The following is a 72,089-nucleotide window of genomic DNA, read 5'->3' as shown; positions in this document are numbered from 1 at the left end:
TCATGGTGTCAACAATGGTTGGCTAAAGGGTTTGTAGGAGAAAGACAAGGGGCCACCAATCCCGAAATAATTACACTTGTCTGAGAAAGAAGATTAAGGACATGTTTAAAGATCACAGAATTGAAAATCGAAACCAATTTATTTTTGAAGACTCATTCCACAACATTTGTTGAGATTTAGGTATAAGGGTTAGATCTGAGTACTCTGGTGTTGAGAGAGCAACAGGAGTGATGTGGGAAACAGGCAAGGGGTGCAATGCCAAACATTTTGACTTTGAGATGATGGAAACTCTAAACGAGGGTCTTTGTACAGAAGACAGTTTAGGAGACATGAAGTTTATCATAATCTCAATTGTAGGCATGACTGAAATTTCTGATGATACAATGGGGTTAAAGATTAAAAAAATATGGCAGAAAAGAAGGACACTGTTGGCCTCTGGAAAAAAGGAAAATCCACTATCTTAGGTGGGGAAACTTTATTACTATCTTCCTTGCAATGCTTTCCCCAATCTATAAGTGATTTTCAACCTCAGACAGAGAAATCTTTGAGTAGAAATCTTTGAGTAGCTCCCTAATTCATTAGAAATCTTGCCACAATAATATACAAATATTAACATAAGCTTCTGAAACTCTAACTTGTTATAAAACCCATGGAGTTGGCCCTGTGTTGAAGTGAACAAGGACTCGGTGCAACCATGATTCATGGTTTCTCCTTTCAAAATAATCTGCTAAACCCAGATAGGGTTGATAGGGAGACTGAATTGTGTTGTGTGAGAACAATGTGGAGACATGCTAACCACTCAGGAAACCTGTGATAAGATAAAATCTGCCTTTAGTGACTCCTACTTCTTTTCTTTCTTTCTCCACTTGGGTGCCTGGAATCTTTCTCATATAAGCTGCTTCCATAAAGATAAAGTTGTGTCATTCTTAACCATTGTGCAATTTTATTTTTGTTTATTTCTCCCAAAAGTGTTTTTTCTCCCTGCTTGTGGGAAAGGATACACCTTCTTCCAAGGGATATTAAATATTAACATGCCAATATGTGAATTACTTTATTTTTCACCCTAAGTGCCTCTGAACCATGCAATGTAGGTTGATACAGATGAAGAAGCAAAATCAGCTTTATTCCAACACAGACATGTGTGATTCTGAGCTTGTGTTCTTCCCACAGGCCCATCTGACGCCTTGTAATAAAGCGTCCACTGTTATCAGCCTCCTAAGCCGTGGCATGATGGAGGACAAAAAGGAGAGCAGGAGGCATCCAGAATTTATAAAAAAAAAAATTGGTCAAGTGCTTTTCATGTTATCTCAGCCAGTCTATCCAAACTGGGATTTGAACATCATTTGTTTAATTTCAAAATCTGAACTGATGCCGCTATAATGCATTGCCTCAAAACCAATTTATAAACTTGTATTGAGCAACTGTCACAAGCTAGACTCTGTTAGGTACTAATGTCAAAGCTCAAAGAGGAGGTAGACAGTTATGATTCATAATGTATATACACTGCATTTATATACAACCACTGGTAATGTTTCCATAGGTAGTCATTATAATTACCAGGAAAGCCAATTTATTAAACGGTTCTTTATAGTAAGTACTAGGATAAAAATGTGGAATAAATTGCTCTTTCAGCATGACAGAAGAGACCTTTAATTTATATGGGAAACCGAGATACTCATATGAAGAAAAAAAATACTGTTCATCTGTCAATCGCCCAGGACTCTGGAATAAGTTGGAATAATTTTCTCTTTGCAGAGAGAGACCCATGGAAACCGATACGTAAATTAAAAAGTAAATCTCCCCTCCTTTTACCCTTACCCCGTAGCACATGTCCTTAGTGGTATAGCCATAAATAGATAGAACATACTGTCTACAGGCTCACAGGCCTATCCTTAAATGAAGGATGTTTTCCACAGCCCTCCACCTCTGTAATCAAGACACACTTATGGAATTGATTGAAGTAAACAGTCACGCTCTGTAATGTGTCCCCAAATTATCGTAAATGGTAAATGCAACAACAAAGCAGCAAGGAAATTGCCTTGTTCACGAACTATATGGTGTTTACAGATAAATCTCCGAAATGCAAAAGATACAGTGAGTCCCTATGAGCTTCTCTTCTATTCAATATTACATTAAAGGAAAAAGGAAAATGCACAGGTATTTTTTTTTTTTTTAATCTGCTTCAGGGAACTCTCATGGTTTTATTATCTGTATTTTTAGTGGTGCTTCCTGACTGCTCACACTGCTGGAGTGCCTTACATTGGGGACAGAAAAGCAGTGTACTGTGGTCAGAGTAACAATCATAGCAGTGTCACTTTGAGGAGGCTCTTTGCCCAAAGTCCTAATTCAAGTGATGCTGAAGAGCTCTCTCGAGGCTGTAAAGAAAGGCAGTTGCAAATGTGTCGTCCGTGAAATCACTTTTACTTGGTTTGAAGGATACTTATGAAAGGTTTTTCATTCTACTATTCTTACCATTTGGTGTACAGGCTCTACAAGGTGCGCAAGGCAAAGCACTGGCTGCAGTATTTGGCTAGGAGGCTGATTGCAAGAATGACAGACAATTTTATTACTCCCTTGAGACATTTTCTCCAAGTGCAGGAATCCATATGGCACCCATGGCCAAACATCTTGTTCTCCAGCCATACAGAGAATATTAAATTTACATCTGGTGCATGGTAATGGATATCACTGCACTTGTGCTTATGGATGGGAGTAGATATGTAAGTTTTGTTCTTACCTCAAATAGCATCTAATTTAATATTTGCCTCTCTCTGTAGTATTTGCATTTAAAGCTGGGGGGGTTGTAATATAACTATATTGCAAAAATTATATTTAAACAATTTGGATAAGGAAAGCAAAATAATTTCCATATTCCCATTACCGTGGTCTATTTTTATATATAGGACAGTTACCATTTACTTGTATTCCCGTCACCTATCGTCCTACATATTGATATCAATTTAGGCTAACATCATTGATTAAGTAATCCTTTTTCCATTTTCTTAAAATATCATTTTTTTAATATAAGCTTCCATATGTATCCAGATATCCAGATCTATTTATGGACTTGCAATTTGGTTTTACTGACAGTTTGCATTTTTAATTTATTTTCAAATGAAATGTTGTATTTTAATATGTATGACACCATGCTTTTAATATTTTCTTCATGAGTTTTATATTTACTATGAAATATTTCTAATAGACACAAGATATAGTAAAACAAAAACCTGAATCCATAGTTCAAATATATTTTGCAATATATGCTTTAAATTTTCCAAACCTATTCTTTGCAAACTTTTCTCTCATCCTACTGACTAGGTAGTTAATTATATTTTATCTATTGCTTTTTTCTACTCATTTGCAAGTTATTAATGAACTCTTATTTATACTTTTTAGTATGGATATAAAAATTTTCCATTTATACATTTGACTTGAAATCTGAAGTTCATGAATGTATCACCAAACCCTTTTGAACAATTCAAGAACATTAAGCATTACAGTTCTTATTTTATACTCCTCCCCCACATCTTCCAGATGACTAGAAATTTTTGTTCCATCTTTCTTTTAATCTTGTATTTTAAAATAGTCATTCATTAATGACACCTTAAACTAAATGCTTATTTAGAGTTTGCCAATACATTTTTTGAGTTTATCGAAATTGTTTCTAATTGCTTTGCTCATCCATTGTTTTTATTACCCTCTTCCACCCTTTCTGGGTTTAATTTTCTTTTTGTTGAAGTATATCCTTTATTAGTTATGAGAGTGAGGGCTTAGAAATGGAAATTTCTAAGAAATGGAAATGGAAATAAAATATGGAAAATTTTGCCTGAAAACACATTTTAATTGTCATTATTCTCAAATGATAGCTTGACAAAAACAGGCTTCGGAACTTTGAGATTATGTTATATGGTCAAGAATGCTTTTGACACAAGGTCTTTATACATTTTCTTTCCTCTGCCTGGAAACGTTCCTCCCTCTTTGTGCTCATGGTTTGTTCCCTTGCTTTATTCCTTAATTGCTCAGGTCTTCCCTCCTCAGAGAAAATTTCTCCAGGTCTACTTCACTTAACACTCCCTTACTTTTTTAATGATATGCTGTCATTTATTAATACCTGACATTACATGTGTTCTAGTTTGCTAGATGCCAGAATGTGATACACTAGAAATGGAACAGCTTTGATAAAGGGGAATTTAATAAGTTGCAAGTTTACAGTTTTCTTAGACTGCAAAAATGTCCCAATTAAAGCAAGGATATAGAAATGTCCAATCTGAAGCATTCAGAGAAAGGTATCTTGGTTCAAGAAGGCCAGTGAAGCTCAGGATTTCTCTTTCAACTGGAAAGGCACACATGGTGACATCTGCTAGCTTCCTCTTCAGGTCTCTTGCTTCATAAAACTTTCCCAGGGGCGTTTTCCTTCTTCATCTCCAAAGGTCGCTGGCTGGTAGACTCCCTGCTTCTCATGCCTATGTCATTCTCGTCATTCCGGCCGCTCTCTCAGACTCAAACTTTTCCAAAATTCTTCCTCTTTTAAAGGATTCCAGGATCAAGACTCACCTGGAATGTGTGGAGATATGACTCCATCTAACCAAGTTCAATACCCGCAATTGACTGAGTTACATCACTGTGGAGATAACCTAATCAAGTTTCCAACCTAAAGTACTGGACAGGGATTAGAAGAAAAGGCTGCCTTTACAAAATGGGATTAGGATTAAAACATGGCTTTTCTAAAGTACATAAATCCTTTCAAACCAGCACGACATGTATATTGCGTGTCTCTCCCAGTTGAAAGTCAAGGCCTTCAAAGCAAGTACCTTATTTCATTTTGTTCTTTGCCTGCATAAAGAGCAGTGCTTGGTATATGTTAGGTGGTAAAAGCATATTTGTTGAAAGAATTCATGTACATGGCTGCTGATGGGAAGTTGACTGTAACTCTAAATATGGCTACTTTGTAAGAAATGTACATTTTCTCTCTTGCAGATTTTCTGCTTTTCATATGTGCAGGGTTTCAGGGCTGCACTGTGCTCAGATATGGATTTGTGTTTATTTATAGTCTCGGGACTTGGTATATACACAATTACAAAATGTCCAGCCAGGTTTGTGTTTTAGTTTGCTTGTTTGTTTTTGGTACAGATCAAGAAGACAATTGCCCTCATTTCTTCTTTTCACAAAGAAAATTATTTTTAATTTTATCTTTAAAATCCATATCTCAATGACAATGTAGTCCTTGGAGGATCCTGATTAGATATATAAATTAGGTTTCAGTTCTTGCTTTCCATTTGTCTCCCATTCCTGAGTGGGCTATAAAACCCAATCAGGTACTTAACTAATCTTATTTAAAAAATGACTCATTTTTAATTACCATATTTCGAGAGATTCTACACCTCCCCTGTTTCTCCTTTGCCCCATGTTGTTGGACCAAAATGTTCCTCTATAAACTTTAACAACACTTATCTTGTTTGAAAAACTCATTGGTATTTGATTGGAAATATATTAAATATTTTATTGATTTGGGGAATATTTTCATTGGTGTAATGTTAATTTTTGTAATGTACATTTTCTATTAGTTCAGGTCTATTTTATATACTCCCATAAGACTTTTTCATTTCTCTCTTGAGTGGAAGTAAAAATGTCTCTTCCCTAGGCATTAAAAATATTTCACATATTTAGGTATAAAGTTATTGTATCCAAATAGAATTATTCCTACTGTAACTATTATTATAATTTGTGTTTTGATACATTATTGACTTTAACTTACTATGATTTTATTTAGAATTGGTATATCACTATTCATAATTGAGATTAGTCTATTTCTTTCCTTATTTTACGCATATGTTGTGTGGTGATGTGTAGTCATTAAAATTATTGTTTTTTTATTTTAGGTTACTTAAATTTAAGATTAAGATTATTGTACTGCATGAAATGGATATAATATTTTGATCCTTTTATTCTTAAAAGTAGCACAGAAATCAATAGCAAAACTACTTTTGTTGCTATATATAATAATGCATTGATTGTCTTTCCATGTTCTCCCATGCCTTTTTTTATTTCAGTGTTCTCCTTTGCCAATATTGAATACTTTTGACCCTAAAAACTGTCTTATTTGATATTACGGAATTATTTTTTGCTTGTATTTGCCAGATATATATATATCTGCATATATATTTTTTTCCAATTCATTGTTTTCTTAAACATATTTTCTATAAAACAAGAGTTAGATTTTGTTTCATTGTGTGATCAGAGAATATCTATGGGAAGTGAAATTTAGCTCATTCACATTTAATGTTAGGACAGAGGCACTTGATTTGTTTATTCTATCTTAATATATACCTGTTATGTATTTTATTTCTTTTCCTAATATTTTGATTCTGCGTGTTTGTGTGTGTGTGTGAATCTTGGTTTGGTCAATTGTTCTGTGTATTTTTTAAATCTATTCTTAATGTGGCTGCAGTGCTGTGCCTTACATTCTTCTAAAATCATTGTTATTAACCCTAATTGCACATTAGACTTACCAGGGAGTTTTAAAAAATACCTATGCTCAAACCTTACTCTTAGGGAATTCATTTTCAATTGGTCTACTGTTATGGCAAATTCTTATCTAACGGGAGACTTGAAGACCACTACAGATTCTTCATTTCTCTTTCAGTTTGCTTCACCAAAGAGGGTACAATATAACTGATAAGATTTCTACTTACCAAATTCAATATGTATTCCACCACTGCCTTTTCAAATTTAGAGCAGATGATCTTAAATCACTATAGCTTTAGAATAAGATAATAATCATTCCCAATAACATCACACATCAGGTATTTGCCCTCTCTTAACCTTAGACTAACAAACAAAAATTTTTAGAACCCACCTTTTCCTTCTCACTTTTCTTACACAAATAGACACTTGAGACTTACTATCCTATTACTTATGCTTCTTCATTTTTCATACCCTTCCCAATGGGTATGCTGTGCTGTTTAAAAAATGTTAATTCTATAAAAATAGTTGTTCATCCATGCGCATAGAACCACATGATTTTTTGAAAAACAAAGACATCCAGCTCTAGAGACAAATCCTTGTTGGCCTAAGTCAATCATAATCCTCTTTCACTTTGTCATGAATTATCTTTTGGGTGGATATGTTGCCCAGCTTTGAACAATGAGTAATTAGGACATATCTGTTATCATTATGGAAGCAATACTCCTCCCAGATAAAAGATAAAGGTGCATTAAGAAGATGACTTCTTGAATTCTTTCTGCTTACCCTTTGTTCTGTAAAAATCTGACATGGGAATTTGGCAGCCATCTTATGACCTTGACATGATAACATGCAAAAAATGACAAAAGGAAGGATAGGAAAGACCAGCATAAATCAAAACATCAACAGTAAAATTAACAGCAACAACCAGACAAACAAAAACCAAAATAAAAAAATGAAACACTTTTAGAGTTATTTTAAGTAATTACAAATATCCTTATGTTTATTCCATTATTATTAGAATTTTTATTGCCTGCACTTAACACATCCAAATTGGATACATATTACACTTATTCCTATTCAACACATTATTCAATGTTTTAGTTAGAGTCAGGTCTCAACTTGGCCAGGTGAAGGTGCTTAGTTACATTGCTGTGGACATGAGTTGACGGCATGTGAACCTCATCTGTTGCTGATTACGTCTGCAGTCAGCTAGGAGGTGTGCCTGCTGCAATGAATGATGTTTGATTTAATTGCCTGGTGCTTAAATGAGAGAGCTCAGTGTAGCACAGAAAAAAACAGCTCAGCATACCTCATCTCAGTGCTCACAGTTTAGCCCAGGCCTTTGGAGATGCAGAAAGAAATCACCCCTGGGAAAGTTGTTGGAACCCAGAGGCCTGGAGAGAAGACCAGCAGAGACCACCCTATGCCTTCCTGCATAAGAAAGAACCTCAGTTGAAAGTTGGCTACCTTTCCTCTGAAGAACTAATGAAAGAAATAAATCTCCTTTTATTAAAAGCCAATCTGTCTCTGGTTTGTTCCATTCAGGCAGCTAGCAAACTAGAACATTCAAATTCCCAAATAAACCATTGTCAATTTAGATTTAACTATATGTTGTGAGATTCACCACTTGCCAATCCTTATGCAACTTTTCCTCTCCTTTTATCCTGGTGTTAGAAAAGCATTTTTTCTAGCATGTTGAAAGAATGCCCTTGAATTCTTGCTTAGGAGCACATAATTTCCCTTTGCTTTAACAGTATACAATCTTTGAGACCTATCCTTTTTTGCTCAGATATCTATAAACGTAATTGCATTGTATCACGGCTTTCACTATTGCATATATGCTAGTCTGATTCACTTTTTTGCTTTGCTTGTCTGTCAGGAAGTTTATTTGATTTCCTTTATCTTTTAGGAATGTCAAAGCCATACACATAGAGGACCTTGTACTTTTGGCTAATCGTGCTTGGGATTTGATGAGCATTTCAACCAGCAGATCCACATCTATCAACAGATCAGGGAATATTTCTTTTTCTAGAAGCTTAAGGATCAATTTGCCTCTGCTTGCTTCTTTTTTTCCTTCTAGAATTTTGTATATATTTATGTTTGATTTCCTTAACATATCCTCCAAGATTTTCAACTTCTCTCTTATGATTAGAATTTTTGCTCAGCGCCATTGTAATCAGAGTTAAGAATTAAATTATCATGATTACTGAATCATTATATAGATTTTTTTCCTATATTATAGAATAGCTAAAAATTCTTATCTGAATTACTGAAACAAATCTATCCTCACCCTTATTTATACTTACTATTGTAATGCTCATTCTAGCCTAGTACTTACTAGTTTCACCTTGTTCATACATACTTTTGTAACGGTCCTTCTTACCTAGTCTCACCTTTGTTATACTTTAGTCTAAGCCTTGTGTATAGTTACTATTGTAATAATTATTCTAGCCTAGTTTTATCCTTGTATACACTTACTGTTGTTATGATAATGGCTCCACCTCCCCTTGTTTGAATCCATAGAAGCCTTGAACTCCCTAGAATTGGGGAGACAAATTTTTGGGCCAATAGGCCCTCTGAGATCCTACTCTGTACCTCCCAACAAACTTCTTTTCTTTTCAAAACTCTGGTATCTCAGGGTTTTTTTTTTAACACAACAAGCAAAATAATCCACAGCCTTTTTCCAGTAGCAATTTGGCAACTCTGCTGGGAACAAAAGATCCTAAGAAGTGAGAAAGTGATCTGCCAGAGATTCTGGAGTCCTGGTTTAATGTCAAGCTTGGAAATTGAGCCTTTTTGTGGCTTCTAGAAGTTCTTTAATCTAGAGGCTTGGCAACAAGGTTTTTTCTGTTTTGCCAGAACTCCACAACCTTTTGCTGTCTTAAGAAGTTTCAAAGAAAGAAACCATTCCCAGTTTCATGTCCAGACATCTGACTGGGTGAGTGGATCATCAAGGTAGAATTGGATTGAGAAGTCAGTTTGGAGTTCAGCTCCCCTAGACCTGTAGGACTGAAGGCCTGGGTCTCACTTCCAGAACAATCTCCCTTTCTCTGACCTCCACACTTTCTGTTTCATGGGAACCACTCTGAACAGTGTTCAAGGCCATGACCTGTATTTGTCTGTACAGGGTTTAAAACACTGCCCTGAGGTTGTCTGTTGAGTATGCTCCTTGAAAATAAGCAATCCAACAATCAATAAGTGTTTAATATAATTAAGTAGGCATGTTTAGCTGCTAGCCAATGTGTTACCTAGGTCTAGTAAGCATTTAATACTTCCTTAATTGTTATTCGGTGTGTTAAGCATTTAATGCACATTTAATTGTTAGTAGTATGTTCAATCTAGTTGTTAATTGGTTGCTTAAATATACTGTTGTGTCTGTTTAAATTTGTTAGTTGGTGTACTAATGCATTTGTACTGGTCAAGTGTCTATAATTGGTTACTGATTACAGAAATTCCTTAAAAATGGACCTTTGGGTTGTATTGAAAATTGGAAAGATTTTAGTTATGAATCTGTGAGAATCAGGTTTATTTTTGTAACATAATCTGGCTTCAATATGATTTAGAATCAGGAGAGAAATGGTCTGAGAATGGATCTCTGGTAAATATTACCATTACAGTTAAAGTTAAACATTTTACAGTTAAATTTGTTCTGCAAAAGGGCAGAAATGGGATGAGATGATACATATTCTATCCTTTAGTTGTCCCTTTCAAAAGTATATCTGTGTTTCTGTTTCTTATGTAATTAACTTTCTATTTATGTCTGTCTGTGCACTGTATATTCTCATACCTGGTATGAGCAAATGGTAATAGCAAATTAACAAAAAATTCTGAATGAGCTCTATTGGATTTGCTTAAAAGTAAACAAGTGCTTTTATATAGACATATAAATTAGTATTCCTGCAGTCCCAGAAGATAAAAAAAAAAAAAAAAGGAGCAAAACCCTCTGGGCAGCAAAATTCAAAAACCTTAGTTTTGTAATTACTGTAACCAAACTGAGACATTAGGGAAAAAAATGCCCCTGAAATTCCCCTAAGGTATCAGAAGGTTACCAGATGGCTACTTTTAGAAAACAACAAAGGCCTTTTCCAATTTTTCAGGTCCAGCTTTATTAGAAATAAATCTAATAATTGAAAATAATTGGCATAGAAACTTTTATCCCAGGGCCTTCACCTAAAACTTTTGAATTCATGTTCATTAGGTCCAGACTTCATTCCTCCTATTCTACCTATCCCTGCCCCTAGGGCCTAAGCCCCTAAAGCAGCCATGCCAGAAAGGCTGGGTGCAGAAAGATGGGGAGCTATGGTTTAGAATTCTTTCACTGGGCTTGGAGATTAGACATGGAAAGCATAAAAAATACTGCAGAATAGACCATGCTTGTTAAAATTATTTTTTCCAGTAATACCTTTGCAATGGGAACCATGGCAATCAGATTATTATTAAAATAGTAAAAGCCTAAGATAGGAATAACTGAATAAAATCTAATTACCAAATTTCAGTAATTTGAGAGATATGGAAAAGTTTTCTTGGATTTAGGAAACTAAATCCAAATGTATTATTTACAAATTAAACAATTGCAGTATATTTTCCAGAACTTGATAGTCAATGTACTTTTAAAGTTGGATTGATATTAGAAAAACAAAGAGTTTTTTGTTATTTGTTTTGTTTTGTTTTTTAACCTCCAATACAGGAATTTTATGATGAATCATGTTGAATTGAGCAAATGCTATTTTATTCTGCTTGGGTATGTTTTTCCTAAATTTATATGATCTTACAGATAAAACAAACTAGCATTATAACTACAAGCTAAAAATTGCATTTGTGTAGTATAATAGAATGGGAACATGCTGATGCTCCAAGTATATACTATTTAAGAAATTAGTTAAGTAAAAAATATAAATAAGATGTTTTTATACCCTGATTACTTGGATTTCAAAGAATCTGGCTTTCCAGTTACTTTGTCATTTGCTACTACAATATGTGGAAAGATTTGATTTTATAGTAGCTTTGTTAATGTCAGTCTGGTCATTTTTGTTAGTAACTGCTGTCATGATAGGGGTGAGAGACATAATTCTTAACTTTAAAGAGTATTTATTATAGTTAGAATATATTTGTACTATGGCATAATATAAGTCAGTAGTAATAAAGGAATTAAAAACATGGGAAGAATTTAAAAAGTAGATAAAAAGAATGACCTAAGAAGACCTTATAGAAGAAATGACACTTATAATAACTTTGAATAATAAAGCGCTGATTATTTTTTCTTAAGCCAGAGCTCAGTTTTATGAACTAACATATCCCTGGTATTATTTACACTTGGGAATAATGTTGAGAAAGTTTAGAGTATTTTCTGGATATAAATCCCTTAATTATTGAAAAGTTGATTATATTTCAAACTTAGTGCTCTTCTGACCTTTAAATGTAGTGATGGATTGTACTGAGAGATTTTAGACACATTGTAAAATAACCAATTGTGTGTTGTGGGCAAAAATAATACAGATGCCTGGCTGTGTTCCAAGGCCAAACATAAATTTCTTCCTTTTTCCATTATATTATAGTATTTCTGTCTCTTTTCCATTAATACTCTTATTGGAATGAAGCATGCATGTTCAAAAAATCTCTGTGTATTTGTCATAAATTTATTTCTGATTATGTGTAGTCTGCATAAATAAAAACTATAGGAGGGATGGATATGGAAAGGTGTAAAGGTTTGAAGAAATGAGTTGTTTTTTTTCTTTTTGTTATAGTCATTGTTGACGTAAGTCCTGAATGGATGCAAAAGTGGTAGAAAGTTTAAGGAAGTAAATTTTGTTGTTTGTAGTCATTGTTGATTATAAGCCCTTAATGAATATGGAGAATTGTAAAAACAAGTTTATAAAAGTGAATTATTCCTGTGATAGTTAATCCTGAAATAAAAAATGTAATAAGTCTGTTTATCATATATTTCAAAAAAGAAAGCTTTTTTCTCAAACTGGGCATTCATATAAAACTAAAGTTTAGTTTTCGCCTTGTTAAAATCATGTGGATTGTTACTTTGCTCTTTTTATTTTTTCTGCCTTTCAGAAATGAGTTTTTTTATTTACTAAGCTCTTAATGTAAAATGTTTTAAAGTTTATCTTGATCACCCAAGTATTCTGTCTAGAAAACAAAGATTTTATATCTGAATAATATCCGTATTAATGTTTATGTTGGCCTTAACATCTTCTATCTCAGAAAAAAAATCCTCTCACTTTTAAAGACAAACTCTTACAAAGAATTTGTTCTTTCACCTTGTAAAAGTGGCATGCTAACATAGTTTAACATATTGCATAGGAGGTATTTAGGAAGTATTACAGTGGTTAAAAGGTATCTTCTATCCTATTGCTAGTTAAATTTGTATAGTTAAATGTAATTGATATATGTAGAGATTGGATAGAAATTCCTAAGGATTTGACAGTGTTCTTGCTTCCATGTTATATCCTGTTACTAACCTGTATGATGTCATACAATGGTATAATGTTGTTAAATATGGTTATAGTCATTATTATAAATAGGTTACAGTTCTTGAAAACAGATTTACTTGTCAGTCACACTGCTTTGCTCTAATGCATCTCTAAAAGTATATGTGATCAGCTATAGGTTAGAGCTCCATCTGCTACAAAGAGAGACTTTAAAAGATGGGCAGGACAAAAATATAAATTGTATTTTGTCAGTTAATTAACATAACTTTGGTAAATGTGCAAAGGTGAAATAGGACAAAACTTCAGCTATGGTTTGTCAATATTAGATAACTGTCAAATGTTTTTATTTCTGAAAATAGTTTCATTTAAAATATTTATAAGAAATTAGAGCATTTATCATAAGGTCTTACAGAAGTCACATTTACTCTTGAGCTTTTACTATTATTTCTAAATTCTGAAATTCTCTGCTTTTTGTATAACCTGGTAGTTCCCTGGAACTTTAAGTATCTGACTCAGAGTTACTTCTCCAGCTCTGAAAATCAGCATTACTCCATAGAGCAATTGTTAAAAAAAAAACTGAAAAAGAGATCATACTTCAATTGGAGACATGACTGAAACAGATCTGGTTAAAACTAAGGTGTGCTGGTTTGAAAGTATTTTCTACCCTAGAAAAGCCATGTTTTAATCCTGATTCAATACTATAGGTTGCAAATTTTGATTAGATTATCTCCGTGGAGATGTGACACATGTAATTATGGGTGTGAACATTTGATTAGATGGCGATCAGGTGGGTCTTGATTAGTTTACTGGAATCCTTTAAAAGAGGCAACATTTTGGAGAGAGTTAGAGCCTACAGAGAGAGAGCCAACAGCAAGTTCAGAGCAGAGCTGACACAAATGCTGACATTTAGAGAACAGAGACACAGATGTTTGAAGATGCTTGGAGCCCAGCAGATGTAGCCATGAGATGGTAAGCAACCCAGAACCTGGAAAGAACAAAATGAAGCCACATCTTAAGATGAAAGTCAACCCTGGAGAAACAAAGTGGGGAACTGCCACTGGAACAGAGGCTGAAAGCAATGGAGCCCAAGAGCAATGGACAGCAGATGCCAGCCAGGTGACCTCCCAGCTGACCAAGGTGTTCTAGACCCATCAGACTTTCTTGAGTGAATACAACCTCTTGTTGGTGTCTTAATTTTGATAGTCACTTCCTTAGAATTGTAAACTTGTGCATAATAATTTCCCTTTATAAAAACTGTTCCATTTCTGGCATACTGCATAACAGCAGCTTCCAAACTAATACAAAAGGTAAATCAAAATACAGGGTAAAAGATAATATTGTTTGTATTTTGAAACTTTAACTTTTGTGTGCGACCAAAAGATGTCTATTTTGTTCAAAACTTAATTTTTTTTAGCACACTGTCTAATTGAACCTGTCAAATCAGCTTATTTAAACAATTTAATTCAGCTCATTTTTTTAAACTTTTTCATTGTAAGTATAACATATATACAAAGCAAAGAAATTTAAAAAAAATAGTTTTCAAAGCACCCTTCAACAAGTAGTTACAGGATTGATTCCGGAGTTTGTCATAGGCTACCATACTATCTCTCAGATTTTTCCTTCTAGCTGCTCCAGAATATAGGAGGCAAGAAGGCTTACATTTTTTTATCATCACAATCAACTTTTTTTCTTTATTTTGTGAAAAATAACATATATACAAAAAAGCAATAAATTTCAAAGCACAGCACCACAATTAGTTGTAGAACATACTTCAGAGTTTGACATGGATTACAGTTCCACAATTTTAGGTTTTAACTTCTAGCTGCTCTAAAATACTGGGGACTAAAAGAGATATAAATTTAATGATTCAGGAATCATATTCATTTTTTAAATCCTATCTTCTCTGTCCAACTCCACCATCACTTTTGATCTTTCTATCCCTCTCTTTAGGGGTGTTACGACTGTAGCCATTATAACTTTTTCATGTTAGAAGGGTCTGTCACTAATATGGGGTAGGAAGATGGAACTATCTGATGTTCTGGAGAAGATGGGCCCTCTAGGTTTCAGGACTTATCTGGATCCCATCTGGAGGTTGTAGACTTCTACAAAGTTACTCTTCTGCATGGAACTCTTGTGGAATCTTATATATTGCCCTAAGTGTTTTTTCGGATTTGTTGGAATAGTCCTGGTTGGGGTTTGGCAGGTTATGATAGGTAGCAACGTCTAACTGAAGCTTGCATAAGAGCAACCTCCAGGGTGGTTTCTTGACTTTATTTGAATTCTCTCTGCCACTGATACTTTAATAGTCATGCTTCTTTTCCCACTTTTAGTCAGGATGGAATTGTTGAGCCAATGGTGCCAGGGCTAAATGTGGATTCTTAAGATATACAAAGACTAAGATAGTTTAAAACTATCAGATTCTCATTGAGAGAATTATTAAAGGATACGTGCCAGCAGGAAGTAAAATTAATCTAAAGTGGCAAACAAGGTAAAATGCTGAGCACAGAAATCGAATAATATGCCAGTAAATAAAATCAGCTATTGACTTTGCTTTTCAGAGACAAAACCTCTGGACTTTTTCCTTTGCCAGACAAGCCCTGAAACCTAGAAATACCTGTCTCTTTAGTAACAACACCCACTTTCATCGTCTCTTCCATGATATCAACTCCTCTTTACAACATGAAGAAATTAGAAGAGTGGTCACCCAGATATTCCTCAAGATTGGGGAATTATCAAACAATGGGGGGAATTGTAACCAAGTAATTAAGAATTAACAAAGGATTATGATTGCTCAATCATTCTACAGATTTTTTCTTTTTATATTATAGAATAACCAAAAAATTGACATCTGAAATTACTGAAACTCAACTATCCTCACCCTTATTTATACTCACTATTGTAATGGTCATTGTAGGCCAGTACTTACTGGTCTCAGCCTTGTGTAATCTTACTATTATACTGGTCAGTGTAGCCTAGCCTCACCCTTGTTTAGCCTTACTATTGCAATGGTAACAACGTCATCTTCCCGTGTGTGAATCCATAAAATTCTTGAACCCCCAGACTCAGGAAGACAGATTTTTGGGCCATAGGCTGTCTGAACTCCTGCTTTGTGCCTAGCAACAATTTTTTTTCTCTCTTTGAAACCCTGGTGTCTCAGGAATTGGTCATTTGAGTGCAATAGGCAAAAGAATACACCGTCTGTGGCCTGTAGTGCCATGACATATGTATTTGATCTAGGCCAGTGTTTGAGTTGTCAATAGTGATCATCTTATTTTTTGTTAAAAAGGTTTGAAAGTCTTTGATTTTGTGTGTGTGTATTTTTCTTTTTTTTTGATATCCTTGATATTTTCCATTACTGTTTTGGGTAAAGTTTTTAATCTAATACTTAAAAAAATAAGTTTCAATGAGATCATACATTCTGGATTAGACTTGGTTTTCCTTTTCCTGGGCTTCTTTGTATTTGTTTGTTTGTTTATCTCTTTGTTTGTTTGTTTATTTTTCTCTGCCTGCTCATGAAGCCAAGATATTAGTATCATTGAGTATCTAGTAATGGCAGCAAAGAACTGTTAATGTCTCTTGAGCTCATGTTGAGTAATTAGTCAAATAATTTATCTCTGCTGATAAAAGGGAGGTATCTCTGTCCTAAATGTCACCATGTGCAAATAACAGCTCTTCCACAACTTCAGGGCCTAGAAACCACAAACTATTTGTTCTAGTTTGCTAGCTGCCAGAATGCAATATACCAGAAACAGAATGGCTTTAAAAAAGGGGAAAGTGATAAATTGCTAGTTTACAGTTGTAAGGCCGAGAAAATGTCCAATTAAAACAAGTCTATAGAAATGTCCAATCAAAGGCATCCAAGGAAAGATACCTTGGTTCAAGAAGGCCGATGATATTCAGGGTTTCTCTCTCAGCTGAAAGGGCACATGGTGAGCAAGGCATCATCTGCTACTTTCTCTCCTGGATTCCTGTTTCATGAAGCTCCCTGGAAGGCGTTTTCCTTCTTCATCTCCAAAGGTCGCTGGCTCGTGGACTCTCTGCTTTATGGTGCTGCTTTTTCTGAGTCTCTCATTCTCCCAAACGTTTCCTCTTTTATAGGACTCCAATAAACTAATCAAAACCCACCCAAATGGGTGGAACCATGTCGTCATCTAATCCAGTTTAACAACCACTCTTGACTAAATCACATCATCCAGGGAGATGATCTGATTATAGTTAAAAACATACAGTATTGAATAGGGATTATTCTACCTTTATGAACTGGGATTTTGATTAAAACATGGATTTTCTAGGGGTCATACTTCCTTTCAAACCAGCACACTATTCAAGGTTTATCACAGCCTATAAGGAGCTCATTACATAGATGTGTTCAGTTTTTCCAAAGAAAACCTGTAGATCACCATGGGTTGGGTGAGCTGCAGAGTCTTTTTTATTTTAATTTTATTTTTAAATTAAATTAAATTTTAATTATTTTATCTATCTTTCTATCTATCCATGATTTGCTGTTGATAGCCTTTAGTCTGCCCCATCAATCCTGAAACAATACTTATTTTCTACTTCATCAATCCTTTAAGAAAAAATTCCTAAAACACTTTCCTGGATGCATGCCCCTTCATTCTAAAAAGGCATTTAAGAAGACATTTGTAGGAAGAGGACATTAGGAACAGTTTCCCAGAATCTTCAAATTTAATATTCTTTCTTGTAAAGCCCATTTTAAAAGACTTTCAAGCATCATCTGTTTACATAAATCACATGGATTTTGCACCATAATTTGGAGGTGAAAATAAAAAAAAAATTCTTACAGAATAGTTCTGCAATTTAAAATCACAATTTCAGGTCAGAACTATATTGATTATTCATATTATTGGCTACCATGTCAAATATGCTTTGTGATATATGATTACATTGAATGGAAAGAAAGCATAGTTTCCCCCATATTTTACTTAAAATCTATCTAACATTTGCTCATCTACAAAATATAGGAAAAATAAATTATGTCTTTTGTGATTACTAGGTCAATTTTATAAGATGCAAATATTTAAGGCTCTAATATTTGTTTGTGTTTCTATATACAAACCTTTATATATCTAGAAAAATTATCATTATAATGAAACTTATAAAATAGGGTAAAACATATATATATCATGCTGAATTGTTCTAAACTGGTGCTTGTCAAACATTAATGAGTATCAGGATCTTCTAGAATGCATATTAAAGCACAGATTGCTAGTTGTCACCTTGTGTTTCTGATTCAGTAGATTTGGGTATGGCCTGAGAATCTGCATTTTTAATAATTTCCCCATGATAGATATTTTGTTAATCCAGGGACCACCATTTGGTAACCACCGCTCTAGGCACAGGTATGATTAATTCATTTTGAAAATGCATTTAAATCTTTGAGAAAGTAACAGTATATTTAGTTTTTCACTTCTTTTTTTGCTTCCCTCTTAGCTTTTGTTTTTACCTTTTTCAGGAAAAATAAGCAGCATGATTTCTCTTCTCTGCTTCCTTCTCAGGGTTGCAAATAGGAAACACATACTAGTGGATCTGTTGGCTAGTTACAGGATAAATATTCAGCCTTGAAGAGCTAAAGCCATGTGTCTCACTGCCAAAGATGCACCATAAAGCGGTGTCTCACTTACCCCATGACGGGGATGATGAGTGATCTGTGAAATGGATAAAAGCAAAGTGGCTGCTGTGTGGCATTCACTTTTATTACTGTAAATGATATCATGTGTTTGCATTTACTTTAAAGTTGATCAAATGTAACAGAAGACAGTGTTGACAGATACTGAGAAAGTGTTAACCTTTCCTTTTATCTTTCTTGCTTGTGTGTAGCTTGTACCATAAGGCTTCTTCAATAGTTTTATTAGCTGATGGATGAAATGTTGTACAAAATAAGCACACAAAGAACTCCATTGTTCCAAATAATTGTCTATAACTCTTTAAGTAATATAGTCAAACTGAGTGGTTCATGTATGGTAACACCAGACACTTTAAATAAAATGGTTTTGTATAAAGGTGCATTTTTAAAAGAAAATTAATTTGTTTATAATGTATTTTGAATTTATATTAACTAATTGACTCCAGACGTGTAGGCAATTGGTCTATTCTGTATGAGAAAATGCTTTGTTAAAGAAATCTAATTCAGCTGATTTATGTGATTGAGATTGTGATTTTTCTTAAAATTTGTATTAAAGATATTTTTGAGAAGATCAAATTATTGCTTTGTTTCCTATATATTTATTAAACCAAATGGACATTATATAGAGCAAGTATTTGTAGGCCTTCCTTCAATTAGATGAAAGGATTCTGTTTTACTCTACAAAGCTTGGGTAGGATTCTTTAGGAACATAAACCAGTACTCCCTTTATTAATACTGGACGTGCATAATGAGATGGAAACTTTATACTGAATGAAATGAGAACATTTTGCATATTAATTTTCCTAAACGACCAGTTTCCTTGTATTTCTACTTCTGAAGACAGAACTATATAAGCTGGAAAAGTTGGATACTTGATGTTTTAGTAAGATAAAGGCTATGCAGGTCTTCTTTGGATACTGAGAGTATTTTTCACTTTTTTTCTCCCCCTTAGGGTAAGGTGAGGCCAGGGGGTCTGCCATGGGATCCATTGTTGGACAAGATCAATTTCTCTGACAGGTTGAGAAGATCCTGTGACATCAGGGAAAGATGGAGCAGGGGTGGGTACTCAGAGACATCTACAACAGCAGCAAGGACTAAGGGAAGGTTAGGGTAGCCAGTAGGATTTCCAGGCCATGATCAAACAAAATAAAAACAAAACAAAACATCACCCACATCAAAGGTTAAAACCCTCCACAAATTTATCATGAGAAACTAGAAGGAGTCCTTATCAGAGAAGACTAAGGGAATTTCTCAAGGTTTCTACTGCTCCATCCTCCCTAACTGCTTTTGCAGAAGGGGGAGGGCAGATAAAGGGATATTGAGTAATTATCCCAAATTGCTTATTTAAATTGGATTATTTAAATTATCCAATTGAACTAAAATTTAAGCCATATTGAGAATTTATTGTTTTCATGTATTATCTAGTTTGGAATGAAGACCTGACTATTTATTATGAAGTCACCACACACCCTTGTGTAGTTAACTTAGTATGGAAACTAGGTTCATGTTTGTTTTTTCCAACATTGAATCTGATTTAACATTAGTCCCACTTAAGAAAATGTTTTTTACTAATATCATTACTAGTGTTGCATCACAGTAAGCTGGGGGTAAAATTCTGGCTTCCTTTATTCTATATGAGATGCATGTGTGGTAAACAGGATTCTCATATCAGCATATGGCCAAATCTTTAAACAACAACTGAACTTCATTCTCTCAGCCCTTTCCAGGGGTCCTGTAATTACAGCTTACTTTTCAAGGACAGAATACAGAGTGCTTGCTTATAAACAGTGTTCTGGGATAGCTTACTCCTACTCCTGGATGGTGGCAGAGAAGTATTTGATGCTACTCCCTACTGGACATTTGATATACCTGTCAGTTGTGCCTTGACTCACATGTCAGCCTGTGAGATGGACAGAGCTGTAAGACTCTCAGTCAGTGGGGTCAATAGGAAACATGGGCTATTTCAGGTTAGGTATATGTGAAATGCACATAGGAAATAATTCCAGCTGTCTACTAGTACAGAGTATAGACAATGTGATTTGTCATTTTTCATATGGTATAAATCTACAACTGCTCATTATGTTATTATTTGGTGATGCTTTCTAATATTCAATAATAACTTTTGACAGTCTAAGTACAAACAAATTGCCTGTTTCATGAAAAAATGTGTAAGGAACTTTCATGTCTCGAAAAAAGTTGATTTGACTAAAACATTTGCTAACATTCACCAGTCACCATGCAAGCCTTTAAGTTGTATATTACTCTGAGAACTAAGACTTTTCATTTCGATCAAATAGCTGTTTTAATCTAAATCTATTTCATGCATTTGATTTCAAGTTTCCTTCTGGAAATGATCTTCAAATATTGAAGCGATTGTTATTCACATTGGTTCTAATAGCAGAAGAAAATATCACCAACAGTTAAATGATGCTAGTTTTATATCAGTGTTATCAACTGATGTGAATATAAATTTGAATTATAGTTCAACTGTTTTCCACTCATTTCATAGTAAACATATTGAAAGTTAATTCTGTCAAAAATAAAATATCTGATGCTATTATTGTGCATGCTATTTTATATTCAATTGAATGTTTTTGAATGAAATGTAAATGTGTGGTATATTCAATTACACTTGCCAGTGCTGCCAATTCAGATACCGCTTTTTATTATGTACCCTTGTAGCAGCCATGCATACATAGCTCAGCTGTACAGAGCAGAAGTACACATTGAATGAGTGTAGAAGCACTGTGGCTTAAAAGCTTTATGCCCTGAATGAGCCATTATGTTATATAGCAACTCCATAGTATCCTGTAAGGGGTCAGAAGTGACCACACTAGGGTTGACATATACAAACAACAAAGCAAAAACAGGACACCCAATTAAATTTGAATTTCAGAAAAACAACATTTTAGTACAAATAAATTCCATGTAATATTAGGGACATCATTATACTAAAAAATAATTATCGTTCAGCTGAAATTCAAATTCAGCTAAGTATACTGTATTTTATCTGGCAACACTAGACCATGTTCATAGAAGTCCAAAGTGGGACCTCCCAACAGGTAATTGTTTGCCCAGGACAGATGCAATTTATGAATTAAATATCATTTTTACCATAAACAACATAGTCTAGTAACATAGTTGACCAGTTACTTAACCTTTTCAGGTTACCAGTAGGACAGAGATAAAAAAAAAAATAAGCAAAGATCAGAGTCTCATGCAGCTAGAGAAAAGGTTTTATTAATGATTTAACTACTCTGCATCACATAATATGAATTAGTACCTATTCATTGCTTTTGAGGATACGATACTCATGGCATATTTCGCCATTGCGGACTGTATTTACTGGACAGGCTGATTCATAGATGTTAGACAAATAGGTTATTTTGACAACAAATTATTTAGCAACAGGACTTCTTCCTGTCATGAGGAAATGATTGCCCAAAATAAACAAGAGGTGAAAACAGGCCCAGGAAACTTATTTACTTTACATAAGATCGGGTATTTTTTAGAACTGACAATGTGAGAACAAGAACCTGGCTCTTCTGAATTCCAAATCACTCTTCTTTCCCTGTATCGTTTAGTGCATATTGCTATTATTACTTTTGGTGACTGCCTGGGTTGTGGGGTAGCAAATCTATTGTTTTTTAAGCTAATATATGTCAAGTAATAATGATTATTTGCTATAGTTCTTAGCAAATGGAAACCAGGTTATTTATTTTGTTGTTTTTCTTTTCTGTTGTCTAACTCCTAGGTTAACAATGAAACTATAAAATGATCCAGAGCAATATTAATGACTTCTGTCATACCTTTGAACCACTGCTCCTTGTATTACTGTCCTCACATGACTGACTCCTTCAAGCTCATATTAACGATATCTCTAAATTATATATACACTTACTTTTCTTGTCATTTCTCTGTCTTTCTCACGGTATGATGTCTATTCCATCATTACCTTCTGTTTTAGCCTGCTAGGCTGCTCTAGCAAATACTATTAAATGGGTCATCTTAAACAATGGAGATTTATTTGCTCATGGTTTGAGCCTAGGAAAAAAGTCCAAATCAAAGCATCATCAAAGTCAAGCTTTCTCCCCAAAGACCGGCATCCTGGGTCTGGCTGCTGAAGATCCTTAGGTCTTTTGTCACATGGCACAGAATCTGGTGGTGTCCCTGTTCTCTCTCTTCTCTTTTGGGTTTCTTTGATTGCAGTTTCTCACTTCCTGTGTTTTTTTCCCCCTCTGTCTGAATTTCATTCTCTTATAAAGGGCTCCAGGAATAGGACTAAGACATCTTGAATGAGGTGGGTCACACCTTAACTGAAATTACCTCATCAAAAGGTCTTACTTACGATGGGTTCACACTCACAGAAATGGATTAAATTTAATAATATGTTTTTCTGGGGTATGTACAGTTTCAAACCACCACATTGTCTAATAACTTATTCCTAGCTCTATTATATTCTTTTCCTTTTCCTTTCTCAGAAGATTCTCATTACTAATTCCCTCTTAGTTTTGAGAGAACATTCTGATTACTTTTAGCCTAAGCACCTTTGGTGACCCTTAATATATACACTTTAAGTGGTGAATATTTGTGTCAAGACAGGCTAGATAATGGTGCAGTAACAAAGATTTCAGGCCCAACACAACATATGTTTACTTCTCATTCATGTTGCATTTCTAATGGTGGTTGGAAGAACTTTACTCCTAATTTCTGAGGACTAAAATTGATAGAGTCTACATCTCCACAAAAGCCTTCATGATCACTGAGGCAGAGAGAAAGGAATGTGGCAAATTGCACAGTGGTCCTTAAACCTTCCATACAGAAGGGACACAGGCATTTCCACTTTTTTTTTCATGCATTGTACTTTCAGTTGTTTTATTATTTTTAAAATTTCTGCCTCTTCCCACTCACCCCCAGACCGTAAGGACCTTAGAGCAGGTGCCAGGTCTATCTTGCTCCTGGCTGTATCTCCAGAGCCCAGCACTGGTAGATCATCAACACATATTTGCGAAGGGAAGGGATGATCTTACATGAGTCTTCTGGCTACCCTGCAAAGCAAGCAGGGCTGGACTGCTCCCATATTGCAGATGAGGAGAGTGAAGCCTGGAGAAGGAAGGGGCTGGTCCTGTCCCCTGTGACTTGTGGACACAACCAGGACTTGTCCACCATGGTCTTGATACCTGATCCCAGATGCACAGGGGCAGGTGAAGACTGAGAGAAGGGTCCTCAGCCAGCCAGGGGGCTTCCTGGCATCCACAGCCTCTCCCCTGACCCTCACATTAGAATCAGGAAGCCTGTCTTGCACAGAGAGGAGGCTGGGGAGGCTGAAGGGGAGCCTGAAGTCCTCTTCAGAAAAGCATTGGGGACATCAGCCCCTGTGGCCAGGCGTCCTGAAGCCAGGGCCTGAGAGTCAGATTTGGGGGAAAGGAGCTCCTGTGGACAGGGCTGGGAGGAAGGTCCATCCTCTGCCTACAGGGTACCAGTTTACCCCCAGGAGCATCCAGTGGTGATACATCCAGTGGCCTTTACCTTCACATACGAATTTCAAGCAACTGGTCAACTGGAACTCAGCAGACGTTCATATATTTATGCATGTTTCCTCTTCTTTTTTTTTTTTTTATTAATTAACGGAAAAAAAGAAATTAACCCAACATTTAGAAATCATACCATTCTACATATGCAATCAGTAATTCTTAATATCATCACATAGATGCATGATCATCATTTCTTAGTACATTTGCATCGGTTTAGAAGAACTAGCAATACAATAGAAAAAGATATAGAATGTTAATATAGAGAAAAAAATAAAAGTAATAATAATAGTAAAAAAAAACAAAACAAAAAAACCTATAGCTCAGATGCAGCTTCATTCAGTGTTTTAACATGATTACTTTACAATTAGGTATTATTGTGCTGTCCATTTTTGAGTTTTTGTATCTAGTCTTGCTGCACAGTCTGTATCCCTTCAGCTCCAATTACCCATTATCTTACCCTGTTTCTAACTCTTGCTGGACTCTGTTACCAATGACATATTCCAAGTTTATTCTCGAATGTCGGTTCACATCAGCGGGACCATACAGTATTTGTCCTGTAGTTTTTGGCTAGACTCACTCAGCATAATGTTCTCTAGGTCCATCCATGTTATTACATGCTTCATAAGTTTATCCTGTCTTAAAGCTGCATAATATTCCATCGTATGTATATACCACAGTTTGTTTAGCCACTCGTCTGTTGATGGACATTTTGGCTGTTTCCATCTCTTTGCAATTGTAAATAATGCTGCTATAAACATTGGTGTGCAAATGTCCGTTTGTGTCTTTGCCCTTAAGTCCTTTGAGTAGATACCCAGCAATAGTATTGCTGGGTCATATGGCAATTTTATATTCAGCTTTTTGAGGAACCGCCAAACTGCCTTCCACAGTGGTTGCACCATTTGACATTCCCACCAACAGTGGATAAGTGTGCTTCTTTCTCCGCATCCTCTCCAGCACTTGTCATTTTCTGTTTTGTTGATAATGGCCATTCTGGTGGGTGTGAGATGATATCTCATTGTGGTTTTGATTTGCATTTCTCTAATGGCCAGGGACATTGAGCATCTCTTCATGTGCCTTTTGGCCATTTGTATTTCCTCTTCTGAGAGGTGTCTGTTCAAGTCTTTTTCCCATTTTGTAATTGGGTTGGCTGTCTTTTTGTTGTTGTTGAGTTGAACAATCTCTTTATAAATTCTGGATACGAGACCTTTATCTGATATGTCATTTCCAAATATTGTCTCCCATTGTGTAGGCTGTCTTTCTACTTTCTTGATGAAGTTCTTTGATGCACAAAAGTGTTTAATTTTGAGGAGCTCCCATTTATTTATTTCCTTCTTCAGTGCTCTTGCTTTAGGTTTAAGGTCCATAAAACCGCCTCCAACTGTAAGTTTCATAAGATATCTCCCAACATTTTCCTCTAACTGTTTTATGGTCTTAGACCTAATGTTTAGATCTTTGATCCATTTTGAGTTAACTTTTGTATAGGGTGTGAGATATAGGTCTTCTTTCATTCTTTTGCATATGGATATCCGGTTCTCTAGGCACCATTTATTGAAGAGACTGTTCTGTCTCAGGTGAGTAGGCTTGACTGCCTTATCAAAGATCAAATGTCCATAGATGAGAGGGTCTATATCTGAGCACTCTATTCGATTCCATTGGTCGATATCTCTATCTTTATGCCAATACCATGCTGTTTTGACCACTGTGGCTTCATAATATGCCTTAAAGTCAGGCAGCGTGAGACCTCCAGCTTTGTTTTTTTCCTCAAGATGTTTTTAGCAATTCGGGGCACCCTGCCCTTCCAGATAAATTTGCTTATTGGTTTTTCTATTTCTGAAAAATAAGTTGTTGGGGCATTTCCACTTTCATTCCATTGGCATGGAGCATGCCTAATTTCAAAGGGAAACAGGCAGGTAAATGTAAACCAACCCTTTACCTGGAGAGAGAACAAGAATATTGATGAATAGACCTGCTCTGGTTTGCCAGCTGCCAGAATGCCATATACCAGTAACAGAAAGGCTTTTAAGAAGGGGGAATTAAGTAAGTCGCTAGTGTACAGTTCTAAGGCTGAGAAAATGTTCCAATTAAAACAAGTCTATGGAAATGTCCAATCTAAGGCACTCAGGGAAAGATACCTTGGTTCAAAAAGGCTGATGAAATTCAGGGTTTCTCTCTCAAATGGAAGGGCACATGGTGAACTTGGCGTCATCTGCTAGCTTCTTCTCCTGGCTCCCTGTTTCATGAAGCTCCCTGGGAGGCATTTTCTTTCTTCATCTCCAAAGATAACTGGCTGGTGGACTCTGCTTCACGTGGCTATATCATTCTGCTCTGTTCTCTCTGAATCTCCTTCATTCTCCAGAATGTTTCCTCTTTTATAGGATTCCAGCAAACTAATCAAGACCCACCCAAATTGGTGGAGACACACCTCCACCTAATCCAGTTTAACAACCACTCTTTATTCAATCACATCTCCAGGGAGATGATATAATTACAGTTTCAAACATACAACACTGAATAGGGATTAGAAGAAACAGCTGCCTTTACAAAATGGAATTAGGACTAAAACATGGCTTTTCTAGGGTTATACATCATTTCAAACCAGCACAAGACCTAATGTCTATTTCAATGGATCATGTTCTTTGTACTTGAAGCTTAAATTACATCTTGATATTTGTAGTAGGTGGAATTCTGAAATATTCTAAGCACTCCACTCTCTGGGGTACCTGCCATGTACATCTCCTACCCTCGAGTATATGCGCAACCTGTAAATATGATGAGCTATCACTTCCATAATTAGGTTTCATTAAATGGCAAAGAGAATTTTTCAAGTGCAATTAAAATTACAAATGAATTGTTTTAGAGTTAATCAAGAAGGAGTTATTTGAGGTGGACCTGACTTAATCAGGAACTGGGCCCTTCCTGAAGAGAGAGATTCTCTCTTACTGGCTTTAAACTAAGCGACCATGTTGTGAGATAAGCTGTGCAAGGGCTTGTGAGAATACCACGTGGCTAGTGACTATAGAACCTCTAGGAGCTGAGAGGGGCCTCCAGCCGACAGCTAGCAGGTATACAGGGGCTCAGTTCTACAACGGCAATGAACCGAATTCTGCCAAGAGCCATGTGAGCTCAGAAGAGGACCCTGATTCCAGATAGGAGTGCAGGTGAGCAACACATAAATTGCAGCCTTGGAACTCCTTGATCAGAGAATACAGTTAAGTCAGGCCTGGACTCCAAACTCACAGGGATGAGGTAATGAATGTTTGTTGGCTTAATCTTCTAACTTCATGGTAATTTGTTACACAGTAACTAAAAAAAAAAACAAAAAAACAAAAAACAACCTGATACACATTTCCATGGGTGTTAGTCAACATCTATTTTATTTATAGATTATATATTTATGTATGGATTTGTTAACCAGATACACATTGATTTCCCAGTCCTTCATTTCCCAAACATTGTGTGTGCTTACTATGAGTCAAAAATAGTGATATTGGTGATATTAGGTGAAAAAAAATAAGGATTTATATGTTTTGCAGTGGAGATGGATGAATGAAAACATGATAAGTAGACATTGTAAAAATTATATTAATAGATACATTTCTAAATACAAAGTCTTAATGTTGGGAATGTCTCCTTCCTTTCTTCCTCCACTCATTTATTCCACTAATACATAGAGGGCATCTACTATGTCCTAGGATGTGAAGAACAAAGAAGGCTTCACAGAATAGGTGACAGATAATCTGGTCCTTAATAAGAGAGAAAGGATTTATGCCTGCTATGTAGAAAATATAAAGCTGAAAAGGACATGGCCTTACATGTCTACAACTTATAGAAGTCCTTCATGAGATGAAGGACATAGAAAGTTACCTGAATGCTGAGGATGGAAAATGCCAGAATCTAAGTGGCAAATGGAATACTGTTTAGGGGGAAAGGGACCACTTTAAATCTCACTGCATCAGAGAGGTTGAATTATTCTACCTGGATCTGCGGGCACCAAGGAAGGTTAGTTGATGAAACATTTTTTATATCCCTCCTCAGAATCTGATCATTGGTCATTCTTCAAAGGATTTTAAATTTGAGACAAGACCACAGTAAAGATGGCCCAGATCTACAAGCAGCAATGTGGTTTTAAATACCCTAGGGAATTTCATTCCTGAGCCTCTAAGGCTTAGAGTAAGGAAGGAGAGCAGCTGAACAGAAAATATCAGAAGACAGTATAAATCTTGTTAAACTAATTTCCTTAGGGTTGTTTCTGACTTTATCATAACTTTTTAGGAATACACTGTGGAAGTTGGTGATAGGAAGGATGATAAGGACCAGCAGTCCTTTCTTTTTGCATCTTCCATCAATCAAGAGGAAGCATGTTGACAACAGCCTTTATCTCTTATATCTACTCAAGCAGGCTCAGGCAGAGATTGATTCACAATTGAGCTGTGTTTTCACATGATTAACCTACTCATTCACACCTGAGCCACATTAGAACACTAGAATGGGGAAGCTTCCCCTTATGCAGCCCATGCCCTGTCACTCCTGTGAACACAGGACTAATGATAGCATGGCTCTCAGTCTAGTGATATTTACAAGCAGGAAATTATCTTTAGAGGAGAACAAAAGGACCAATTGCAAATTCAATTGTATAACATTTAATTTTGCAAACTTTATTTTCATCTTCAAATAAATATTATCTCCAGATATATTTTCCATTTTTTCACATCTGAAAAAACAAAACAAAGCAATAGCTCCCAAATTTAACAGAGACAATTTGAAATTCCTAAGTGAGAGACTGAGCTGAACTAAATTCTTCCTCGGATTTCTTTTTTATATTATTAGCTTTGACATTTTTTGTAGAGGAAGAGCAATATGGGGCATTTCTTAGCAATACAGGAAAACAATCTTGGTAATTCTAATGTGCTAAAATATTAACATCTTCGAAAAATAGTTCTAATATTGTAATAAAAATTAAACCATTTGTTTTAATTTTATTTATCTGTTACTCAAAGTGTTGAGAACTGGACAATTGTTTTTCATTTAGAGACTTTGTATGGTTTTGGGGCTAAGTAAAATTGGTTAAATTAAAGACATTAAACTTAAATGAAAATTGCACCTATATTGTCAAATTATCAGCTGAAGTATCAGCTGTACCTCAAAATTGTTTCACTTAGTTATATTATAGTTAAAAATACAATAGATGCCATATAATTTCTGTTAGGAACTAGTGTGAATTGAAAATCATTTGTGGGTATAATAATATTACTTACTAAATAATTTTAGAAGAAGTATTTATCTCCAAATCATTGTTTGAAAAATGCAATCGTCAAGTATGCCTAGACCAGTTTGTTCCCTGAAAGAAAAAAATGATATGCCCCAAGTGCCATCTGAACTCCAGAGGCTGTACTTCACATGATGCCTCACAAAAAAAGTCCTACTTTGGGACTAGATATTTCACATGAGCAGAAGTTGTGCTGGCCTTTCTGCAAAATTAATCCAATTCCATTTCTTTGGTCAAATGACTCTATTTTCTACTCCAGAACTGAAGCTCAGTATTTCAGAACTTTGATATTTCCATAATCTCTGAAATGTGAAAGGGCCGAAATTAGGCATGCTAGAATGAATAAAATAAGGAGGACTTGTGATCAAAAGTTCCCTGAAAACATAGCTCTGTATGTAGCTGGTATTTCTCATTCTATGAAACCTATGCCCTGTATGCAGCGACAGGACTTTGAAGTTAAACGAGCAAAATGAAAAACTTTCCGATGGAGAAATAGAACTAATATGCTTTGTGGACATGTTTTCATTTAATTTTACATTGGGCCATTGTCATGTTTTGGAGAACATTTTGACCAGCAGTCAGTTTGAATCAATACCCAACTAATCAGGTTGTAATAGAAGTGTACTCAAATAATATTTTCAGGTTCTTTACATATATTATTTCTTTAACTTATAATAACTCCTCAATATCACAATCTCCTCTTCATAGGTGAGGAAACAGAGGCTTAGCAAGACTAGGCATATTTGTATTCATTTATTCAAACATGCATACGTGTATAAATCATGTATCTATTCATGCATCTTTTCATGATGGAATTGCCACTAAGCCTGATTCTGAGGACTCCAGTCAGAATTCTAAAGCTAGGAAACAGCAGTCCAGGACTTGGAAACAAAGAATCACTTTCTCAGGTCTGTGAACCTGAAGCTCCAGCTGCCAAAACACCCTTATAAAACACTCTTAAAAGAGGCCAAGTTGAAGTCTTAATTTAAGACAAATATGCTTGATTTATAGTAGTCTATGAAACCTAAAGAGAATGTCAGTAACCCACATATCACTCTTCATGAACTGACTTGAACTTCTTATGCCACAGACCAGCAGTGTTTTGTGTCTTGTTTGTTGGATTTCATCTTCTTTGTGATTATAGGTCCTGGTGTTTGGGGACAGAATTGGGCCCAATATAGCTTACTGCAATAAAGGACAAGGGTAGAGGGTTACCTGCCCTACTCTGACATACTGTTATACCCAAACCGTACTGTGCTCATTAGGATACAGTCATAGGTGCTGAGGAGTCACCGAGAGGAGGAACGCTCTGGACTGAACAAGCTGTCATTTGAATCCACTGTCTGGGGCACAAGGTAAATGCAATGCTTCAATGTAGAATTGCAGGCTTAACAGGAAATTCATCAAGGATTTCAAATAAAAATCAAATAAGTCTTGGCATAGAAAAGGGAATTTCTGTGAATATGATAGCTAAATAAACTGTTATTTCCCAGGTTGAGGAGTTGCAACAAACAACTGCAATGCTGTGCTAATGCTCTTGACAGATAAACAATACTGTGAAATGAAGCAAGTTGTATTTTTTAAAGTATCATAATAACTAAAGCTGTAATATAGTACAGAATTTAATGCATCATAAAAGAAATGATACTATAATATATTTTACTAAAGAGCTTAGCAGTGGGAGTAAAACTCAATTAAGGCCAAGCTCATTAACACTTAATTTCATTTGGGCCTTTATTGCTTGTAATTGTACAGTTTCTTAACTTTATCCTTATTCTCACTCATAATTCTAGTGAGACTTAGATCTTTCATGGAAGATAGTGTTTTTCTATGAAACTTCTATGTATGGATTTTCATTTAAGAAAAAAACCTGTGTTTCTTCCAGAGCTGGCATCTTTTGATTTAAGTGAGCCTGAGCTGGTAGGGAATCAGAGCCTTTTAATTGTTAACATGATTTTGAGTGATTTGGGGTAACGGATGGAAAATACAATTTTGACATGTATCAGTAGTTTCACTCATATGGAATAAATAGTACCTGCAATTATGGAACAGGCAAATACCACTGGAACTAAGACAAATCTAGGAATTTCAGACACCTGTAAGTATTCTGACATTCCTTTGGAACTACCATTCCAAAAATAAAAATAGTACTATTTATTTGAAAAAAATAAAGTATTATCACAATATTCACATTGGGTTTCCCAAGAGAAGGTATGCATTATTCTACTATTTCCAGTTACCTTTCTGGAGAAAATTTAATGTTTCAAAAGTTTCCAGATATATAAAAATATTATTTCAAACTTTAGTAATTTTTAAAATAATTATTACCTAGTTAAACATAAAGAAAAATCCAAAGCTTAACATTATAAATACCCATGTAGATGTTGTTAAAATGCAATATACATTACATTTTTACTTTGATGATATCAAAATTAATTTTAAATAAATAAATGTTACAGATAGAGGTGAGGGATTGTTTTGTTTGCAACTGTCAGCAATCTCATTCCGTTCCTTCCTTCCCAGAAGCAACCTGAGATTGATGTTTATCCATGTTACAATAATTTTACTAGTGTTTTTTGTATCTGTAAATCTTATATTTGATTGTTTTGTGTCATGGTATGATATGGTGTCATGGTATATTTATCATTCTACAGTGTTTATATTTATTTTAATGTTTTTGAAATATCATACATGAGGATCAAACAAAGCAAATGCACCATTGTATACATATTCTTCTACTTGCTTTTTTCTAATTATACTGTGTTGTGATATGCCATTTTATATAAATGTAGATCAAATATATTACTTTTATAATCCAATTTTTCTATTTTTACTGTGCTTTCTTCTATGATTTGCTGTCTCCCATCCTATCTTCCATTGGATTAAAATTATTTAATATTATTTTTGTTTGTTTGATTTTTTAGAGTAGAATGTTATCCTAAATAAATTTTAATGACTACCCATAAAGTTTTTAGCATAAACACTTAAGTTGAGTGGTTAAAGTTTCTATATATGCACTTGACACCAAAAAAACAAGTGTCAGATCCTTAGACTGCTTTGCCTCTTAAATTCTTTCTTTTTCATAGCCATAGTGTCAATTCCAATCTTCTCCTTTAACACCCCTCAAGTTAGTATTTTTTTCTGTTAGTGAATATTGATTGAGATTAACTAAAATATTTTAGGCATTAATTGCTTACTATTGTTTCTTTTGTATATCATTCTTTTTATTTAGTTTCTTTGTTGCAGAAGTATTTATTACCTTTGGCCATTATTTTTTCATCGGTGAAAGTCTGCAAACTATCTTTTTATGCATGAAGATAAGTATTCTACCTTCACATATAAATGATATTTATTTTGGCATGGATTTCTATAATTCTAATTATACTTCCTAAAGATTTTGAGGGTGTTATTACTTTTTATATTGGCTTTAATTGTTTTGCTGAGAATTCTACAATAGAGTTCATTATCATTCCTTTGATGATAACCTACCTTCTTTATTTTTTTTAACTTTTGGGACCTTTTAAGATTTTTCCCATGTCTTTTATAGTCTGTATTTTCATTTCAATATAAATAGATATGGGGTTATTATATACATATCACTTTGTTTTCTGTATACTCCTTCATTCATGGATTGGAATTTTTCTTTTGTCCTTCGAAAATTCTGGAATCTTTCAGCCATTATATCTTTGAAAATATCCTTCTACTATTTTGTTCCATTCTCTATTTCTGTAACTCCTGTTAGGTATATGTTAAATTTCTAAATCTTTCTTAAATGTTTCAACAACTCCTTTGTATTTTATCAAGACCTTATTTAATTACGCTGTATTTTTGGATATTTCCTCAAACTTAACTTCCCCTACCCTCATTCTTTCTTCGATTGTTTCTACTGTATTTATAGCTATTAATAACCTATTTTATTTCTTTAATTTCAATGACTTTTTAAAATTCTATAATCTTTGTTTAGTTCTTTCCAAAATGTACTATTTTTGCTTCATGGATTATAGTCATTCCTCCTTTCTTTAAATATATCGAAAGTGCATGTTTAAAATTCTCCCTGGTTGTTCTACTCTCTGCCATTCTTAGACTATAAGTTTTTAATTTCTTCTCTTTGATTACCCTCTCTCCCCATCCACCAATAGTTGTTTATTCTCTGACATTTGGGTGCATTTGTTTCTTGTAATGTCATCTCCAGGAAGAATAACTTGTTCTTTCTGGGAATCCCCTCTTGCTTTGGATTCTAGAAATCAATGTTTCCATATTTATCTGTACTTGAGCCTTTTGAGTGTCATCAGTTCTGTACTAGTTTGGGGTGAAACTTTGGGGTTGATTTACCTGTGTACTTAACTAAATAATGTGCTTTTAGATTCCACATTCACTGTTGGTGCAGTTTAGTCTCCAGCTTTCTCCTGGTTTTTCTTTCTTTTTTCTCTGTAAATCAACAATTAAATGGCAACTTCCTTAGTAAATCACCCAGAAAATATATTTTTAGAATGGCTTCACATCTAGGCAGCTCTGATCCTTCATGCTAGTCACCATCCTGGTGATGTCAGATGACAGTAGGTTCTAATAACACCTACTGGCTCTTCAGTTTAGCTCTTGATGAAAGTTCCAACCTTGAATTCTCTCATTACTTTTCCTAGGCAATCTCCTTTCTTCATTTTAAGCCCAGCCATGTATTTAAAATATCTGGGAGCTAGAGAGGAGAATAGTTGTATTATAATGGTGGTCCACAGTAATGGACCCTAAAACTTCTTATTGGAATTGAAACATGATCAACTTTCTACTTTCAATCACTCAGTTTTATTCCTTTTTCAAAATGCATCCATAAAAATTTGTGTCAACTTTTTTAACATTTAGTCTTATGTCTCTCCAAAAGACATAATTAACAATATATGGCCATAGGCAATGAAAATTTCATAGATTATTAAATTTATGATAGTATTTGAAAATATAAAAATGACACCTGGAGTTTATCTATTGTTATCATGTTCAAGCACATTCCCAGACATATTTTTTCATTTGATATCAAAACAACACTGTGAGGCAATAAAAATTCAAGGCTTTGGAATTTAATTAATTGTCCAAGTTCATACTGCTAGCAGGGTCAGGGCCAGTATTAGAGTCCTTTACAACATATGATTAAATTTTAATATTTTTATTAATATCTTTTAAATAGAATATCTGATTTTTAAATTTGAAATTCACAATCTTTTTTTTTTTTTTTTTTTATGACCTGGCCCTAGGAATCAAACATGGATGTCCAGCATGGCAGGCGAGAACTCTGCCACTGCACCCCCATTGCCCTCCTGAAATTCACAGTTTTAATGATTTTTCAAGTCTGATATTGATCACTCTCAGTTAACAACATTTTTTACTGGAAGAGAAATTTTGATATAATAGGCAAACCTAATTTCTTTTCAGGTTTATTTTCTATTTTTTGATAGAATTGCTGATAATCTTATCTTTTATTGGTTTCCTAATTAATTGTTTGCTTAGCTGGTAATTCCTTCTTATTTAGAAGCTATCAACTTACACACTTTGATTTATCAACTTTCAGATATATTTGCTTTCTTTTTTCTGCCTAAAATTTATTGATAAAGGGTAAATAAGAAGTTAGCTTTTCTGTATCAGTTGGAAAGTAAAATTAATTTTCAGGGAGGAGATGTACATAGAGTTATTTATTGGATCTGGGTGGTATATAATTTCAAGTCTGAGATTAATTGTAAATGTGAATAAATAAGTACATTAAGTTTTTTCATATAGTCCAGTACATAATTTTGCCTAACCTCTATTTTCTTCAACTATAGGGTACAATAATTAATTTCAGTATAACAGTCCACACTCACAAATGAGAATAAAAAATAAAATTAAGTACAGCTCTCAAGAGCAATAATTATTAAAACAGTAACAGCATTAATGAGCTCATTTGGTTAATAATTTATTATATATTTTCATAATTGATTATTAAATGCCTAGTGCAGGTAAGTACATGCTGACTCAGGCAGTGAATGAGTCAAGAACGAGACTTAGCATCTATCCTCAGACAGTTCACAGACTTACAGACTCAGGCAGTGCATCTCAGAGTAGGATGTATGGCTGGCCTTCCTCGGAAGCCACTTGATGTTTTCATACCACTTAAGACCTGTGACAGAGAACTTCTGGAGAAGGGGCCCCAGAATCTGGTTAGAGATTTATTGTTTTAGTGGATCTAGGTTTAAAACAAGCTTAATCAATAAACATGAATTAACGGTGCTCCAAAAGTCAATATTTGAATTTTCATGACCCAACTATGACATTTTATTTTATCAAATTGAGCATTTTTAAATAAAGTGGAAACTCCAGATGATACGATTATAAGGTATTACATTACCTAAGTAACTTTAGTATTAAAACCTCTCTCAGGGAATAATAAATCCATTTATAAACTATAGTAATGTCAATTACATTTTTAGGATATACTATGCACCTGGATCTATACATATATTGTCTCATTTCATTCTCAACAACCCTATGAAGTAAGAAATATTCCATCAATATTTAGACGATGACATTAAGCCTTGGAAATAGTAAAGTGTTTGATCCTTGGTCTTTTCAATGTCAAAGCTTTTCTTTCCACTTCTGAGTTGCATTATACATTGTACATGTTTCCATACCCTGGCATCATTAATTTAGTAATGGATACCTAAATATACCTGGAGCTTTATTGGAGCCATGCACTATATTGTTTATAAACTTGCTGTTCTCAGCTAAGAGGCTAAATTGTTGCAAGATGTAGGAAGATCAAATTCATATCAAATGTGTGTAGAGATCCAACAAAGAATAAACATAAAGAAATTCATAACTTGAAATTTCATTTATTAAGTCAATCTCTGTGTGAGCACAGGCTTAACGTTTGAAATAATTTATTATTTTCTATTCACTGTTTAATTATTTTATTACAAATGAATTAGAAAAGTTATTTCGGTCACTTCATAAATTATTATTCCCTATGAAAAAATGGCAGTTTAAGTGGATGAGAATGCAATATGAACTATAATTTTAAACTTTAATGATTGTACATAAACTTTCGTTAATTATAGAGTGTTTTTCCCCCATGTTCAGTGAAGTTGATTAGAATCACTTGAAGACATGAGAATGCTCACACAATCAAATACAAGTAAGTGTGGTATTTTAATTATCCACACCTGCAGACATTCAAAGAAAAACACTCCAGTGATATATATGTATATTTTTTGGAGATATTTTCTGAATTGTCAGAAATATACAATTTGTGTTCACTCTGATATTTATAAGAGGTCTTCCAAGCTTTATTCTTTATGAAGTATGAAAACAAATATTTCTCAGTAATTCCATGTAAAGTATTTTCCTGTCTAATCTCTCATTCCCTGTCTCTACTACATCCCATCCAGTTGCCTCTTTGCCTTAAAGTAATAGAAAGAAATCCACTCACATGATTTCATCTCCTATGGGATAATCTGCAGAAAGGAGTCCAAACCTAATTTTAAATATCACTGGTAGCCCTTTATATTCTCTGTTTTACAGATTCTATTCCAATCAATCCCCTCCCATGTGGATCCCATGAGTGAGCAGTGTTGGCACCATCTGGAGCTTGATAAAAATGCAAAAAATCATCAAGACCCCAAACCTCCTGCCTTTTAACAGCTCATTAGATGATTTGGTGGAGAGTACTGATAGAAAATACATCTCAAAGTGTTGTGGGAGTGTGTCTTTGCAGGTTTGAAACTGTTATGTACCTCAGAAAATCCCTGTTCTTCTAATCCGGTTTTACGGGAGGTCTCCAATATTGGGTGGGACCTTTCATTAGGTTGTTTCCATAGAGATATGACCCATACAATTGTGGGTGGGACCTTCTGATTAGATCGTTTCCATGAAGATGTGTTCCTGCTACTGGAGCCCTTTATGAAGAGAATAGAAGACAGAAAACATAAGGAGAACTCAGAGCTGACAAAGAGAGCAGAGAGATGAAACCAGACACAGACCACAGATGTGCAGAGAATGTTAAGCTAAGAGATCAAACCCCAGAGTCTGTCCCAGAGAAACTAAGTGAAGACCCACAGGCACTTAGAGAGAAAGCCAGCGGAAACAGGAGCTGAGAACCATTTGAAACCCGATGCTGGGAGAGAGGGCCAGCAGACGTTGCCATGTGGTGATGCATCCTATTCCACCCTGGGAGCTGTTTTAAGGCTCACTTTGTTTTAAGAAAAAGAAACTCATTGTTTCTGCTTCCTACAGCTTCCAGAATGCAGTATACCAGGAATGGGTTGGCTTTTGCAATCACCCTTTTTTGGGGTTACAATTTACAGTTCTAAGGCCATGAGAATGTCCAAATTAAGGTATGAAGAGGAAGATATCTTCTCTGAGGAAAGACTGCTGGCATCTGGGGCTTCTCTGTCACATTGGAAGACACATGGAAACATTTGCTGGTTCTTCTCTCTTGGGTTCTAGTTTCAATGGCTCTCTCACAATGATTCTCAGTGTTCTCTCTCTCTTACCTTCATAAAGGATCCCAGTGAAGGGATTAAAACTCACCCTGAATGGGCTAGGTAACATCTCAATTGAACGAAAAGGTCCTATCCACAATAAGTCTGCCCCCATAAAGAGGGATTAAAAGAACATGTCATTTTGTAAGGTACATAACAGCTCCAAACCAGCACACCCAGGTAAATTAGGAAATTATTGAAAAAATACAGCTTTGTCACAGGAGTCAAGGCCACAAATAAAGCTGGGTCTCACAAGGGATTAGAATTATCTTCTTTGCCTTTATGGACCATGTTTTCTTCTATACTTCTCTTTACATATATTTCCTTCTCTCTTTCTGCCATCCAGATTTTCTACTTTAGTTTGCAAAAAAAATAGCCTTTCTAGTTATGGATCTATGTTTCTCACATATTTCATTCCTCAGATCTCATTAATGACAATTTCTATGTGCTAAATCCTGTTTCTCAGAAGAAAGAATCAAGTCAGTTCATTTGAGGATCAATATCATGGGTCTAGTCAATTGGTCAAATGGTTAACTCAAACCAACATGGAGACTAGACATAACACATTAAACAGAGCTGCCCTCTTTTCCCCAGTGCTCAATCCCAAAATGTGTCATCTGTAGGAGGATTTTCAAAATGCTATGATCTTTCCTCAAACATAGCTGGGCACACCTGTGAATTGGCTTTGTCTAGGGAAGTCCACTTAAGTCTCAAGGTCTGGGCTTTTATGCAGTGTTGGTTATATAACATCGTTAAATGAAACTCAGGACCCCAATCAAAATTTGTGTTTTTTTCTGTATGCTGTATGGCGGAGTCACATTTCATTATTTTTCCATGTGAGTATCCAGTTATTGCAGCACCATTTGTTGAATTTTTGTTTGTTTGTTTTGCTTGTTCATAGGGACATGCATGGGCCAAGAATCGAACTCAGGTCTGCTGCATGGCAGGGGAGAATTCTATCACTGAACTACTCTTGCACCTCCCCCAATCTGTATTTTTGTAAAAAAAAAAAAAAAACAATCCTGACAATTCATGCCAAAATGGTATAGTATACTCCATTACTACGAATTTACACATCAGTTAATAACATAAACAGCAATCCAAAGGCCATGCTCCCAGAGGCTGGCAAAGAGTCAATCATGGTTCCAGCTTCTCCTAGAGGTATGCAGGTAGTGAACAATCAGACATGTTGTATTATATATCATGAATATATTTATTTTTCTCCATGACACCGTCATCAAATATTGTTTGTGTCTTGATGCTCTCCCTTCAAATAATGTTCTATGAGGCCATGGATTTATTTTTGTTCTTATCTATCTATCAATCTATCTTTTGTTTCCCTAAGCCCTAGAACAGTACATAATAGATGCTTAATAAATATTTGTCAAGTAAGTGAATGAATATAGCATTTCTGTAGTCCTTAATTTTTAGTTACTTTTTATTATGGCCACTTGTTTATTCATCTGTTGCACCAGAAAGACTCTCCACTCTTGGAAAGAGGAAAAATATCCTATTCACCTTTTATGTCCTATACATAAAGAGTATCATGCACATTGTAGTTTTTCCACATGTGTTTGTTAGATAATTAAAGAACAAATGAATTGATAAATTCCTCATCTTAAGAATGGAATAGGAGCTTTTTTTGCAATAAATAAATTGATAAATACAGTAAAATGGAACCAGTGTAGATGGCTACACTGAGACTGAGATAAGATGGGATGGGTGTAACACCTAAATTACCAACTCCAGTCATGCCAATGCAACATTTATTCAAATCATTTGAATTGTGATATGTTAGTATAAATAGAGTTTGACTTTATAATTTTGAATGATGAAATGGAATCTTAATAATTCTTTAACAATATTGACTATTGATAGCAGAAACAACATTCATATTCAAGTGATAAGTGGTTACTTTTTAATAATTTTGTAAACATCCACTGAAATGCTTAACTGCTTTTTTTTTGAAATTTGTATTGTAGTAACATATATACAACTTAAAATTTCCCATTTTAACCATGTTCAAGTGTACAGTACATTAATATTAATGACATTCATAGTATTTTGCTACCATCACCAATATCCATTCCACCAACTTTTATTTTATCACCTCAAAGAGAAATTCTGCATCAGTTAAGCAGTAACCCCACCCCAAACCCCTGCCCATGGTAACCTGCATTCTAGTTTCCAATTTTATGAGTTTGCAGATTCTGATTATTTCATATGTGGGGTGATGCAATATTTGCATCTGGCTTATTTTATTCAGTGTGATGTCTTCAAGGTTCATCCATGTTGTAGCATATCTCTGACATTTATTCCTTTTTATGGCCAAATACTGTTCTATTGTTTGTATACCACATTTTGTTCATTCATCTGTCAATGAGCACTTGGGTTGCTTCCACTTTTTGGAAATTGTGAATAATATTGCTATGAAGATAGGCATGAAAATAGCTGTTCAAGTCCCTGCTTTAAATTCTTTGGTGTGTATATCTAGAAGTGGGATTGTGTATATCCAGAAGTGGGATTAAACCACCAAACTGGTTTCCACAGTGGCGACTTCATTTTCCATTCCCACCAGCAATGCTCCAGGGTTCCTATTTCTCCACATACTCTCCAACACTTTTTTCTGTTGTTTTTTTTAATAGTAGCCATTCTAGTGAGTGTGAAAAGATATATCACTATGGTTTTGATTTGCATTTCCCTGGTGACCAATGATGTTGAGCATCTTTTCATGTGCTTATTGGCCATTTGTACATCTTCTTTGGACAGATGTCTGTTCAAGTCTTTTGCCCATTTGTTACTTGGGTTATTTCTATTGTTGTTGTGTTGTAGGAATTCTTTATGTATTGGATATTAGACACTCATCAGATATATGAGTAGCAATTATTTTCTTCCAGTGGGTTGTCTTTTCTCTTTCTTGATAGCGCCCTTTGACATAAAAAAGTTTTTAATTTTGATGAAATCTATTTTATCTATTTTTCTTTTGTTGCTTAACTTAACTGATTCTTAAAATGGTTTTATGTGAATTTTCATGCTACTAATGTACTGGGAATATATTTGTGTCTACATAGTCAGTGATACAAGAAATATCACAGTTTTCTATCTTTCAATAAATTGCAATAAAAAATTAACCCCACATTTCAGTTCCCTTGTTTGAAAATTCAATTTGGTCAATTTTAGTCTTTACTTTTTCTGAGGGTAAGGCAAGATCCCCAAGATAGAGGTAGAATTAGGCAATATACCATAAGTTTTCAGGCTAAGATCCAAACTATTGGGGTTCAAATCATTTGTCTGCCACTTAGTTACTTGTATGATCTTGGACAAAGAACCTACATTTCTTTGCTTCAACTTCCTCAGTTGTGAAATGAGGTTAATGCTAATGTTAACTTCATTTGGTTGTTGTAAGAATTAAAGATGTTAATGGATATATAGCACATCTTAAGTATCAATGTACCTATAGTTATTTATGTTGGATATTTTAGTCAGTTGACAGGGTTACCAACAAGAAACTCATTTCTCAGTTAGTATGACTGCTTATAATTTGGCAGATTGACAATTTTTGCATTATTTTGATTCATGGATCCTATTGGAAATCCCAGTTCAAATATATTGTTTTTATTAAGAATCATCAAGTCTTACAAGCTCTGTGGGCAACTGCTGCTAAGTGTTACATAGATACTCAGCTACTCTAGAGATACTCTGCTTCTCCTTCCCCAGTCTGGAAATGCCCTCATTTCTTTCACATTTCCTCCCAAAGTACTTTTCTTTCCCCTATGTAGACATCTGGATCATTTCTTCTGAGTCTCCAGTTTTTAAAGCTTTCTGAACTACCTGATTTCTCCCGCAAAACATCCTGAGGCATGGAATGTCAAAGGATCAATTTAGATATCCTGGTTTTGAATAGGAATGGTGAAAATCCAGATGAAAATACAAGTAGAAATCTAAGAAATGATCCTGCTATGTGAACGTGTTCACCTTATATTTTTCTCTATTTCCTAATTCAATTTTAGCAATTAGTGCATGAGTTAGAACCATGACCAGTATTATTCTTTAATTATCCTTATGCTATTTAAAGAAACTTCCTGTTTCCAATGGTATTAAGAATAAAATAAGGATGTCAAAGGAAGTTAGTGATTAATGGGGAAAATGACACTATGAAGAGATGGAAGCATAGAATAGCTAGGACCAAGAGGTGCAGAGTCAGACGATGTGCAACCAAATGTGAGTTCTGTCACTCACTAGTTACTAATTAATTTTTTGTTGTTGTTCAGAAGCAGTTTTCTCTCTTTTAAAATGGAATAAGGCAAATCGATAGTGATAGGAGATTTGTGGTTTTAAAGGGTTGTGGGTGGGAGGAGGAATGGACCAGAAAAGGATATGAGGGAACTTTTGAAGTTGCTGGAAATACTCCATCTTGATTTTGGTGATCTGACAAAACTCATTGAACTTATACTCAAAAAGGGCAAATTTTACTGTATGAAAATTGTACCTTAATCAACCTGTCTTCAAACAAATGGGATGACAGTTTGAGGGATATATCTGGCACTTAGTGAACACAAAATAAATATTTGCTTTTACTACCATTATTATTTAGGTATCTTATGAGAATTTGCATTTATCTTAGAGAGACATGTATGAAGTTTTGTTTTAGTGGCAATGGAGTATACCTATGGTGAATTGGAAAGGAATAATATGGGGAATATTTCCCATAAGTTCTCAAATCTGTGGGTTTGAACAATTGATTAGAATGACATGGTTTGGAGAGGCATTCAAAGAAAGTGGAAGTGAAAGACTAAACAAACAAACAAACCCAGAATCATTAGATTGGTAAACACTTTCTCTCTTTAGCTCTGTGAGTGATTCGCACTTCTACTGTCACTGGGTTTCTGGGAAGAGGGCCTGTCTGCCTCCTACTGTAAAACTGTCTTTTTGGAGTGGTTCAGTTAAACTGTCACCTTGCTCAGAGAAAGAAATCCAAACCTTCTCTTTGAAGTGATTGTAAAATAAAAAAGGAGAGAGATACTAGCATTATACTAAGCTACTTTTCCAGAACTTATGTGAAGTGTGAAATTATAGTGTTATACTATGTATAGGTTGAGCTCTAGGGGTTTTTAATAATCTGAAGAATTAGTATGCTTATTTGGGAATTAGTTCAGTTTAGCAGAGATGGCATGTGGTAGTTAGATTCAGTTGTCAACTTGGCCAGGTGAAGGTGCCTAGTTACATTGCTGTGGACTTGAACCGATGGCATGTGAACCTCATCTGTTGCTGATTACATCTGCAGTTGGCTAGGAGGCGTACCTGCTGCAATGAATGATGTTTGACTTGATAGGCTGGTGCTTAAATGAGAGAGCTTAACATAGCACAGCCCAAACAGCTCAGCATATCACATCTCAGCACTCGCAGCTCAGCCCAGGCCTTTGGAGATGCAGAAAGAAATCACCCCAGGGAAAGTTGTTGGAACCCAGAGGCATGGAGAGAAGGCCAGCAGAGATCATCTTGTGCCTTCCCGTGTAAGAAAGACCCTCAGTTGAAAGTTGGCTGCCTTTCCTCTGAAGAACTATATGTTTATAACAAAAAAATCCCCTTTTGTTAAAAGCCGATCCATCTCTGGTGTCTTGCATCTGGCAGCTAGCAAACTAGAAAATGGTAATAAACTTTTAACCCTCCTTCAGTATGAATCCAAATAAATGTTTCTTAGATAGCATAAGGCCTCATACTGGGTAGCAGCCAATTATACTTGGGAGAACAAGCAATATAGACACCTTCTTAAGCTTTCTAAAACTGTGCCTCCATGGACGCTGGGTATTTGTTCATTATTATTTGGAAAATGAAGGTCTTTAGGTTCAAATAGGACCATATATATATTCAAACTGAGGGGTGGTTAATTGTAACTCTCTTCGAATTTCAGTTCTGTTAACCTGCTAGCTCTTTGATTTTGGATAAATGACTTCACATCATTGAACTTCAACTTCCTCTTCTTCAGTACTGGGAGAATTATAGTACCTAATTCCAGTATTGAGGATTCAATATGATAAATCTAGTAAAGTACTCAACAAAATGTTCAGATATATGAATTCCATAAGTATTACTGATATTATTTTTTTATTTAAATAATTTGCTGCATGTTAGGAAAAGCAGTTTTAGACTTGAAATTTGAAAGAAAAGCAAATTTGAAATGTGAGTACTACCATTCTTTCTCTCTCTTCTACCAGCCTTTTTTTTTTCCTTTTCATCATACAGCGGCTAGGAATTTGTGCCTTTTCAATGGTTATTTTGGAAGGTAAAATATTAAAAGTAATAATATGCAATATTTATGGAGCACTTACTTGATGCCAGACTCTGCTCTTAGCATTTTCCATGTGCTTAGGGAGTCTATCCTCACAACTCCAAGAGCAGGGTACTATTGTTACATCTATTTTAAAAATGAGGAAACTGAGCTCTTGTCCACGCAGGTAGTTTGTTCAGGTCCCACCAGTGTAATAAAATTCAGAGTCTTTGTTTCTGGAAGCAGCTTCTTGAAATAGAAAACTTGCTTGGGAAAGAATTGAGAATGGCTGCCATCTGAGAAAAAAAAAGTTAAAATTTTATATATATATATATATATATATATATGATATATACTATATACCTATTTGTTATTCATTATTAACACTATTACAATTATCCTGGGGGTGTTGTTCTTCCTCTACTAATCCTCTTTTTGGTGTGCTTACTATATTTCCTGAACAGTACAGTTTCCATTTATTATGAAACTTTCTGTGCATGGGGAAATGATATCAGAATTTCCCTGTTTCGCAAATGAAGAAAGGAAACACAGAACATTGAAACATGCCTGTGCTTATTAAGAGAGAGTGTCAGGATTCATACTGACATCTGTCTGATTGCAGAGCCTAATGTTAACCAGTTGCTGGTGCGTCAGTCAAAAATGTGATAGAAATGCTCTCATATAACATGGCATCGGAGGCACAACTGCGAAATCATATTGCCAATGTCATTCATTCATAGGAAATATTATAGCATAGTAAGAAGATGCTCAACCTGGTAGCTATTAAAATTATTACTGTAATTCCTATGCTTAATAATTTCTAGACCAAAGTAAGAATATTTCTCTTATCAAATGCACCATTAGAGAAGTAGATTTGCATTTCTCATCCTTTCTTACATAGTGCTGCGTGTTTCTATCTCTGACATGAACTTCCTCCTGTATTACATTACAGTCAAATAGTGCTAAAGGGATATAGACTCTCAGAGACTTATTATTTTCCTTTCTCCAATGCCCTCAAGGGTGCTGCAGAAAACTCCTGCCACCTCGTCATCACCATTAGAGACCAGATACGCTCAGGAGATGTTGCACGTTTATACACCACCCCAGACAGAGACACATACACACCTGTACACGTGTACACACATTTGACACTCTCCTTTTTTCAATAAAGAACTCTAACCTCTAAAAATGGCCTCAGTTTTATCTTTTATTATACAAAATGAAAGGAGCGATGTCTGATAAAATACCTTCCTTGCTCCTTGAATTTTTACAGTCATTTCCACCTTGAACAGAGTTCTATAATCCTTTACCACTTTAGTAATCTCCGCAGATATCCCGTCTGGTGGATAATTCCCTCAAATGTGTCAAAATACCTAGTGCTTAGTGTTTTATTTCCTTTTTCTTATCTGTAGAAACCCAATACCAGATCTTGCAGCTCATATTGTATAGTGGCCTTAGTTACATTTAGATTTTATTTTTGTGGTAAACTTAATAACATTATATGCTATATGTCATTGTGTATTGACTTTGCATGATATTAGTAGGGATTCTGTTATAAAATATGAATAACTGAAAAAAATTTTCATTTTACCTCCTTAACCATTCCACTTTCCAAAGTTTGCAATTATATCATTTTTAATATTCCTTAACGTTTTTAATCCTTGAAATAAAATTTAATTATGCTAAGTATAATCAAATATACTTATGTCACTTTAAACTGATTTATAAAATGTAGGTAAAATTTATTAACTTTATACTAGAAAAATGCATGTTATTCATAAACAATCATGTTAATACCCTCTTTCACCTCAAGTTCAATCTGTTTTTGTTTGTTGGCTGCCCTATTTGTCTTTGCGATTCCTGAAAGGAGATTTCATATTGAAAGGAGAATTTGTGTGTGTTAGTTTGCAAAACCTGCTGAAATGCAATATACCAGAAATAGAATGACTTTTAAAAAGGGGAATTTAATAAGTTACAAGTTTATAAGTAAAGAAGTGAAGGTGTCCAAATTAAGGCCCCAACAAGAGGTTACCTTCACTCAAGGAAGGCCAATGGGAATGGAACACCTCATTCAGCTGGGAATCCATGCGGCTGGCATCTGCTGGTCTCTTCCTCCTGGGCTCCGTTCCTTTCAGCATGTGTCTGTGTGATGGTTCCTCACTTGCTTCTCTGGGACTGGCTTTCATCTCTTGGCTTCCCTTGGTTCTTTCCAGGTTCTGGCTTGCTTAACATATCATGGTTACATTTGCTGGGCTCCAAAGCATCTTCAAACATCCGTGTCTCTGTTCTCCAAGTGTCAGCATCTGTGTCAGCTCTTCTGTGAAGCGTCTGTCAGCTCTGAGGCTTCTGTCATTTCTGAAAGCTCTGAAGTTTCTGGCTCTCTCCAAAAAGTTTCCTCTTTAAACCAAGCAAGTTCCACAAGTCAAGTCACAACTCCATCTAATCAATGGTCACACCCATAACTAGGCATGTCACATGTCCGTGGAGATAATCTAATCAAGTTTACAACCTACAGTCCTGAATAGGGATTAAAAGAAATGGCTGCTCCCACAAGAATCTATCAGGATTAAAACATGGCTTTTCTGGGGTACATAATACTTTGAAACCAGTATACCATTTGACAAGATTTTCTTTGCCACTTTGGCCCAGTTCTACAGATGACGTCCTCTCCTTGGAAATTCTTACCTTTCTTTTGTAATTTTTCAGTGCTCTATAAGCCTGGTGAGATGACAGCAACTTTTTCTGCAGGTGTTTATCCTTTTTGACATCACCCAGTGCTTATATGATCTCAGTAAAACTTTAAGGGGTAGGCAATTATAATGATTTTTAATATAAAAATATCAATGAAATTATCATGACTCCAGAATTTTTAACTAGAGAGATTCAAATTAGTGTTGTTATTTTGCAAAATATTTTAAAAATCACACTTTATGCTAATTTGAGAAATCCCCCCAAAAAAGCAGTATCTATTCCTAGTGTTTTCAATTTGAGGCACTTAAAACAAAGCAACTAAAATGATAGCTCTATAAATATCTTACTCTTACTGTTAATCACAGAGTAACCCAGAACATATTGGGTTAAAAAGAACTGGTTTCTATTTTGGGGATTGTCATATAGCAAATGCTCAATGAATCTCAGCTATAATTTTTATCACTACAGAAGGGATAATTGTGCTGCAATGCAAAATGTGATGATGCCAGGCAATATATATATAACTTCCAATCATTTTCCTTTGTAACCAGATTATAATTTAATATCTACCATCAGAAGGGTAATGATTCTTCTAAGTATTAAAGAGTGAAAAAGAAATTATGGATGAGACAAAAGTGGAATTTTTGAGTGAATTATCTGGGTAATCGTCTTACTGTCTCTGTATCTGAGGTAAAAAGCCGGTCCAAGTCATGCATTCGCTCTATCTATCAAATTCTGGCTTTCAAAGCTTATTGTTCTGCTATTTATATGTTTTAGAACTTTTGAAAAAGTGTCTGGCATGGGGAAATTGAGTTGGTGTAAATCATTAGAAATTGGAAATGAATGTGTAAGAGCGAAGGTGGAGGAGGTGTTTCTACTTCTAACATATGCACAGGAGCTTGTCATTGCCAAATGTTTTCCTTAGAAGTTAGATAGGACTTCATGCAACAGTGCAAGATACATTTTGTACCAGAAAGCAAGAGATGATTGCAATTTTCTGAATTTGCCTTTTGAGTAAAATGTAGGGAGGCCTGGGAGGTCTCCGCCTCCCTACTATTGATAAGATACTGATACATTTTGCTTTCCTATATTGAGTATGAATTAATAAGGGTTCTCTTTTGAACAACTATTACACATTTAATATGGGCTATCATGTTTGTATAATTTAATGAACATTTTTCTGTACCTGGTAGAATGAATTTCAACAGACAGCTAGATGGTCAGCAAAGATCTGTTTCTCTACTTGCGAGCATCATTTTAAAAGCAAAATTCAAAATGCTCAGTTGTATGTTGATACATTTCTCAGTATTAATGTAGACAAAGTATTATCTATTTCCACATACACTTTGATTCATTAATTCATATTATAATTTGAAACAGTATTTAGGTGTTAGAAAATCTAAAATAGTTTTACAATTCCCTATATGAATTTCCTTTTAAAATATCAACAACTGCTTTATTTAAAAAAATATCAAAACCCTCTATCTGCATTAACTACAAAGTTTTGGATGTAGATTAAGGTAACAGAAAATGTCAAGAAAATAGTCTAATATTGGGTATTGCCAAGAGGTAAAAATTAATTCTATGGAGTGATAGAATTTTTTTTTTTAAGGTAGGAAAAGTAGGTCAGTGAGATGTGGGAAACATGAAGAAGAAAAACTAAGCTTAAATATTTGACATATTTGGGGCAAGGTAGTCTTGGTTTGTTTGCTGACCCAAATAGTACCTAATATCAATCAAGAGAAACTCTTCCAACTGCAAATCCCATTTATGAGCACTTCTCCCCAGTGTTCTGTCAAAGGAAAGGAAAGCTTTGATTTATTTACCCACCTTTATTGTCTATTCTATCATTCTTCTCCCTGTTAAAAATGTTTATTTGTTGTTTCTACAAGCACAAATTTAAACATGCAATCAGATTTGCATGTGCTATTCCTCCTATGGGTATATCTTGTGTAGAGATGAAATCTACTGGCAAGAATTAATGTTTTCACTTGAGTCAGCATAAAAATACTGTAAGTACACATCTTTGAATTCTGATACAAGACATATATTTGACTGTTCACAGTACGTCTGATGCTAAATCATTGTGTGAGAAAACGTTGAAATTACTAAATCAACAAATATTTACATATATTTGAATATTTAGTTTTGCCCCAATAATTGGAAAATATTCCTGTTCATGTGGATATTTTGATGTCATGCCATGTCATAAATATAATCTATAATAGAATGTTAATTCTAAACATTGCCAAGTTCAAAACCTGTGTGATACAAAAAGGTCTAGAGAAAAACTGCAAAATATCAGTAAGTTATCAGGTGTTTTGTCTAAACAAATCTAAACATGTCTATATTTACAAACGTTCAGATAATAGTTCTATTTTTAAAGTTTGCACCCATATATTTAGCATTGACTCCTGATATTTATATAAAGTAATCCTGTATTGTCATTTTTGACAGAAAGAAAATGGATTAACCAGTGATTATTTAGAATTATCTTAAAGCATTTTAATCATTTATTTTAAATTACCTTGACTCTAAATCATTTGAAATGTTGTAAATGAAGACTAAGTATTTTACCTGAAAGTATTTCCTTTTCTGTAGACAAGGTTTGATATAATAATATTACCAGCAAAGAAAATCCTGACGGTGAGTCTTCAGTTTTCTATGTCATAGGTTCCCTTAAATTTCAATGTGAAAGGCTAGAATGACATCTGTAATACGTGATCTGATGAGAAAGCAATAACATCTGCAGCACTTTTATTTGTGACTCCATTTCCTGCATTGCATTCCATGCAACATAAAACCTTTTACACAAAACATCAAAAGTGCTCTATTTTGCCAATTAAAATTTTAAATGAAATAAAACTCTCTCAGAATGCAGACCAATCACGTTTCCAACAAGCAGTCTCTGTTTTTGTTATCTACCTGAAACATTTGCATCTTCCATTAAGTAGTCTTGCTAATCAGTTTACATTTCCAAGCAGGCTGTAGTTCCTTAAATATTTATACAGTCTTAATGCACATCATGCTGTCTTTATTAATTTTAACCCCAAAGCCTCTTCTCCCAATTGCTACTTAATGACTATATTGCATTTCCTCTTGATTGCCTTTGTTTTTTGCTACCATATTAACAACAAAAACAAAAAGATGTGGGGGAGAAAAGGGAAAATAGAGGGGGAGAGGCAGGCATAACACTTGAAATAAAACAACTAAATAAAATGTCAGTCTGAAATGATTCACTGTTCAGGATCTCACTTGCCTGACTCACCTGTCTATGGCAGACAAACTTCCCTGTCTTGTTTGTTTTCTTTTTTTCTTAATCCGAAGTCATATGTTTTTATCCTCTCCTAAGAAAACAAAATTAAAAAAAAAAATTTTAGTTTGATGGGCTTGATTTTAAGCTTGATATAGCTTCATAAAAGCACATCAAAGGAGTTGAATAGTCCCATATCTTCTGACCCATCAGCAAAAGAAAAAAAATGTCTTTCTGTGAGCTTAGTAAGATCACAAAGCCTTATTTATTAAATATATGTACACATACATAATACTCAGCGAAATAATTTAATAATATTGTATTTTACAAAACAGGTTTGTGAAAGAGGATAATTTTTCAAGGGGTAAGTTATGTTCTCTTTTAATATTTATCTAGAATGTAGACTATTTCAGAAAATGAAGTTAGACCTGCAAAATTTAACAATAAACATACAAATAATCTATAACTATACCTACGATTGGAAGCATTCTCCATTTAAAAATTACTAACTGCATCTGGGAATAGTGATTGCAAAATATAACTAGCATAGTTTGTTCACTTGCCTAAACAGTCTCAAAAAATATTTTTCCCTACTTATCTGAACCTCTTTGTGTCAGTTATTTATGAGCAAAAGATGCTATGCCATTACATTTTGACATTAGAGATTGAATAATTCCGTTCTCTTTCCAAAGAACATGACTTCACTATCTTTTACTTATATTTTATAAATGTCAATGATACCTATGCACTCATTTAAATATCCATCTGACTATCTACCTACCTGTGTGTGTATATATATATGTCAGTGGAGGAACAATCTTAAATAGAAAGAGTTACAAATTGATTTGTGCTATTTAAAAATATTAATATTAATTTTCTTTTCTTTTCTTTCTTTTTTTTTGGCATGGTCAGGCACTGGGAATTGAACCTGGGTCTCTGGCATGGCAGGTAAGAATTCTGCCACTCAGCCACTATTGCACCACCCTTGATATTAATTTTCCTGCTTTATGCACTATTCCCTTTTATTGACTTACAAAATATTGCCAGATTTATTTTTTCTCTGTATTTGTATTAACATACACATAATAGCTTTTTGCTATGCAGTCATGGATTTATAACAATTATCAAATTTTTAAGATAATATGGGCTTTTAAAAAATGTATTATACTTATTGTTCTTTCTAGTATTTCAGTTCCTTATAATCATTTTAACTCTTGTTGATTTTCATCGTGGTTCTGTTTAACAGATAAGCAAAGCAAGTCAAGATAGGGTGAAGAAAATTAATTTCATAAATTACATAAGAGAAATCTGGATTGAGTTTGTTTTTAAACCTGGAACTCTTGGAATACTTAGTTGAGTGTTCATTCTACCTTTCCTTCCGAAATGGAAGAAGAAGAAAAATCACTGCATGTTGTCACTAACATTTATTACATTTCATAACACAAGGAATCCTTTTAAATAACCTTATATTATGTAAACCCTATATAAGTCCACATATCAGTGTGTGGCACCCCGTGGCTGCTAAAATATTTGATGTACATATGAATGAATCAATAAAAAGAAAACATAATACAGATTTTCAACAAATCTGGATCAACTAATGGTACAACTGTCATAGTTTTAGTGTGAGTTAACATGCTGCCAATATTTTCTTTGTAGTCATCTTGCAAGGACTTATAGATTACATTTCTTTTATATTTAAATTCTGTAACTCTAAGGAGAACTCATTTATCCTACCTTAGCTTATTCAGGTTTCTTGTGTGACAAGGCATTCAGCACCCTTGCTAGCGAGGTCCAAACTGCCTCTCTAATTATTCTTCCCACTATTTCCTGGCATGAACCATTCTAGAGAGAATAATCTTCTAGCTCTCCCTCGAACAAATCTAATTTACCCTGAACTTTGCACCTTTTTTAGCATTGAGGCCATTATTGTCTCTCTCGGTAGGCAGATCGCACTCATTCTTTAAGCCCCAGCTCAAATCTTACCACTCCCAGGATATGTTCCAGAAAGCTATGGTATCTTACTTTCCTCTGAATTCTGGCACTAGTCTCTGACTCAACGATTCCTTTGTTTGAAATTGTGATACATGTTTGTCTGGTCTTTCCAAGTTGATACACAAATCCTAGATTTTTGTAGAGCATCTAGCACAGTATTTGTATTTTGATGTGCAGTATTTTAAGCAGATCTGTTCTGCTAGAAAATTAGCTCACTCTTGCTCCCATCCCTACTCAGCAAAGCAGAGTGAGTTATCATCTAGAAAATTGCACGGACATTTCAAATTGCTGATCCTGTCAGTTGAAAAGGAGCAGTTTTCCTCCACTGTGTCAAACCTTTCAGCCCCACTTTCATGCGGATGAAGATACTTGGATTGTCTTTTGGTATTTTCATAATCGCAGGTACTTTTGTCCTATCTGACCTTAATTGATCCAACATGTGTGAATATACTACACTATCACTGCAACCAAGTGAAATGCTGCTGTGTTATCTCACAGTGGAATTTTTAAAAAGACACTTCCTTTTGATAAAATACAAAATGCAATTTCCTTTTTCTTTTCAGCTTTTATGTTTTTATTCATTTATATTTTGAAGAGCAGGTATAACTAATAAAACAAATGCTATTCTAGTCTGCATTTTAGTTCAAAATCAAGTTTATATTGTAACAATTTTTCAAGTGCATCTTATTTTGAAAGCTGACAGTCTTAAGTTTTTCATAAGGATTTCAAGAGATCAATCATCTATTTTTATATTCTGGAGTTCAGCTATACACAGAGGACATTATTGCTTGAACTTTCCTTCTCTTTATACATAGACAATTTTTATAAAATATTCATAAGAAATTGTTGACTATAGAACTATGGCAATTCTCTTGAGTAATCTTGGGAGTTTTTCAGTCAATGAGCTCCACACGGCTCTGGCAGCATGAGCCACGCTCCATAAATCAGACTAAAACCATTTTATGCTGCTTTTAAAATTACTGCTATCAACAAAACCCATGAGCCTGAATTACTTAATCTATGCAGATGTTGTTAACTGCATTAATTATTTAATTCTGACAATAAAACAGCAGTTCCATTTGCCTTAATACAGACCATTCATGCTGATAATTCTCTGAAGGGCATTTAACATTATGACCACTAGATGGGAGTAGACAACTTTTTAAAGAAAGTACAACAGCGTGTAACTATTAGTTGCTAAACTTAGATCTAAGGTAATTCTAGGTTACTGTATTACATTTCTAACCAAAGCTCACAAAATATCTTTTGTTAACTAGTGTAGGTTACATTGAGATTGAATTACTTTCCTCAAGAGCTGAATTGATTTGAGGGAACTTTCTTCTTCATTGCCAGCAGCCATCTCTATGATTTCATGATGAATAAACTATGTTGCAACTTTTTTTTTATGCCTTTATTGACACGAAAACCAATTTTACATACCAGTTAGACAACCATTCGTTCAATGAATTAAGAAGTCCCCTTTGAAATATGATAGTACTTTTGAACAATCATAGTAATTAGGAATTAACAAAAGGCATTACAAAGGTTATTGTCCTCTTTAGACTGCAAGTTAATTGATTACTTCATGCACATGTGTTGAATATTGAGCTTCCCAATGAGACATGTGAATAAAGCAAAATTATCTTTTTTTTCTCTCCCGCCCTCCCTTCACCCCCCCTCCCCCCAGGACATAGTAATCCCTGGCAGGTCAATGAAATTATAATTGGTTCTAATTAGCAATCTTCGAGCTGTTAATTTTTTAAGTTTTAAAAAAATTTTTTGGTAACTTGCATCAAAATCATGTAGGAAGGAAGGTTAAAATTAAAATCGTTTTAGGTAACAAAGGAATCCAAAACACATGGCCTTTTCAATTTGCGGGAGCGTCTCCAAAACTTAGATTCTTCTTCTTCTTCTTCTTCTTATTATTATTATGGTCTGCCTTTTTGGTGAACTCTGAAGCACAAGTTCATTTTAAATTGCAATATTTTTCACCAAGAAAAAGCACGTCATTTTAACAGTCACGCTCTTTTTGTTACTGTTGTCATTGTGTAGAGCTACACAAGGAGTGAGGTCATTAACTTGAGGCAAATGTCACCTTCTCAGCATAAGCTTTGAGTTTTCTTACTTCGCTTTGTTTCAGGAAGCACTGGAAATCTCTCTGACATGTGAAATGAACATAAAAATGATTATGTTCTTCGTGCAGTGCGCGTTAACGAAAAACACTTATCCAACCAGTTTTCATACATATGCCAAAAAAAAAATATATATATATATATATTATTTTAAATGCATGGTCATACTGTCTAATAAATTTAAGTCTTTATCATTTTATTCTGTGCACCTCTATTCTTAAAATGTGAATTTTTCAATGTTAAAATTTTATAAAACATCTGAACAGATAAAACGATTACAACTTTTCTTTCAAGTTTATTTTCTCTAATATGTTATTATGATCTTTATCAACCACTCTTGAATGAGGGTTTATTTTTATAATAAAGTGTTTTACCTCATTTTCCAATTGGTTCATAAAGATTTTTATATACATATTTAGTTTCTAATGCTGCCTTTGTTTAATAAACTGTTCATAAATTTAATCTCTCATTCTAGGTTTCTTCTATTTTATCCTTTCACTACAATTTTTCTATTATAATCATATATCAAGTAATCAATTTGCTAAGTTTATGCTAAATCTACAAAATAATGTTATTTTTACAAATGTTACATTTTATTCCAATGTTAATACTTTTCTCAAATTAATGGTGCATTAAATCTATGGGAAAATACAAACGTGAAATGTAAAACTTACTTTCACAGCATTTGTGGAATTTTAAATAATGCTTGCAGTAAAAGTTAAATATGTCTATTATCCTGTTAAACTGTAAAAATGCATGCCAAATAATGAGTAAGACAAAGTAGTCTTTGTAATATAAGATAAGAAATGGGATTTTAGTAGAAAGTTCTAATCAGATTTAAATGCCTCCTACTTAAGAAAGTTGAATTACATAGCAACATTTTTCACAGTAAAATTAACCCTATGATTCTTCAACATATTTCTTAATTAGACATTTTCAATCAGACAAAATAACATAAAAATGCACAGTAAATCATTTCAGACTAGCAAATATATTCTATTAAAATATTTTATTCGATATGGTTTAAGAGCTTTAAAAGGTTTGGCAGATTTATTTCAGAAAAATAAATGTAAAATCATGAGATGAGCTAAAGAGGAAATGACAATTTCAGAATAGATCTGGTTAATTTTCATGTTTAAATGATTCTAATGATATATTTTCTACAGAAAATAGTTAGCTTATGATATAACTGACAAACCTCAATAAATGAACTCTTAAGTGAAAGATTGGTATGTAAATGGTTATTGCTGTTATTAGCTTTTTTTACTGAAATGAAAATAATCACATTTTCTAATGAAATAAAATTTGTGCAATAATTCCTTTTGTTATTTGAAATGTTTTAAAATTTTTAATAATTTGAATATGTAAGATTTAGATTCATCTTTATTTTCTTAAATTGAGCAATTTTTTTGAACGACATTTTGTCAAAGTCTGTATAATTGGACCTAATGAACAACATTCTAGACTTCTACTTTCATGTGTAGTGTTTCATTTTCCTGTGTAATATTTTAAGTGAAGCTAATATTTTTGGTTATAGTAACATATTTTTGGCACAATATGCAGCATTCTATGTTTTCCAGTTAACTGATTTTTTTATTGCTTCTTAGTTGCAAATATCAATGAGACAAATAAAAATATTTTATAATAGCTGTGTATTTATAGATTTTTTTATGTTTTAATTTTATATAAAATCTCTTCACATTTTTGCATGTGCATAAAAATAGAGATGCCATAATAGAAACCCTCTATTTCAACCTACGTTTCTAACAGACTGACTTGCAGTCACTCTTAAAAACAGCAGAAAATACCAACTCTACCCTGCTGAAAACAATTGAGTTAGGTCCCTCAGAATTGGGCTCTAATTTCTGTTTTTTACAAAAGTTTTCAACTGGGAAAAGGAACAATTGTATATAGATATATGCAAAATGTAGGTAAAGGAGTGATTAGGTATGAGAGCATGGCGAGTTTCTGCTTGCAATTTACTCACATTCTGCTTTCCTGACTTAAAGTTAAATGTCTTATTTCCCACAAACAGATCAAACACTTAAACCACAGGCAGGAGACCTGCCTCCACCCTTTACCTGCTGTGAAACCATCTGCAAGTCAGTTAATCTTCTGAGTACCTCAGTTTCTCATTTCTCTATGAAATGAAGAGACCACCACCTACTCTGTCTCTCTGCCAGTCTTTTCATTTTCTTACATTTTTAATCGCAGAATTTTTAGAAGAATTAATAAAATCAGTTTTGCAAAAGTGCATTCAGCCCTGCAGGTGGGGGAAGGGGATGGTTTGAAGGAATATAACATGATGCTATCAAGGAAAATTTTTTTTTTTTTTTTTTTAGCAAATAAACTGCAAGTATTTGTGTGAGGTTTACAGAACAAACAGCATGTGTTGCAAAAGAGAAATTTTTTAGGGTATCTGGCTTTTCTGCATGCAAAACTGGAGCCTGAGAGTCACTTCATGATTGCCAGTCAATGCTATCTATGGATTACACACTTCAATAACTAAATAGCTTAGTTGCTATGAACATTTTTAACTAAAAATTAAATGAACATATTTATTTCCAGTTAAATTATAAATAAAGCTGTATGTAATGAAGGGGTGCAATAGGCATTGTCCTGTTTTTACTGTTGTTGGTTGTACTTACAGACATTGTGCTTGATTCTGCCTTTTCTATTTAATAATGGATACACATTTTAGGAACTTTCATATAGTTAAAAGCTGATTTCCTAGGGGGATTTTAAAGATCTGTGCATTTTTAAAACTAGGAAAGTTATAGAAATTTGATTTTCCAAAATAGAGTTATGACCAAAAATATAGAGCAGCAGTTTATTAAAATTGATAACTCAATGTTGAAATAAAATATAGATAGCTACGGAAAAAATGGCAGGAGGGAAATACATGTAAATTGGTCCCACTAGCCATTTTAGTTTAACCAGTCATAATCCTTCTCAAGCCCTATTCTGTTAAATGAACAATAAATAGTAAAGATTTTCTCTAGCCCTCAAAATGAAATATAGAGTTACTTTCTCAGAGCTCCAGAGTTTAGATAATTAAATACATATTTATTTGCTCTCTTGTATTTCATAGTCACATTCCACATATCTCACATACTGAAAAAGCTTGTCCAAATTACACAGTCTAGTGTGAGTGAGAACTTGGAGTACCTTACAAAAGTCAAAGAGGACCAAGTAGAACAAAGCTGTGGCTTCAGCACTTCCAGAGAGTAGAAAAAGCCTCTCTAAACAAGCTTATTTGATTTGGGTATTTTCCAAGCTTGCTTAGCATAAACTACATTTTAATTTCAGAATAATCAGCCAGAGGGAATGGTTTTATAGTTCATGCATAAGGTTTTGAAATACTTGGACTTCCTGCAACTGCAGGTTCAAATCCCAGTAGTGCTCCATTCTTCAGTGGTGGCCTAGTTAAGTACCATGCATGTGTACCTACATGTGTGAGGGGATTTTTTACAGATGAAGCATCCAAAATAAGAGCATTGGTTGCACTGTGTGAAGATCCCAATGTAATTTTCCTAAGAACAGAGTGTGTGGCTCATGAATGACTGCAGCTTCTGGGAATCTTGCCAAAAACCTAGGGCAACCGAGAGTGTGGCTTTGCTCTAAAGGAGATTAAACTCCCTATTTAAAAGCTCCCTATACTCCACCATTGTGAGGGTTACACTCATTTTTTCCATGTTAGATGGTGAGTTAATACACATGCCTAAAATGCAATATCTTAATTCTCCTCTCCCTCCCTGGCTGATGGAGCTGGTAGTGTCGCCACCCGATGCAGCATTCAAGGTTACTGCTTTTCAGCAGCACACACACAATGCTATTACAAGGGAAAGACTGGGTGTACTGAATGGATGACCACGTATGAGGCAAAAAGTGACCATAGCAGTTAGCTCAGAAAGAATATATAAGTAAAAAAAAAAAGGGGGAAGAAAAGCTAAGGTGATAAGATTCATTTTCCTGTAATAAGATTAGTTTTCCTATAAATCATTTAGTTGCAGATTTCCTAACTATATGGTCTGTGGTCCCTGAATATCACTATTTGTTAAGCATTAGGTAAGAGAATATGAATACATCCGCATTTGATACATTGTTCAGCTTATTTATTATTGCGTTTGTAAAACAAGCAATACAGTTTTGTTTGTACACTTATGAGGCACCAGTAAATACCTCTCTCTGGCTTATCTCCCATTGAGTGCTGATCAATATAGACTTATTTACATACCTAGGAGAGAAATTTGTTTTATAATGGTAGCTAGAGTTTCTGAAACTATTTGCTCATGGAGAAAGTCAGAATGGGGAATAATGAAGAACAAACAATGTAGCTGTTGCTATTCTTCTCCTATACATCTCCTTTATTAAAAAGCACTTATAATTTAATCATCGTGTGATACTGTATGTGATTTAATATGGAATAAATATGATAATAGACTTCCAACGTTTTTATCCTATTTTTTCATATGAAGATGATTTACTTATTTATATATTTTCTTTTGTTAAAGAAGACATATATATATGTCTTCTTTAATATATATATTAAACACAAAATAGAGTTCCCATATACCGCCCTGTTATTATCACCTTGCATTAGTGTGGTACCTTTGTTATACTTCATGAAAGAATATTTTAATAATTGTACTACTGACTATAGTCCATTGTTTAAAATAGCATTCATTATGTTGTACAATCCTCTGCTTTTCTTTTAAATTTTGTTCTAGTAACATATATATGACCTAAAATTTCTGCTTTTAACCACATTCACATATATAATTCAGTGTTGTTAAGTACATTCACAATGAATCCTATTTGTTAATGAAAATCACTCAATTATTCATCTGTGAAATAATGCAATGACATCTCAACTCAAAGGATTTGTAATGAAGATTATTTGACACAATGGATGTACTAGTTCTGGGATAAATGTAAAGCATTGTGCAAGTATAAGATTATTTTTCTAATTAAAAAAATTGTCTTAAAATGAGCAGTGTTTGGAAAGGTTGAGGAAAAGAAGAAAACAGCACATAAAACATTCATTGTACAAGCATTCCAAATGAATCATTAAATTGTAAAACGAATCATGATAAATACAATCAGACTACACTTAACTCTGGACGTCTTACTAAAAGCAGTGCCATGATTTGATTTTCTAGCATAATTGATACAGTAGTTTTAAAAAAGCTTGTTCTTGAACATAAAATTTCAGAAATGTTGAGGTATTTCATATCCTTATTTTTAAGAGGACATTGGTGCAGTGTAGTGTCAAGGTCCAGAACTTTGAATGCTACAGACAGGGGTTCAGATTCTGTTTTGTCCCTTCATTCATATGCCAAAGGGTTGAGAATATAATTATGCATAGATGGCATAATTATTTACATAGAAAAAACAAAAATGTACAAATAAAGTATGATACCTAATACCTAAGAAGATATTTTATTGAATTTGCTAGTATTCAAAATATTAATATAAAAGTCAGTTGCATTTCTATACACTAACAACAACCAAAAAATAAACCTACTGTAATTTTAAAGAGATGCCATTATAGTTACATCATAAATATAAAGTACTTAGAAGAATAGTAATATGCTATTTCTGAAGAAAATTGAAAAGTTTCATTGAAAAAAAACTAAAGAAGTCCTAAAGAAATAGAGACATGTACCAGGTTCATAGATGAGAAGATTCCATTACATGTAAATGCCAGCGCTTCTCAAACTAATTTATAGATTTGGTGCACTTTTCATCAAAACCCATACAGTTTATTTTGTGGATCTTATTAAGAAGATCCTAATACGTATATGAAATAGAAAGGGACAAAATTATCCAAGACATTCTGCGAAGATGAAAGAGGGACTTGTCTCATCAGATATCATAAATTATAGAGTTATAGTAAATTAGAGACTGGTAGTGGTGTAGGAATTTTAAAAATGAGTTTTTATTTTAAATAAAATCCCCAGAAACAATTTACATACACATGGGATTTTAATTTTGCACAAAATTGATTTTGTGGTTCTCTGCGAATTTAAAATAAAACCAATGAGATATAATTTCACATTCAGCAGTTTTTCAGAAGACCAAAAGTTTGACAATGGGAAATAAAGATGAAAATGCAGAATAACTGGAATGTTATACTCTTGGTGCATTTAAATTAGTACAATCGCTTTAGAGGAAAAGAACTGCTATGATGCTTTAAAGTTGAAAATAAACATATTAATGACCCAGCAAACATCTTCTTTAATATCCACTCTAGAGAAACATATACTTGGAGACACATTCCAAAATGTTCATGGTGGGAAAAAACGATTGTCAGTCAACAGTTGTATTTACAAATAAATTACAGGAAACAACGGAATTCTCCACAGCAGCAAAAATTAAAAAAATTACAGCTGTAAATAATATCATGGATGGATCTCAGGAATAAAATATAAGGCACATAACAAAACTGCCTGAAAATGTATAGCATTGATTCCATTTACATAAAGTTCAAACATATGAAGGACTAAATAATGTATTATTATGGGAAAAGCTAATTTGAGTACAATTATAAATAAAATTAAGGAAACAAATGTGCAATTCAGGAGACAAATTACCTCCCTAAAAGAAACAGCATGGGATGGAGAAAAGTAAAACTAGGGATTTGAAAATAATGGAAAATATTGTTTCTTAAATGTTTAAATGGATATTTAGAATATTGTCAGATTATGTGTTCAAATATTTTTATAAAAATACATTAGTATAAATATTATTTTCATGTTTCAATATTCAATAAATATCCTTTATTCCCTAGGAAAGAAAAAACTACCTCAAATATTCATAAAGTTATTTATTTTTCACTGAAAATCTTTTAATCAGACTGTCATGATTCTAGTCAGAGTATATCACTTGTACTTGGACAACATTTGGGCACATTCTAATCTTCTTTTCCTGAGGTGAATTCGAGCTTTCACGGTGGACTTTACTGACATTATAAGCTATCCTGAAACATTCCTTGTATTCACAATTGGGATGTTCTTGAAGACAGCATTCACTACATCATACTGTGTTCCTTCATCAGGAATAATGAAAGAAAATTCTCTTAGTACTTAGTTTAGAGAAAAACAAGTCTTCAAAATAAATGTCTTCTGAATGGTGTTTATGTGGAACCTGGTCTCACAATTCTATTGTTTAGTCCTCAATATTTTCCATTTTTCTTCTGACTTTTGGGCCTTATAGAGATGGTGTTTCGCATTAAGTTTGGCAGCTAAATGAGAGCTTATGATAGGAATTTTATATGTTTACCTTCTATTTCACTTTATTTTCCAAAGTTTATTTTCTCTTTATTTCCAGGTCTTGGAATTTTTTTTGTTTGGTATTGTGTATATGTGTGTGTATGAGCTGTTGTACATTCTTTCTTTTTTGAATGAATCAAGGCATAAATAATCATCTCTAAAATTTAGTAAACATTTCTTAAAAATTGTGTAACTAACTTTCTCATTAAAAATTGAAATCTGAATTTTTGAGAATGTTCTCTTACCCATGAGATTGGTAGAATTATACTGATTTCAATATTGAATAATCAGAATATAGATAAAATTTGCAAGTCATTTATAAAAACTGTAGGTTAAAAAACTGTCTATAAATATATTAAGCATTTTTCCTTTTTCAATACTTCTTAAACAAGTAGTGAGCAACTATATTTGAAATATGATGAATATTAACATAAAGCATATAGGCATGTTCATTATGAGAAATAAGAGACAGCAATACTTGGAACTCTTAAAAAATAAACACCTATATCTCTTGGGGTCTAAAAATATTGAATTGAGAGCTATCTACTAAAACTGGTTCAAAATCTTGTCTGAATGGAGCCTCAAATCGCATTTTTAAAAGTTAAATTTTTCATAAACATTTTTGAAACTGATTGATGGCTTCAGCCACTCAAATGTGTTAACTAACAAGTTTGTGCAGGGAGACACAGCCAACTTTGCGTTGTTTGGCATCCTGTAGAGGATGGCCTTCTGTGATAAGTAATCAGGGAAGTATACACAGTCCTCTGAAGTGAGGGATCTAAAAAGGGACCAGCATCCATTATCGTGGTAAAGAAAACTAGCACTCAAATTTGCATTAAATTGCATAATGTGCTTCCCTTTCAGGCCATTTCACCAATAACAAGCCAGGACAAGGCTCCATTGTTTATTAGATTTTCAAGAATGCCATCAATGGACTCTAGTGGCATAATGCATTGGAAAACAGCCTTTTTGCAATATTTTCAGTGATAAGGTTTCCATCTCCTACCTTTCTCTTTTCCCTTCCTTTTTTTCCAAATGTCTACCGGTGATGCCCACTGTCATGAAGTATACTGAATAATTGTTGCAAAGCCTTATGCAGATAGTAAAATAGATTCAAATCTGACCCTCATCAGATAGGCTTAAGTCTTTGAGAAATATGCATAATGCTTCCAATCTGAAATTAAATAATTAAGTACACATGAAGGACTAAACTGGCCCAACTATCTCAAATGTCACCTACTTATCTCAGTTTTCATACTTGGCTCTGGAGTCTTTATATCAATCAGAGAGAGCTGAAGGAGAAAAAAATATGGAGAGAGAGAGAGAATTCTCCATTCTCTCAGCCCCGCTAATGAAGTGTAGCTGATTTTCTCTAAACATGCTTTCATTATTTGTATTCCATTCTTTTTTGACTTGTTTGAGATTTTATTATTGTGAATGTATCATATCCCACATAAAGGAAATTTGTAAAATATGAACTATGAAAAGGAATATTTATATTTATACATATACTGATAATATATTTGAACGTATATTCTAGTTATATTATTAATACCCATTTGCTGACCACCCTATCTATAAATAAAATCTTTCCACTATTTTAAAACCCCTTATTTGATTCTTTTCCATCTTGTCTTTTTCCTTTGGTTGGTAACTTGTTTCCTAAATTTTATATTTGTTTTCTTTCTTTTATTTATGATTATACTAAGATTTTTTTAACTCATAATAATGCACTATTTAGTCCTTCATGTGTTTGAGTTTTATATGAATGGAATTTAGTCTATACTTAATTAATTGTTTTCCATATACAAGCAGTAACCTTTTTACATTCAGTAACTCATTTAATTCTTAAATCAATCCTATTAGACACAATTATCCACATTTATTTGTCCCATAATTATTTATTGGTTGCCTTTTTTATATCACACATAGTCGCTGCCTGTTTAAAGCATAAAGTATATTAGGAAAGATACATATTAATAATCATTCAAATGCACATTGTCTATTTGTGATATTTAACTTAGGGAAGGTTTTCCTGAAGAAGGTATGCGTGAACTGAAAACTGAATAAATGATAGGAGCTAAACAGAGCAGAGATCATGCTAAGCATTCCAAGCAGAGGGTAAAGTATTTCTGAAGGCTCTCTTCCTCAAATATTGACTCCAGAATAAAGTATACCATTTCATGGTCAAATGAAATAGGCCAGAATGAAGTAGAATAAAAACTTGCAATAGCATCAAGTCTTATTTAATACTAAGTTTACTTTTGCTAATAAATAATGATTAGCATGTATGACTTAGAAGCATGTTTATTGTTATAAGAAAATATTTGGTTTGGGGACATGTGAACAACCCAAGCATTTGTTTCAGTTGAAAACATTTGTTTCAGCAGAAAATTTGGCTTTTGTATTTGCATTTGAGTTTCCAAATTGGTTTCCAATTACAATGAAGTAAGCATTTGGTTGGTAGCAGTTAGGATAGCCAAATGCTTCTGCACATGTTTATAGAGGCTTGGAGACCCTCCTGAGGTCTAAGGACTCTTATCATATTTTCACTGGTTATCTGTTTAAAAGATTTGCCACTGAGCTGTGCAATTAAAGTCATCCAAACTCTCATTTAAAAGAAAATAAAAATTTCTGTAAAGAAATTCACCCAAAGTCAAAAAGGCCTCTGCACTCTTAACAAGAAACTTTTCCACTTCCTCAGATTTTTAAACATTTCAGAAACAGAAGACAGAGAAGACATTAAAAATAGAAGGTAATAACTATGGTATATTATTTCTGCATTTATTCACGTCATGAAAGTGTTTTTTTAAAGTTCCATCTAGACCTAAACCATAGAGATAAGAATCAAGCATGGCAAATTTGGAGTTTAGGATTTATTCATGTTACTAGGAGAATAGTTGTATTTAAAGCATCCTTATTTCTCTGGCTATTTATTAAGATGAGAGACTGACAGTTTCTGCTTATTGAAGAAGAATAGAGAGTATAATTTTGAGGAATTATGGGTCTAGTGGTTTGGAGCTGTGTGCCTCAGAAAGTTAAAAAAAAAAAAAAAACAACAAAAACATTCTCTTAAACTTAATCCATTCTTGTGGATGTGAATCCATTGTAAGTAGGAGCCTTTGAGAAGGTTACTTCAGTTAAGATATGGGCTCAATTCAATCAGGGCGAATCTTAACTTTATTACAGAGTCATTTATAAGCAGAATAAAATCCAGGCAAGAAAAAGTCAGAAGGAGCAGCGACAAGCTGAAGGTCAGCAGAACCTGGAAGAGAAGGGGGAGGGCAGGTGATGCCACCAGGTGCACTGTTATCTGACTGAGGAGCCCGTCCCCGATTTCCAGTGTTCATGAGGAAAGCATCACCTTCATGGGATGCCTCAATTTGGACTTCTTCTAACCTCAAAACCATGAGTCAATAAATTATCACTGTTTAAACCAACCCATTGCATAACATTTGCTTTGGCAGCCAGGACACCAAAACAGTGGGATATAGCAGTTGTCCCTCACATTTAACCTCCCACTTTTTCCCTTGGTGTATAAATGCCCAGCTGGATGCTATTCCCCGGCCTCTCTTGTTGCTATGTAATTGAGCTGTCTCCAACTGAATGTGAAAGGAAGTGACAAAACTTTCACCTGATCAGCTTTGAGGAAATATCACTGCCCTGGGCTTACTGCCTCTTCCTACAAGCTGGAACATGCAAGCAGCAGCAAATCCACTTTTGGTCGTGGAGCCAAGATCAAACCCATAGACCTAGAATCACAGTACAGTGGATCACAATAGGAGAGCAAGCTGTCTCTCTTAGTTACACCATTATATTTTGAGGTTTCTTCATATTTAAAATCTAGCACTTACCTTAAATAATAAAGGTTATATCTAACAGGTGGCCAAGTGGGTAATTGTATAATACTGGGAATTATCTTTTTATATAGCCACTGAAGATTATTATTTAAATGCAAAACTAATATCTGAAGACACAAAAGTTCTGCATATGACAGTCAATGCTGTTTAAATAACTAAGTCTCAGGGATTCATGTGTATACACAAGGACTTTTATCCAGGAATTCCAACTGAATGTAAAACTTTTAGTTTTTATGTGGCTAAAATAAAATAAAATTGCCAAAGATTATCATACAGGACATGGGGGTCATTTTTGTCCAGAATATTAAAATAAAATAAGATGCCATTTAAGAAATTTAATCAAGGAAATAAATTTTAAAAATCAATAGAAAAATCAACATTATATCTTAAATAGATTCTGTTATTTGGTAAATCATATCCTCAAGGATAAATTGCATTTCAAAAGCAAGGTGAATAAATTGAGGATAAAATTGCATCAGAAATTTAAACTTTTGCTTAAGAAATACCTCAAATTATAGACGATGTCAACAAACAAACAAGTGAAGAAAACCCAATTTTAAATATTAACATATACTGAAACTTAAACCATAAATATCAGGGAATACTTGATACACATATTTTGTCATATATAAAATTATATAAATCTTTGCAAAATAGAAAATCTAGCTCTTACAAAGTCCACATTAATAAATATGCTTACAATTGAAGATCCATGAACACTAGAACTTAGCACCAAAGTCTTATTTTATAAAAATAATACATTTGCATAATTCAATAACAATAATAATAATCATTTCTGTCTACTTGTTTTTCAAATTGCAAATTGCTTTTACACTTTTCATCATTTTGATGTAATGGGGGCATGGACTATGTCTTGTTCATAACTGTCACCAAAACATTTAAAATACAGAGGTCAGCCCTGTGACTTCTAGTACCTGGACAAGATGGCTAATGGTCATGTTTGCTCATCCCCCCATCCCCATACCATTTAAGATGCTGGAAACAATTCCACAATCGCAAAGATTGGACGTGGCTGGAGATGTCAAGACTTTGAAGAACACTACCCTGGTGAGCTTCCTGGCTTCTCTTATCAATCTCCCATATATCTTGGACTGTGTGCAGGTGGAGACCTTCCACCTAAACTGCCAACAGGCTTAAACAAACAGACAAAAAAAGAAACAAAAGCAAAGCCAAACAAACAAACAAACAAACAAAAAACAAGGGAAAAGCATAGCCTGGCATAAAACCATGAAAGAGAATGCCAGCAAGGTCTTACGTGGAAGATACACAGTGAATGGCTGCAGTGGCCACATTTGCCCACCATCCCTGGCCTCACACCCATGACACCAGCACCCATTGCAGCAGCAACAGAAGTGTCTGGGCCCCCTGCAGGGGTGCGAGCAGCATCAGACCCACCCAACTCAAGTCCCACCCCTCCCAGAAGCAAGGGTGCTAGCACTGGCTATTCTAATAGGCTGGTATCCCTCATCCTTCACCCAAAAGCCGAAAGCGAAGTTCGTGGCCCTTGCCCCAGTGACAGCAGGCTGTCCAGTAAACACTTCCCTCCCAAAGGCTCTCCCATCAGAAAGAATGAGAAGGCCACTGCCCAGAGCTGGCCAAAATAAATGCTCTACATCCTGTGGTTTGGCATTCACATCTAAGACAGCTTGCAGGCAGGGTAGCTCCTTCTGTCTCTGCAGGCAGCACCAGCAGGGTGCCAGCCAGAGTTCAAGCAAAACTCAAAGAACAAAGCAGACCAGAATAGCACTGAACAACTCAGAAAACTAAATTGTTATTGGAATGACAGCCCAGAAAAATAGGGTAGAACCTATGCACTATACCTAAACGGGGTGAATACTTGTTAAAACAAAAGATTTAAATAGGATTAAGCATCTCTTTACATAATATCTAAAATATCCAGGATGCAATCAAATACCACTTTTCATATCAAGAACCAAGAAGATCACAACTTAACTGAAAAGGACATTCAACTGATGCAATTGACCAGAGCCTCAGTGACATGTGCAACAACTACAAAATTTCAAAGATTTATATCATCAGAATCCCAGAGGAGAAGAGAAAGAATGTGGGTGTGAAAATGTAGTTGAAGAAATAAAGGCTGAAAACTTCCAGATTTTGTGAGGGACATGAACAAATTCAAGAAGCTGAATGAAACCCATAAAGTACAAACCTAAAGAAATCCACTACGTGATACAAGAAATTAAACTTCTGAAAACTGTAGACAAAGAAAAAAATCTTAAAAGCAACCAAAAAGAAACAAAGCATGACCTATAGAGGAATACCAATTCAAATGAAAGTAGATTTCCTCTTTGAACTCATGAAGGCCAAAAGGAAGTGGCACAACATTTCTCAGTGCTGAAAATAAAAATAATAAAATGAAAAATAAAAAATCTGCATCTGACAAAAATATCTTTCAAGAATAAAGGGGAGGGTGGGCCACGGTGGCTCAGAAGGCAAGAATGCTTGCCTGCCATGCCAGAGGACCCGGGTTCGATTCCCGGCCTGCCCATGTAAAAAAAAAAAAAAAAGGAATAAAGGGGAAATAAAGATATTCTCAAGCAAAGGAAAACTGAAAGAATTTGTTGTTGGTGATTTTTCCTTAAAGAATAGCTAAAAGGAGCTCTTCAAACAGAAAGGAAATGATAATAAAATATTTGGAACTTCAGAAATGAAAATAAAGAATAGCAGAATATATTGAAATATAGGCAAATAGGATAGATTATTCCTTTCTTCATGAGTTTCTTAAATTACATGATTGAAGCAGAAATTTTGTGATGCTCAGTGAATATAGAAGAAATACTTTAGACAATTGGTTTTAAAAATGGGGAGACCAGAGACCTCAATAGAACTGTTTTCAATATTTCATTCAACATGGTACCAAGTCAATGCAATTTGGTTATGATAAGTTATGTCTGTATATTATACTCCCTAGAACAAATGCAAAGACAACTATACAAAGTAATATGTTAAAAAATGCTAGAAATAAAAGAGAGAATTCTATAAAATGTTCATGTAACCCAAAGAAAGAGAAGAAAAGAGAAACTAAGAAATAAGAAATAGAAGAAACACCCAGAAAATAAATAAAATTGTAGAGCTACACACTAGCATACTAAGAATCTCATAAAAAGTAAATGGTCTCAATGCTATTTCTGATTCAAAAACAGAGATTGGAAGAAAAAATAAACCAACAAATAAAAAAAAAAATCCAATTGTTTCCTGTCTTCAAGAAACTCACTTCAAACACAATGACATTGGTAAGTTGATAGTAAAAGAATGGAAAGAGATATATTATGCTAACGTTGCTTAAAGCACAAAAATCAGAAGTGACTCTTAATATCAGATAAACTAGACTTCAGAGCCAAGAAAATTACTAGAGACAAAGAGGGATATTGCCTAAAGATAAAAGAATCAATCCACTATGAAGTCATAGGACTCATGAAAATGTATACATACAACATCAGACTTTCAAACACTTAAAACAAAAGCTGATAGAATTAAAAGGAGAAATATACAAATCCACACTTATAGTTGGGGACTTCTACACCCCAGTTTCAGCAACTGATAGAATTATAGAGACAAATTAACAAAGGTATAGAAGAGCTGAGCAACACCATCAACCAACAGTATTTAATTGCTACATAAAGAAATTTTCACTCAACAACAGAAGAATACACATTCATTTTAAGTGTCCATGGAATAGTCATCAATATAGATGATACCTTGGAACATAAAACACATCTCAAAAATGTGTTAAAAATGAAAAATTTCTCCAACCACAATAGAATCAAACTAGAAATCAATAACAGAAAATAACAGGGAAATATTAAACTCTCAGGATTTAAAATAATCCATTAAACTTTAAATAAACTATGAGTCAAAAAGGAAGTCTCAAAGGAAACAAAAAATACATAGACTTTAAGGCCATCTGCTAAGTGGCCAATTAAAACAACCACCACTACAAACTTATTGGAATGGATAAAATAAAATGAAAGAATGAGTGGAAATCAAATGCTGATGAGAATATGAAGGAACTAGATCACTCATAGATCTCTAGAGGGAATTAATGTATAGCCACTCTAGAAAAAAGTTTGGCAGTTTTTTTATAAGACTAAACATGTAACTACTATACTACCCAACAATTGCATTCTTGGGTTCTAATTTAGGAAAATGAAAACTTATCTTCATACAAAATCTGTACATGAATGTTCCTAGAAACTTTATTCATAAAATAACCAGATACTCATCAAATGTGTAAATGGTTAAACTATGGTACATCAATATTGTGTAATACTATTCGGCAACATAAAGAACAAACTGTTGATAGATAAAACAATTGTAGATCAATTTCTAGGGAAGTGTGCTGAGTTAAAAATGCTAATTTAAAAGGTCACATATCGTATTGTTTCATTTATAAAATGGCAAAATCATAAGAATGAACAGATTAGGGTTTATCAGGGACTGGGGACAATGGGTATGGTGACATGGTGTGTGGAGGGATAAAGGTGTTCTATAAGAGGGCAGCAGGATGGAGTCTTCTATTGATGGAACTGTTCAGTATCTTGACCATGTAATATAATAACCTGATTGTAATATTACAAGAGGCATCTCTGTATTATTCCTTGTCATGGTCAGGTTCATGTGTCAACTTGGCCAAGTGGTGGTACCTGCTTGTCTGGTTGGGCAAGTGCTGGCCTGTCTGTTGCGATGAGGACATTTCATAGAATTAAATCCTGATCACGTCAGCTGCATCCACAGCTGTTTCCATTTGTAATCAGCCAAGGGGAGTGTCTTCTGCAATGAGTGATACTTAATCTAATCACCCGAAGCCTTTTAAGAAGTATTCAGAAGAAACAGGCTCTCTTCCTGCTTCAGCCAGCCAGCCTCTCCTGTGGAGTTCATCCAGACCCTCCATCAGAATTCTCAACTTCACTGCCTACCCTGTGAATTTTGGACTCTGTGTTCCATTGATTACATGAGACACTTGTATAAATTTTAAATTTGTGAGTGTTTCCTATTGATTCTGTTTCTCTAGAGAACCCTAACTAATACAACTTGGTACCAAGAATGGTTCTTAAGAAACAAAATCTTAGAAATGGGTTTTTATGAATGGTTTTCTGCTCTGACTGGACTCAAAGGCATTAAGGACTCTGATTCCCATAATCAGAATGACACTCCCAATCCATGGAGTGAGCTGGTAAAAGAGATAGTCAAAACATCACCATTCAATTCTCCTAATGCTTCACTTGTACGAAGCCAGGTCCTGGGGGATAATGTTTTTGACACCTTTACGGAGTTTCGTGGAAATAAAAGGTATAGAGATATTGGCTGGTTGTTGTTAGATACACTGGCTACATTAAAGAGTGAAAGGGATGGGTTTAAGCCTTCAAACGAGAAGCTTAAGTGCCATCTGACAGATGTAGAAGTTTCTATGAATATCCTGAAGGAAAATCTTGTTTCCTATAGCTGTAGAATTGAGATCTCTGAAAATCAGGCTCAAAATCTTATTGTTAGTGTAGCAACTTTACAATATAAACTGAAATCTCAATGTTGCATGGTGTCTACCATTAAAGTGAGGGTATTGATTGGAAAGGAGTGGGAGCCGGAAAGATGGGATGGTGACATATGGATTGATAATGATGTCGGGGGTGAGGATGAAACCCTAGGGCATGCAGTCTTCTCTGGATAACCCTGTAATAGTCTGCTCTGAGGACATAGCTGCCTGACCTCTATCCTGCTTGAGGAGTTGGCCACCCAACCTCCTCCTGAAGGGATTAGCCTTAGAGGGATTAATCCTGTTTCACCAGATGAAACTGCAAATGAATACCCTGAAGCAAATGGCTTGGAAGATATTTCTAATTCTTTTCATGACCCAGCCCCACCAACCCTCATTTCTCCAGACCTATAACTAGACTTAAGTCCCAACAGGCCTCTAAAGGTGAGATAAAAAGTATCACACATGAGGAGGTACATTATACTACAAAAGAACTGTGCGAGTTTTCCAATTTATATAAACAGAGATCAGGAGAATACGTGTGGCAATGGATTTTAAGGGTGTGGGACAATGGTAGAAGGAATGTAAGGGTGGATCAGGCTGAATTTACTGATATGGGCCCACTAAGCCCATATCTCTATTCTGTATTCAATGTTATAGCTCAAGGGGTTAGAAAAGGTATAACAGTTTGTTTGGATGATTGGTTGAAACATGGATCAAAAGATGGCCAAAATTACCTGAGGTTGAAATGCCAGAACTGCCCTGGTATAATGTAGATGAGGGGATCCAGAGACTTAGAGAGATTGGAATGTTAGAGTGGCTTTATCATGCAAAGCCTGTTCTTACACCCCAGGAATGTCTGGAGGATGCACCTTTTTACCAGAACAGTAAGAAACAAATTTGTGAGACTAGCACCATCATCCCTGAAGAGCTCTGTAATTGCACTTCTCTGAAGGTCAGATATTACTGTAGGAACTGCTGTCACTGAGCTGGAATACTTAAACACAATGGGTATGATGGGATCCTGAGTTGGCAGAAGCCAGGTGGCAGCACTTAATTGCCAAAGATAGGGTAGACGTGGCTATTATAATAGACAGCAAACACAAAGCAGGAGTCAAAATATTCTGACTCACAGAGATTTGTGGCATTGGCTAGTAAATCATAGGGTACCTAGAAATACAATAAAATGGCAGTCTACTAAATTCTTGTTTGAGCTGTATAAACAAAAGAGTTCTAGGTCAAGTGAACAGAAGTCTA

The sequence above is a fragment of the Tamandua tetradactyla genome, chromosome 5, assembly GCF_023851605.1.
Source record: "Tamandua tetradactyla isolate mTamTet1 chromosome 5, mTamTet1.pri, whole genome shotgun sequence".
In the NCBI taxonomy this organism is placed as follows: Eukaryota; Metazoa; Chordata; class Mammalia; order Pilosa; family Myrmecophagidae; genus Tamandua; species Tamandua tetradactyla.
This window is presented reverse-complemented; position numbering follows the sequence as displayed.